The sequence below is a fragment of the Bacillus rossius genome, chromosome 13, assembly GCF_032445375.1.
Source record: "Bacillus rossius redtenbacheri isolate Brsri chromosome 13, Brsri_v3, whole genome shotgun sequence".
Taxonomy (NCBI): domain Eukaryota; kingdom Metazoa; phylum Arthropoda; class Insecta; order Phasmatodea; family Bacillidae; genus Bacillus; species Bacillus rossius.
This window is the reverse complement of record NC_086340.1, coordinates 4703088-4775176: the sequence shown is the minus strand read 5'-3', so window position 1 is coordinate 4775176 and position 72089 is coordinate 4703088. Positions and strand designations below refer to the sequence as shown.

The 72089-nt window shown below is 37.0% G+C and overlaps 1 long non-coding RNA gene across 1 annotated transcript; it reads right to left on the bottom strand.

The window, feature by feature from the left end:
* Positions 1-19183: 19183 nt before the first annotated feature.
* Positions 19184-44136, bottom strand: LOC134538633 (uncharacterized). The gene is made up of 2 exons (XR_010076180.1): positions 43557-44136; positions 19184-20126 (listed from the first exon to the last, which is right to left on the bottom strand). It is a non-coding gene; the product is annotated as an uncharacterized LOC134538633 (long non-coding RNA).
* Between the last annotated feature and the right edge of the window lie 27953 nt (positions 44137-72089).

Genomic DNA, 72089 nt, shown 5'->3' with positions numbered 1-72089 from the left:
CTCGATGGTTAGGACGTAAAACTACAAATTTTTGTAGCTTTCACAAAACTCCCAAAAGCGATGTTTTTTTTTATTTGCCGTCAGCGACTGACGGGTCCGGGCGTGTAAACACGACCCTGTCGACGCATGCAGGTCGCTCCAGAAGGACGTAACAGATGCTGTGTATTTTTTTCCCCCTGCGTCTCTTCTGTTGAGTGACGCGTGGGTCAGCGACACCATTCAGCGCGGGCCGCGCTGGGAGGGGTGGCTGTCAATCAGGACGCTGACATTCCTGTTCGTTAGGAGGGGGGGGGGGTAGCCTCAGGGGTAATCCCATGGGCTCCCCAAAAAGGGTGTGTGTGTTTGTGCGAGGAGCTGGCCCGGTTGTTGGAGGGGGGGGGGGGAGAGTTTTTGACACATTGCGTCAAAAATCGCGAATGATCCGCCCGAGTCAGCCAAGTGTTAAGTTTCTGTCGCGTTTGCTAAATCCTCCTCCCCCCTTCATCCCTTATTTTCCTTGACACCCCCCCCGCCACCACCCACCCCCCCTCAAGCCATTTTCCTGCTCCCTGTCCGACGAAGTTAACGTCCGCGAATAACTTATGTTATTTGTCTAAGTGGCTGTGTCACACAACCGGTCGACAGAAAAAAAAAACTATTTTTCTTTTTGCTGGGTGGAGGGGGGTTAAGTCGGTGTCACTGACTATGTTCCCTCTAGAGGGGTTAAAACTTTTTTTTTTTCTCACGTGCTAGTACCGTTTCTTACAAATTTTGGAAAAACTAGAATAAGTTCATATGCTTAAGGTATTTTTTTTTTGCATTAGCTCTTGATCCCATCCATATTTGACTTTTAAAACTTTGAATCCATAAAATGTTAACTACAGAAGAAAAAAAATATACATTTAAAAACTTTATAGATACGCTGTCTCATAATTTAAAATAAAATATTTTTTTTATTTTGAAACATATAAAAACAAGTACTGTTCACGAAACAGGTAAGTAGTATGACAAAATAATCGAGGTTCAGCCATCCTGATTTCTGTTGCCTGTAGTGTCCTGAAAACACTCCAGCCAAATCCTGGAATGATTCTATATAGGGCCTACAGGTTGAGTCTGCATTAGACCGAAAACATCGACTGCAGAACCGTCACGACAAAAGTGTATGACTTATGGTCTCAAAATACTTCCCTAGGCTGGTATAGGATCAATGCGGAAGAGATGCCACACACATCGAGAGAAAAATTGGGTGCATGTACTTATGTACGCGGGTTGGAAGTTACAATTACTTGGCGTAGCAAAAATTTACTTAATTTTGCATGGAAATAATTAATAGAAATAAAAAAATAAAAGGACAGGAGTGATATTATAGATACGGTTGGTAAAGTATAAATACAATCAAATTAAAAAAAAATCAAACAAATACTCAGTATTCAATATAAATATTAACAGCGTATTAAATTAATTATTTAATTTACTAAAAGAATCTCGATAAATTTCAATTAATAATGAAATTCCAAAAATATTCTAAATGTTTATTCTAATTTAATAATTTTAAATATTTATTAAATATTTTTAATTAATAACTTTTTAGTGTTTTTTTTTATTCCTCTTTGGAGTGGATTGAAATTTCCAGATGCATTTTGAACTTTTTAATGAGCTCATAAGTTTCAGGTTATTCAAAGATACATCGCAGGCGTTTCAAAGCTGCTTTACTCGCAATGTTGATCTAATTATTACTAAAACAATAAGTTGAAAAGCTATGAATAATTCATGTGATACCTTTCAGTCGCGCTTCCATCGCGCCTGTCAGAGGTTGAGAGTCGCAAGGTGGCTTCCAGCCACTCAGGCTCTCCGGGATAATTGGAGAGAAAGGGCTTGCCGGACGAAGGTCAAAATAGCCTGCGCCAGCTACGGCAGCGTCAAGTCCATTTCAACATCAGCTCGTTTAATTTAATATTTTACTCCTAACAAACATTTATCTCAAGGGCCAACGTGTTATTTTTTTTTCCATGAATTATTACTTAACAGTTATATTTAACTGATCATTAAAATATATTAAACAGGCCTACTAGTCACTATTTCTACCACTCCCGTCTCTTTTGTTTGCTATATAGAACACACTATACGCAAAACATCACGGTCCTTAATCACTCTAACTTATGACCCGGTATGTTTACACACTGGGGAAAAAAAAAAAGAAGGAACAATATAATTTTGTAATTTTCAAGCAATTTTAAATAAATATATAATTTTTTGGATATTTAATTAGGGCAACTTAACTTTCTTTGAAAGATGTTCACAAGGCTTTCACGGCCATTTGTCTGAAGTAGCTTGGCTTCTGGGCTAGGTGGGTAACTGCTCCCTGATGATGGCGACTGCAATTTCGACCGAAACGTCGGTGAATTATTGGCCAAGGACGCGGTTACAAACCAGAAGCCAAGCTACTTCGTTTCTTTGAAAGATTCTTGCGATTGGGTGAAGATGTATTGAACATAATGTGTTGGACATTACTTGTATATGCTGGTTCTCCGTAATTGACAACAAAAATAAGAACATGAAACCGGGGCAAACGTCACGAGGTCGAACCCGGGTTTAAACTTTTTCCTCGAGGTTTCACAAAACAAGAGAAGGGTAGGAGTCAGAGATAAGGGAAACACACAGATGGAGCATAAGGTCCGATTCTTGGCGAGAGGGGTGAAGCTAAAAGGGGAGGGGGATTCCAGTGTACCGCACCTACCAATATGGCGGCCATTTGTTTACAAATGTATCAGCTGTACCTGCATTGGAGGTAAAATTGGAGAAAAGTGTCAACTCATGCCATTACAGTTGTATTATGAATATTCGTTTTGGACTCTTAATATATATATAAACATGTAAACCAGTAAAACTTTGATCTAAATTTTCTTCCGAACAGTTTAACTACAGTCATTGATAAAAGAAGGATAGAACAGCTGATACAAATATAAACTAACGTCCGCGATATTGGTATGTGAAAATCAGAAAATGAAAAATAATGGGGGGGAAAACAGTTTCACAGCTGACGGCTAATGCTCCATCTGTATCATTTCCTAATATCTGGTAGGAGTCATGTATGTGACTCCAGATGTGTTCTGCTTTGCGTCTGTGAAGGTTGTTGTAAATAGTCTAAATTAAACTGTTATAACACACTACTAAAACTGGTGGGAAATTCTTTTATTGGCATTCTGTATTATGCTGCATGATTTTAGTTCGATGTCTACTGGGGTTGCCAGGTGAATGTATACTCGTTAGATACAGTACCAGGGTTAAGAAACTAGTTCTCCAATTATTAATAAAAATAATAGGTCCACACAAAAAAAAAAAGTTAGATAATTTTTTCTCCCGATGGGTATTTTGTGAGTATCCACCTAATTAGATATGTGCACTACTGGCTTCTAATTAAAAAAACCCTCACATTTGAATAAATTAAAATAATCGAGGATTGAATTCATACTATCCAGAAATTAATAAGCGACTCTATTTATTTAACAGTTTAACATACTCCGAAAAATGTTAAGTTAGCCTGCACGAACAAGTAACCATTTATAAACACAAGAAGGAAACATTTGGGGTTTGATTACTTATTAGTTACTCCTTTAATATATTTCTGATTTTTTTTGTAATTTATTATTTTACCGTGGTTCAAAAATGAGTCTACGTCATCTATATTTCAGGCGTGCAAATAGCATTTTGAGAGCGTCACAATGATCTAATTTTAGAGCTGGTCCCTTTCATTTTACACTGTGAGTCTGATTAGACCGAGAAATACTTACAGCAAAATTTTTTTCGATAGTTGTACAACTTTGTTCAATTAAATATAATCTAGTCGCTCAGTGTTCTAGCTTAAATACTTTCTATGTTATTACCAACAAAAATGTTGTTCTGCTCCGACTTCAGAGCCTAGGGAAGCACTTTTAGACTGTAAGTAGCACTTATTTAGATGTTTTCAACAAAACAAATTAAACATATTTTCTTCGTGATAATCCTGTAACCGAATTTTGCCACGCGAGTTCAGACTCACCTTGTTCAAGCAATGCTCAGAGACAGGAAAAATTCGCCGATTATTTTCGCGATAGGCCAAAATTGAAAAACTTACCACATTGTTTGCATCTGTTATTGGCTCGCCGTTGATGTCGAGGATTTTCGGCCTATGACGAAACCATCGACCGGGGAAGTGTTTAATCATAGACCACCCGGTGGAGACGCATGACAAGTCAGCAGCCAATGAACAACTGCCATTTCCCAGAGTACGTAAATGACTGTGGCGTCACGTGATGTGAAATGTGATTGAAAGCGCGAATTTTTGACGTGACAACGTCTTATAAATCGATGAACGCCGGCTGCACGCACGAAAAATTGTCACGTTCCGCCTGAGCCGAGCGTGCAATAACCGGCCAACCACCGTGCGAGAAAATCTTCTATAATATCAAACAGGTTAAGGCGGGCTTTTTAACTCTAATTGTTCATGATTATATTTAAGCAAATTATTTCGATTAAATTTGCAAAAACTGTAAATAATATTTGAAAAATAAAAAGTATGCAATTTTTCATCAATGTTTTCTTATGACGTTATCGTGTAAAATTGTCGTCCGTAAACTGACTTTAAAGACAAACCCCCTTTTTTTTTTTTTTTTTTCGGTCCCTAGCAATGCGCTTCTTTGGAAATAATTGAAGTAAAGTAGTCAGTGTTGATGTGCGGTACAAGGTTGCTTGCCTGTGGTTAACAGAAGTGCGTGGGTTATCGCTGCAATGTTAGGGAGAGGTTGGAAACGTGGTAGAATAAAAGGGGGGGGGGGGAGGGGGCAAGAACTTCCTTCGGGGCGAACTGCCCCGTCGCTTTCCTCCGAACCCGAGTACCTCGAGCGATCCGAGGGGCCCATTCCCACGGGCGAAGCACTAAGTATAAAAAGCGACTGCAGCCAAGGACATGCGGAATATTCCGATGGCGAAAGCGCTCTTTCTCTCCTCACTACACATCGCGTTTCTTTCCCGAAAAGAAATTGAGCTCATACCAGTTCACGCCCCCTTTCGAAGGGTTCCCCCCCCCCCCCCTTCCCACCCCCCACCCCACCCACACGCTATTTTTCTCTTTGCAAACCTCCTCACTCGGGGAGTTATACGAGTTCCTTTCACTTAGCACTTCTCTTCAATCCTCTGGAATTCTTTTAGCTGCATGCCCCTCCCCCCACCCCACCAGCTTTTTTTCGCTCTTCCTTCGTCGTCTTTCTTTCGGCCCCAATGGACCTCCCGGCCTCAATTTACCCGCTAAAAGGTCTAATTTCGACGGAATTTAATTAAGTTTTCGCTGGCACCTCTCCCCCTCCCTCCCCCCTCACGGCCATCAGGAGGGTCTCACACTCCCGGCCTGTGTCCTTCCGCCTGTCCGTCGCCAGCCAATAGCAGGTCGTCCTGTCCCCCCCCCCCCTCTCAAACCCTTCCGTCCTTCTGCGTCAGGCGACTCACAGTTCAACTCATCAACACTTTTATCTGATAAAATAGCCTGAAACATTTTCCTCCTCGTACCCTTCATCCGGTTACTCAATTCTTCTTTCGCAGGACAGATGAATTAGAATAAAAGCAAAATGGCTGATATCCTTCCCTCTCCCTTTTTCCCCCTCACCCTCCAACGAGACAACAATTTCTCCCGTTCCCTCTTTGAGCCTACAGATTTAGCATCGGCGGATTTAGACGTAGGAGTACAGTTCAGACGCCCATCAAATATACACTACCTAATATTATACCGTTATCTTTTTTTCTTCAATTTTTTAAAACTTTTATTTCGCGGCAACATACAGTCCGTGCCGCTGTGACATGTGCCACTTGTGTGTTCCATCAGTAGCTGCCACCAACGGTGATGAGGGAGGGAGGTCCCATATTTGAAATTGTAAAAAAATAAAAAAAAATAAAAATGTAAACTGCAAATTTCTGAGAAAAAAAATATAACAATTTGGCTGCTGGTTCTTCATTTTGTTATTGTTTAGGTATTAAAACATTCCTTAGATGTATTAGCCATGCTAAGCATTCACCGACAATGGCTTTTCCGCAAACAACGAGCAAACATATCGTTATAAATTTTGTAACTAATCATCACGAATTTGAAAAAAAAAAAACTTTTTTTAATAATGTTATTTTTTTTTGTATGGTACAAAGGGTCGTCCTCTCCACGAAAGAAATTGAATTATAACAAATGCCCCCTCCGTCACATTTTTTTTTTTTTACTTTCTGTTTTTATTAGGATACACACTTGTAAATGCTTGTATGTGCAACTTCTACTTGTAAGTGCAGATAGTTTGCTTCTCCCAGAATTCGCTGTTAACATCGCTAATGTTTGCTCTGACCAACGCGGCGAGCGCTCAGATCGCTAAACACTGGGTCCCGTGGCCGCAGAAGGTAGTCGTGGCCCGGAGACAAACCACTTTCAAAAAAAATTGGTTGTCTGTAAAGTCGGTTTACGGACGATAGTTTAACGTGACATCGTCATAACAAAACATTGATGAAATGATTGCGTACTTTTATGAATAAAATTGAATCATTTTTATTTTAATAATAAAAGAATAAATACTTGAAATTATACTAGTAATCAGATTTTTAAAATGCAAGAATAATTAACCTTTATTGCCGAAATTGTTGTTGTAATAAAAAATTAAAACAACATTAACTTTTCACTTCACTTTATGAATAGTCGACGAAACAGTTCACGTGTAGGTGACTTGTAATTAATTTTAAAAACTGGCGTTTAGCTATAAAGTTTAAATATAATTATGAACAAGTTTTCATATAAATAATGTGTAATCAAATATCTATCATCAATTAAATGAATCACCATAATTTTTTAGTCAATTGTAACATAACCTATTATTACTGCACTCGCCGACAGCATAACGGAACACAGCGTAACGGAACAATGTGCGTAACGGGACACAGCGTAATGGAACAATGAGCGTAACGGGACACAGAGTAACGGACAATGTGCGTAACGGGACACTTTTTCGCGCGTGCAGCCGGCGTTCATCGATTTAGGCCTATTAGACGTTGTCACGTCAGAAACAAAGGATGAAATCTAAACCTTGGTCGCGTGTGTTTTTGAAGTGTAATATCGTCTTAGAGGTTGGTATACGGCATTTGGTAGAAGCATGCATATTTCGTGAATGTAACGGAAGTCGCATGGAACGGAAATGTGTAACCACGGTGCTGCCATCTGTGACGGTTGGCGCGAACCAAAGTTCGTTGGAGACAAATGGAAAATTTTATAATTTTATCTGTTCAATGAAGTTCAACAATATGCCCAGTGTTTTAATAAAATTCCTTGACGAGAGTCAGGTCCACATACAGCGTTTTGGTATTTTTTTCAAGTCTATTTTCGCTTTTATCCGAGCCGTTTAATTACATAGTTTAACCTTTCGCTCTGCAAATCGAATAATTCTATGATCGACTTCGCTGCTCCAGTAGCGAATTCTAGCGACGGGTGCGGAAACTAGATGCGATTCCCGTCAAAAAACGTAGTTTAAAACTTTTTTTATGTATATTCATCACACTCGCCTTTTATTTTAAAGATTTATACGTTAAACTTGAGTTTCGTACAATCAGTTTATTTGCTACGCGAGAACACATGAATTGCTCGTTTACCGAGGTCGGATGTTACACAAAATCTGTGACGAGCACTGACAGACTCGCTCCTATTGGTTGGGTCACCGCACGGCATGCAGAGCTCCATTGCGCCATTTATTTATTTATTTATTTATTTATTTAATTGTGAGATGACTACCAACAGCTATGAGCCAGGGTGGTAGCACCATACATAAAAACAAACAAACACCAAAAAAAAATGACAATTAACAAATCCAAAACAAAATGAATTAAAACATTGACACATACAACAGACACACCGTCTGAAGTTATACCTAGTGTGAATAATTGAAACATAAAGTAAAATATAATACAAAAGGATATATAATGCATTACAACACCATGGAATATACTACATGTAACTAAGGTAAGTACAGAACATATAATATTATGTAGATAAATACAGTTAGTATCCACAGTTTGATATCAAATTTTATATTAATATATCTAGTATTAAATAATTTAGGGAAAAACATTAGATCATAAAGATGATTAATCTTTGGATGCCAAAAAAATAATTTTTTAACAAGTTTTTTCTCTCTGATAGGTTGTAAGTGATTAGCATACATATTGAAATTGTTAACAAGTCTATATATAATATTATTTGTATTTAAGAGTGTGCACAAAAAAGGTGGGTTACGGCTATTAAATTAAGGAATTTTAATGCCAGTAACATCAAATATATGAGGACAGATAAGATTACCATAATAACAATTGAAAACAAAAATGGCATCTAAGATCTTTCTTCTAGTTGATAATGAACCGAGGAGGGAATTTAAATCTATGATATTGATGGTGTTTAATTTTTTGTTAATATAATCAGATACTTTAGATTGAAACCTAGCAAGATTTTCAATGTCAGTGTTATTGATGCTATTCCATATAATAGAACCGTATTCAAGTTTCTATCTTATTAGAGCTGTATAGAGAGAGAGAATAGAGTTTATATTTGAGGTGTTGAAGGTGATAAATTTAATTAGGCCAAGTATTTTGTTATATACCGAGATAATGTTTTCAATGTGAAGATGAAAAAATAGTTTTTGATCAAGTAAAATTCCTAGGTCTTTGACATGTTGAGATTTTGTAATAGGTGAGTTATCAAGTTTGTATTCATATTGCAACGGGTAGATTTTTCTAGAGAAACCATTTAAGATTTCTTGGAGTGTTTGATCACGAACAGCATTTAAGAGCCGTTTCCACTTGCCTCAAATTTCATTTCATAGTTTCGTTTTTGAGATTTTTTTTATAGTGAAAAAAGGCTGAAACGGGTGTTTTTAGGTATGAAAAATTCTGAACACAGAATTGTAAATGGTGTGGAGAAGTGCAGGGAGACTTTATCTTTAACAGATTAATCTTATAGCTTATAGATAAATTTATTATAGGTTATATACATTGCTAAAAACTACTCTGGATATAATCCTTTTTCAATGTTTGCAAGAGTAGTATGTTTTAATTGTAGTACACAAATTATAATAGACACACAAGATTATATATATTATATTATATAATACAGTTTATATTATATAATAAATCAGTTCCTTTAATCTGACTTATTCAAGTTTCCAGGGTATAGCTTTTCCGTCATCATTTTATTCCTTTATTTAAAGAGATCTAGTTTGTATTGCTTGTTCAATATTCCTTATACATTTCCTTTCAAATACAGGAATTAAATTCAATCAATTTATCGTTAGCAGTCCGATGTTAAATTATAAGGTCATCACCGTTTACAGTCGATAAATCGACCAGCTGGCGAGCTGGAGCCTGCGAGAGCCGCCGATACGCCGATACGCCGATACGCCGATACGCGGGGGAGGAGAGAGTTTACAAGCTGTCAACGCGCGCCGCGTGACGGAGTCGACACGCATTGTCAACAGCGCCGGCTGATGAGGTGGGTGGAGGTGTCGAGGGAGTGACAGAGGGGGGGGGGGAGGGGGGTGGAAGTAATCTCGACCGCAGCTCAGTGTGCACAACCATGTCTTGGGAGGGTTCTTTTTCTCCCTAGCCGCGCCGGGAGGTGATGGATGGTTGTTGGTGGCTGGCTGCTGAGGTCTACAACGCCGCTATATCTCCGCCCTCCCACCCTCCTCGCTCCACTCCCGCACTACAACTCCTTCGTCGTCAGCCCCGAGGGTAAACAAACTACCGAGGCGCACCACACCTCGGTTGACGCGCAACTCCCGCCTCGAACAGCCAGAACTACAACAGCGGCCGTCCAACTCGTCGTCATCTCGCAAGGTGGAGGGCTGGGTGTGTGAACGGGACACGTCCCGTTAGATCATTTTGGGGACGCACCACAACGCCGAACGTACAATAACGCCGAATGCCAAATTGACCACAACGCCGACAGCTAGAAAACTGCTGTGTACCGCAACGCCGAATTACCACAACGCCGAAATACATTAACGCCGAAAAATGTCATTGCAGGACTGCCACAAACAGTTAGGTTAGGTTAGGCTAGGTTAGGCTAGGTTGTGGTATTTCGGCGTTAAGATACATGTAAGAAACACACACATTCATTTCAGTTGTTTTTCATTTTGCTCCTGTGGCACCCCCCCCCCCTCCACGCAGCAACATTTTACAGGCGTTACTGTATTTCGGCGTTGTGGTACACAGCAGTTTTCTAGCTGTCGGCGTTGCGGTCAATTTGGCATTCGGCGTTATTGTACGTTCGGTGATGTGGTAACGACCCGATCATTTTATACTGTTGGCTGCCCTCAGCACAAAAAAAATGGAAGTGAGGGAACAGGTGGGTATGTGAATTTAACAAGTCTGTACTGAAGGTTGAACACGGGTGGTTCCCGGTACTTCATTGGGTTGAAAATAAGTCTTTCGGTGGCTTCTGATGACTAAATTTAATCACCGCTGTGCCCAGCTTAGATCGCTTTCGTGGTGATTCTCGAATCACACTCATTTGTTTCCCATGCTCGTTTTTTTGGACTGGACTCGATACGGCGCGGGTCCAACTCGCCCACTCAGTTAAATTCAGCGCGGAAGTTGCGGTCGTTACTCTTGTTTATCACGCCTCCACCAAACCCTAGCACCGCACTTTCGCCACCAGGTGTCATGGGCGACAATCCGTCGCTGCTCATTCTCGTCACTCGGGCAACGAGGCCCGCGACTTCTGTTGACGACAACACAGTTTGCGGCACACCCTGCCGGCTGTGTTGTTTGTATCAAGGGGCCCTGTCTAGTCATGGGTGTGCTTGTGCTAGGCGGGGTGGTAGCTGTTGCTTCTAGCGCGGTGTCTCCTCTGGACTGGCGCGCAGTCTTCTCGTCGTGCACAGGACAACTGTGAGATCTGAGCGGCAAAAATAACATTCTAACGACGGAGAAATGAAGATGGAAGCGTAATGCCATTTCAGTTTCCTAAAAAAATACACTTAAAAAAACGAATAACGGAAACATAACTACTCATCCGTCCTCGGCGTATTATTAAATGTTTCTAGTAAACTGACAGCACTGATATCATGAGCGGTTTTTTCATATTTCATTCAAAGGTTCTTAAAAACCTCTGAATATCACTTATTGAATTTATAAAACTGTTTTTAACACTAAAATATTTTTTTAAGTTCAAAACAAATGAACGGCAAAAACACGAAATCGTAGAAGCCAAATATTTTGAGACACTGCCCTGTTGACAAGTTTGGGCCGCTGTCAGTGAGATGACGGCCGCCTGTTCGCTGTGTGACGTCACCACGCGGATGAACAAAGGTCGTGTGAGAGAGGGGGTAGCTGTCGGCGGCGAAAAACACGCCAGTCAGAAAGTCAGGACGCGCGCGGGGGATGTGTGAGTGAGGGTTGTTGAGGGTTGGTGAGGGTTGTTGAGGAGGCGGTGGTCGGCAGCTGTTTCGTGGAGACGTCCTGCCCCCAATCACCCCCCCCCCCCTTTCCCACAAACAGAAAACTTAGCTGCAGCCGACGCGGGGTCGACACGGCTCTTAATAACGCCGCCTGACATAGAGTTGCGCGCAGGGAAGACATTCCTCCTGCTCTGATCCGAGAAGAAAACTAAAAAAAAAAATAATTCAAATTTGCACTCGTGCGATCCTCCACATAGTCACATGACATAAATAACTTAGCATATGTTTAATGAAGCAAAAACCTTGATCACAAAATCACTGGCTGGCTCCGTGAGACGATTCCAAAAAAATATCTCTTAAATTTCTGCTTTCAAAAATTGATAGCCACATTTTTGTTTTAAATTAAGATGCTATAAATATGTAAATTACTAATGAAGAGGTGTCAGTAATTTTTTAAGTAGCAATTTTTCCGGTAACAAATTTTATTGACGTGACAACGTCTAATAAATCGATGAACGCCGGCTGCACGCACGAAAAATTGTCCCACTACGGATGTCCCACTACGGATGTGTCCTGTTTGCTCATTGTACGCATGCGTGGCATCACTCTTCATGCTCATTGTACGCATGCGTGGCATCTCTTCCACTCGATTGGAACAACCATCGATTTGACTTTTCAATCATATTTTCGTCGTTTGAATTATTAATATTATGTAATTTAACGATCGTCCACCGATTTTCAGCACAACCGGTACGGTTATTTAAAAGTAATGTTGAATATTCAAATACGTTTTGAACTAACAATGGTGTTTTAGAGTTACACATAATAATTCAAATTACACCCGGGATATTTTGCACAAAGTTTTAACAAATATATTGTAACACATTATAAATAAGTTTGGTGTATTGGGGATGCGTATCTACCTATTTGTTATAAAATCGTGTTATAAAAACGAAATTATATTATTCCCCTACCGTGAACAAAATTTATATATATATATATACATATATATATATAACATTTGAAAACTGTAAGTTCGCAAGTATGGCCTCGTGGCTGTGCGATTAGCATTGCTAACTTCCAATCCAAAGCTGGCTGGTTTGAATCCCGGCAACTGCGAAAATTTTTTTTGTACTTGTAAAAATAAATACGGCGCACGCAACATTTCAAAAGTAATAAATATGTTTGAATTAACGAATGTAAATAATAGTAAATTTTTTAGTAATTAAATTGTACGTTTCATTTCACTCCTTTGTATCCATACAAAATAGTGATAATTCAATAAAAATGATTCAATTTTATTCATAAAAGTATGCAGAGGTAGATTTTATCATACAAAAGATAAAAATAGTTTAAAAAAATTTCTTCCTCAAAGAATATAATATTTTTAATGCCTAAGTGGTTTGGATGCAAAAACCTTTTACGGCTCAGTCTCAGGCCGAATATTCATTTTCTTCTGGATCAATCATTTCATCAATGTTTTGTTATGACGTTGTCACGTTAAACTATCGTCCGTAAACCGACTCTACAGACAACCAATTTTTTTTAAAATAAGATCTAATGTACCTACTTTGTTTTATATAAATTCGGTCACAGCTGAATACAGGACCACAAAAAAAGTACTATATATATTTTTTAGTTTCGCCTAAAAACAAAAATAAAAACACATATGAGAAATAACATGCATGATGACCCTTACAGAAATGATAATTATATCCCGATGTTTTTAACCTAGATAGTCTTTAAGTTGTTATAATTGACACCTAAAAAGTATAAATTTGCAACGATTATTTCTTAAATATTACTAAATAATGTTTTTTTTAATGAGTACAAACAAAACAAAATTTTCCACCAAAATTAAATAATGGACTGAAGGATATCAAACACTCTTAATTTGCATTTTTTATTCTCGAATTTATCAATAATTCCAATTAAGGCCTACTGTAATAATAATTTTTCTAGTAGTACCTACTGAGTTCAAGTTATCAACATCCATGACCTCATAACGTAAGCTCGTTTTTTCGTCCCCATCGTGACTACATATGTTATATTATTATTTCGTCTTCACTAGCATTTGTAGTTTCCTGTGGTGTTCATCCTTATCACATCCCTGTATTGAAAAGGTGAGATAACCTGAATATATAGTATAACTATATATGTTTGCTTAAACGACTGAAATCAGTCTGTAAATAATTCATACAAACAAATCTTAACCTTATAGAGCTGATTAAACATTATTATAATATTATAATGTTATTATAAAAGTAAAAAAAAAATCAAATTGAAGATATTTTAACAAGGCCCCTTAAGATAAACAAGCGCTCTCTATCGCTGTTACTTAGTCCATTAGGAATTTAGATTGAGAGAATGTATTTTAATCAGTGTAATGTCAATTTTCTTAAGTACTTCAAAACATTTTTTTTTTACTTTTTACTATGGCTATTTAATTTACTCAATATATTCCAGTGTAGTTTCACTAAGTTTAATGTGGCACACCAATACGTTTGTTATGTCCCCTAATGTTTACGAAAGTTACGGGTTTATGTTTGTACACTATGTTGGTCCGCTATCTTGGTTACGTAGGCCCTATTTCTGTCCATCACCAAAAGCCGTCTACCAAGAGCTAAAATGTTTATACATCAAAAACTTGTTCAAATATTGACGGCTTTCGTAAGATGTGTGTGTGCGTATTTTCCGGAAATGTGTTACGTATAATGGGTTGTGATTTTTTTTTGTACATATCTCGGGTGAAATTCCATGTGTTGGCAGTAACGAGATATTGAGCTGTCGCGTCGCGTGCGTGGCGGGTTATTTCCCAGCAAGACGCGTGTTAGTCTAACTACCACGAATTCGTCACTGTCTTTCCGATGCGTGAGCCCTGAAGTTTAAACACGATTTGTTCCCAGTACTTCATCGGGTTGAAAATAGTCTTTCAGTGGCTTCTGATGACTAAATATAAGAAACCACCCCCTCCCTCTTTTACTACTTGGACACATAAGGTATGCAGATCTTAAAAAAAAAATGCTTTTTTTAAACAATTGAAGGCATGTTTAAGAAAGGCATTTAAGATTGCACTGAAGGAGGATGAGTGGTTTCGTTTCCTTATTTCGTTTTTAAACATTATTTCTAGACGAGTGAAAATGGCTAAAACGCGTGTTTTCAGAATAATAGGTATGTGTAGGAAAGATACACCCGGCACTCTAATTACAACTTTATGTTCATTTTCCCGCCATATAATATTATGGTCACCGCTCAAATATTGTAGTTGTCCTGTGCACGACGAGAAGACTGCGCGCCAGTCCAGAGGAGACACCGCGCTAGAAGCACAAGCGAGCGTCGCGCTTATCATCCCGCCTCGCCGACACAGATACGCCCCTGAATTAAGCTACGGCCTCACAGGGCGCTATGCTCGCTATGTTCGCTGTTATGTTCGCTACGCGAGTAAAATATACAGCCAGCTGCATCTCCGGTTGTCACTGGACATACAAAGCTGTATTCCCTATGGTGGCGACGTCACCAGGTGTTTGGTTCTCGGCTATATTTTATAAAACGTAGCTGACTTTGCGCATGCGCAGAATAAACAAAAAAAAAATCTGATTTCTCGCGGAATTGTGCTGTACCTACTCCTGCGTTTTATTTTCATGACGTTAAATTTCTCTCAGTACTGTGCTTCAAATACCTACTTCTGCGTTTTATTTTCATGACGTTAAATTTCTCTCAGTACTGTGCTTCAAATCGTCAAGTTGGTGTTAAAGTTAATTGAACAATTACGAAAATATCCATGTTTATGGAATAAATCAATGGAAGGACGATGATAGGATAAGTAGGAAACGAATGGGAGTGTTTCAAGTTTAATGTGCCTCGAAAAAGTCAAATGGATGGTCGTTCCAATCGAGTGGAAGAGAGATAGATGCGGCGCAATCGTACAATGAGCGTAACGGGACAAAGCGTAACGGGACAACGAGTCATCCCCTTTTCGCATGTGCAGCTGGCGTTCTTCGATTTATTAGACGTTGTCACGTCGAAAGGGACCAGCAGGAGAGACGCTAGGTTGAACGCCGCCCGACGCAGTAGTCGCGTGGGGCGAAGAGAGCCGTGTGCTGGTCGCAGTTGCGCGCTCGCCCGCCAGGCGGCAGCAGCTGCCAGGCGCGCCGCGACGCCTGCGGTGCTTCGTGAGGGGAAGCAGCTCCAAGGGAGGGGGTAACCCTCGCCCCCGCGCATGTGGAGGGGGAAGAGCATGTCCGGATGACGTCACCGCGAGGGCGGGCTGGAAAACAATGGGCGTGGCCTCATGCCGGCGCGGCGGCGCGCGGCGGGTGGGTTCCTTTTTCGAGGTTATGTCGGCGGACAGGTGGCACGGCGCTTGTGGAACATTGCGGAACAACTTGCTGACGGAATGACAGAATTTTACCTCTTTAATTTAAACGTTCGTACAACACAGGGCTTGCTTCATGAACTGTCGTGTTGTCGCGCAGAACGTGTCAAACTTCATACGACGACCAGTTGACTGCCACACATGGGCCCCCACATTCGATTACGGGCCCTGAACCCAGGATCAGAGACAGGCCTCCCCCCCCCCCCCCCTTTTCCCAATTTTACTGTCACGTGCTAAAGTATATTTTAATGGTTATTTTTCTTAACTAAACTCTTTTCAGAGTGTTATTTAACCTGAAAATGCAGGGTATAATTATGGGTACAATTTTTTTTAAAGTCCAAACTAAGCTTTTTTTATAAAATAAGTATTCAGTATGTTTTTTCTAGTTTGTAAAAAAATTATAATTGTCAAACATTTGAAAATAGGCCCAGGGGTCCACCCAGCCCCACCCTTGTAGGGGCCATGACGTCACACTATCGTGACCCACAACTGACATCTAAGTGTACCGTAAAGCCCCGTCTGTCCGTAGTCAGTGCTCTAAATTATTGTGTCAGACAGACACTTTGATAGCGTAGAAGAAGTAGAATACTGGTGATATTTGCGGTTTTATGTTTCCGTTTTTTTAAAAAATGGGAAACCAAGAATACCACAAACAAACAAAAAAAAAACATCGAAAAACACTATTTGTCGCTCTGCGCTCTGGAGACTGCAGATTCAGAACATCGCAATTGTAGACAGGGCAGTTTCCCGTGAAAAAACGTGACGTCATTCACGAAAGGACAGGGCACGGACCGCTCCCAGGGTCGGACTGTTGTAGACGGGCCTTAACAATCAGCTCGGTCAGCTCATGTTGACTTGTGAAGCAGTATTTATTCTTCAGCTAATTATTGCGCCACGTTGGTTTGACTCCCAAAGCATTGTGGAACAGTTTTGAATTAATATTATTATGAAAGTGACTTTTTTTGAAGTGAAACTTCTAATGCGACTTCCAACAAGGTTGCGTTAAACGTTTAACGCTACCATGGAGAAAGCACTGTTGCGTTAAACGTTTAACGCTACCATGGAGAAAGCACTGTTGTGTTAAACGTTCAACGCTCCTGGGGAGGGGGAATAGAAAGAGACAGAGCGAGAGTGAATGCGCGGCACTCAAACGCATGCGCGTAGTATACCTGTTACATGCCAGCGCGAGCGTTAGCAACGAGTAGCGTCCAATATTCCAACGCAAGAGAGAGAGAGAGAGAGAGAGAGAGAGAGAAAGAAAGATACACAAAGGTAGAAAGTAGGAGAGAGAAAGAGAGTGAGTCGGTAGATCCCAAGCACATGCGTGTGGTATTCTTGCTATGCAGCGAAGTAAACAGTGAAGTTTCACTTCTTCCGCGCGGAGGGACTCCACGCACATTTTTTTTTAATGACAGAGATTCTAATTCATACTTTCTTACAATCATCCGACATTATCTAAAAACATTTCCGCAGTGTTTTGGGCCCCCAACAATATGGCAATAGCGAGGTTAAAAAGTGACTTCAACCACGTCACATCATGCCGTCTCCTGGCAGTTCCTAACTCCGTGGTCTCCAGTGTGTTCGTCCGCAATACGAGCCATCCGAAGACCAGCAACACCCGTGCCTGGCGCGTGTGCTCAGAGCACGAAACTTCACAGAGAACACCAAGGGAGGTATTCACAGAAGTTCGGTAGCGAATAAGCTCTGCCTTTTTTTGGGATACAATTGTTACGGGGGGGGGGGGGGGGGGGGGAAACTAGAAATAGCAGCACCACCGCACAAAAATAGAACGGCCTTTCTAAATTTCTCAAGTACTTTCAAAGTTGCTATTATTTATTTGTTTTCGTCCGCGCAAGTGTACTACATGTATTACAGTTTCATCTGGAACACGAACACGTTTGGTATTACCCCTTATGATCACAAGAATGACTATGTACGAGTTAATGGCGCCAGACGCGGACCCGCCGTCTGGACGAAATAAATTAAAAAGTGAGCTCTGCGCATGCGCGGAATTTGGGCAACAGAACGGCAACAGATAGGACACCAGATTCCGTTCCCTAAATGTAAAGGACTGTGTACAGGGTGCAAGGTACAGGTGCAGCATATTCAATACCTAATCTCTCTTTTTTACTTTTTCTTGGGATACTGGTCTAAGAATCTCAATTACATTTGGTAGCGGTAGTGTGTGCTGGACTTTATTAGCACGGTGAGTGCAACGCGACAAAAAGTGTTATTTTGAACATGCGATCCTGCACGACAAACATAACTAACCGATTACATAGGTGCATATAAAATATTTTTTTAGTCATTACACACACTCCGGACATATGACAGCCATCAATGTTTGCAGGTTTTTTTTTTTTTAATCGAAATGTCTCAAGGGAAAATGAATTCAAATGTAAAATGTGTAGTTCCCAGCTTCGCCAGGGATGATCACAGGGTGATACATTGTCCGCGAGTTAAAGCAAAATGGATAGCGCTATATGGCAGTGTCGTAGACACAGAGGAATGACACACAATTGCTGTTTGTATGTCTATGATCTATGATTTTCTGTTTACCCGTGGCGATCGGTTGAACGGTTTAGAAGTTGATGCGCTGCAGCACCATCTAGAAGCGAGTTATAGCAAAATGGATAGCATAAAAACTTTCTCCGTGAAAAAAGACTTCGATGTGCCAACTTTCATGGCGATCGGTCAAACGGTGTCGGAGTTTATCGACGCCATACATACCAACATCCTATTTTATACATATAGATTCAGTATGAAAAATCACTTTGCTTGAAAACACACTTCAAAGCTTTCACAAATAAATTTAGTGAACGAATCCTTTAAAAAAACATGAATAATACTATTAGAATAACCGATGGACCAGTCCAACCATCCTTCGAAATAAAAACTTACGCTTATTTCAGTAATTTTGAGCCCCTGACGCGATGGAATTAGAATTTTTTTTGATCGGAAAGTTTGTTGTGCCCGAGAATTTCGTGGCAGTGGCGTCAGAGGTGTGTCGACGATGATTGGTTATCTAATTTGAGGGGCTGGAGGAGGCATGTTTAGGACTATTGGAACTCGTGCATAGGGACGCCAACAGTTCGCTCTGGCGGACAGTTTTTGCATCAAGTCCCGAGCAGTCTGAAGTTACCGGCGAAGTCAAAAAAACACCCTTCGTTTGATCATTTTACGTCACAATGGGGCTCGAAGAAGAGATGTGGAGATCATATAAGACGTGTTGACTTTTATTTAAGTCATAAACATCGTTATATAAGGCTTGCTATCAAACATGTCATCTCTGAAAGCATGAAATCAAGCGTGATTTGATTTCTTTTTAATTAGTTTTCTCTGTCGATATGATCGAGGTTAAATGATGATTCTAACAATAACATAATTACATCAATGACAATCTTTATAACAATATAGTTACATCAGTCATACAATCAGTCTATTAACAGCCTCAGATAATGTTCCATATGCCCTACTGTGATTGGCAGCAGAGTTATCGTTCCGCGGTGACGTGTTCAGCAGCAGTTATCAGTGCTTCATACCTGACACCTGATTGGGCGGATACCCCAAGTGTACCAATCACTACTCGCCTTACATTTCACTGGCTATATATGAACACAAACGCCAAAATTCAAGGCTCTTAGTCTTCCACTTGAAGATGACTAAAACAAAACATGCTGAAAATTCAGTATATAAATAGCACACGTAATTAAGAATGTTTGTGACGTTTATTAATAATTCTTTGCAAAATATTTAGTTGCCAATTTTTTTTCTATAACACTTCAAATACATTTTTGTAATTTTTTGCAATTATGTTACTATTAAACTAACCAAATTAACGCTATTTCTCCACATTTAACATAAACAATGAAACTATACGTAGTAACTGAATTGCGTTAATTTTAAGTTTTCATTTATTCTGTCTTTGGTTGTGCAGAATGCAATTCACCAGTCTTTTCTCACACTTAACCACGTGAACAACCATTCACATAATGAAAATGGTTAAATTATCATTAAATTTATTAAAAATTCTAGGAGGAATTTTATGAGATAGTCTTAAGATATTTCACAGTAAAGTGACATGTTCATTTGCAGTGTTATGAGAGATCCAGCAACCATAGTTTCCATGAAGCTGTAATGCAAATGTAACATTTGCGTCTGGTCTGCCTCTCGGGGGATGTGCTTGCTCCAGAAGCCGGCGGGGGTTCCACAGTCGCGCGGCGGCGACTGTACGGGCGCCGGTCCGTGGCGCGCGGGCAGTGGCTGTACCGCCTGCCCGGACGAAGAGAGCCGATGATGGCCGACGCGAGCCGAGCCGGATCGAGGCCCTGCAACACATCGGGGCCGATGTTTTTAACTCCCTTTAACGGGAAGCCTAAGATGCACATAAAGTTCTGCCATTCCCGATTACACCCGAACAATTAATTCACGTTCGGCCAACCTCGGGTTCATTTATATATATTTATATTTCTCTGTTTATTTTAATGTAGCTATACTAACCTAAATAACTGCCATAGTGTTTTAAAGTGTTTTGATGTAGCTAACCTAACCGACCACTTTTAATATTTGAATTCGTTTTTCCTGCGCAAAAAATAAAACAAATCCCGAAGTTGGCCGAAGGTGAATTGTTCGGGTGTAGTCGGGAATGGCAGAACTTGGTGTGCATCTTAGGTCTCCCGATGTTCAACACACGGCATGAGTCGCACATGCCAGGCAGAGAGAACCAGAGCCAGCCCGGCATCACCCTGCAGTGATCTCGGGAAAAATTAACCGAAATTGGGATTCTGGAGTGAGATATAAACCCACGGCCTCTGGAATGAGATTCCAGTGTCTTAAGAAACCTCCGTCGCCCCACGTCGGGTAGGGGGTGGTATGATTAGGTATTAAAAGCGTGCGACCCGTTCCAGGACATTATTTTATGTTTACGTTCCAAACCGTTAAACTTGAAAAGAAAAAAATATATCGCATACTTTCTGCATAACTAGCTGGAAAAGTTTTATTTTTTAAATTTTTTGTGTAGTATGAAAAAAGAGAATGAAGTGGAATATAAAACTGGAACATTTTAGGTTCGAAGTCAATTTGACTAGCTTCTATGTGATATGGTTTAATTTCTTTCAAAAAAAAATATTTAATTTTACCTGGCCTTTAAAAATCATCAGATATTTTTTTTATTTTAAAGGGAACATAATTAAAATATTCTGTAATTATGTTAAACCATACCACGCAGTAGCCACCAGCATTGCCTTTAAACGCAAAATTTTTCAGATGTTTTTTAGTTCTTCTTACTCATACTGCACAAAAATGTGAAATTATTCTACTTTGCCAGCTAATCATGCAAAAAGGTATGCCCTATAAATTTTAATTTTCATCTTGTTAAAATTCGACCACACAAAAAGTTTACAATTTAAACCGTGTTAAACGTAAAAATAAAATAATGACATGTAACAGGACATAAAACCTTAAATAAAAGAGAGTTGCATTTTAAAGATTATTTTCGTTAATCGCCTACAATCCAAACATATTTTTGATAATGTCCCTAAACATGTAAGGCAATATAATGAGAAATTCACTGTACCTACATTTATACAGATATATAACTTCCATTGCATAGTACCTATGAATGTTGTATAACATGTTTGGGAGAATATGTTACATAATAATTTATTTTACGTGAAGAAATTAGGACACAAACCTTATATACCATATAATAATTAACATTCTTGTACCTTTGTACCTGAACGCCTTACAGTAACAACTAAAATTAAAAACAGTATTCCTATCACAAAATAATATAGCTTGGAAAACTACAGCATCTGCAATACACACATGTAAACAAATTTCAGCTTAACGTTTTGTCTAAACCAAAGTTTCATTTTATAAGGGAAACAGAAGCATTACGAGTTAACTGCAACTTCAGCTAGGTTTCCCGAATAGCGACAAGAATCGAACCCGGCACAATAGTGCTGTGAGATTGCATTATTATAGCTGGAGAACTTCAGTCCAACGTGCGTAATACACATAACTGTAAAATAACTAATTAAAACTAATTGAAAAATGAATGGGTTCAAAGGCGTAATCTTTTTAGTATTGAACATTTTATAGCTTCATGGAATATATGTATTTTTAAATGGTTATGTAACAGTTTCTCTGAAAACGAGGCTAAATAATACCAGGCATTTTAAATTTTGTTATAATATTTAAATTTAGTGGATTATTCACCAGGCCTGTTTTAAATAATGCATTGACAACCAGTTAACATATTTTCTCTTTTTTATGTATTATATATAAATACTTTAAAAAGAATATAAATTGTGGTTAGATTTAAACTATTTCCCAGTGTAATGATCATCTTGAAATAGAATTTGGCTTCGTTGAATATTTTATGAAATACGCTTCCAAATTATTTTAAGTTTAGCATAAACTGGTTACATAAATACGCGAAAAGTTTTTTCTTAAAATAATAACTAAACATAGAATTGATAACTGCAATAAGTATTTTATTAAATATGAAAATTAATGTTGGATAAATTTTAGCGATTCCTTCCAACGCCACGAATTCATTTGATGTATAAAAAAGCAAATTGCACACTCCAAGACATTATATTTGTATAAAATATATTTAAGATAACATTTGTTGCTTTGTTTATGTTGTTAAATTTTAAGAGTTGTAAAAATTAAGAGCTCATATCAAATAAAAATGATTTTTGTATTGGAAAAACGATAATGGCAGATTATGAACCGCAAACGTGTAAGGAAGAAAACATTTAATGTAAGGTGTTTTTTTCCAGTATAACAATTTTCCAGTAAAACATTTTTCCTTGGGAATGATTTTTCTTGCGATGAGAAAGGGTTTTTAGAGTCTGTTGCTTTGAGCGAAATGATAATGTTAGTCAAATTTCGTAATAAAATTTACTTGAATGTTTTTCATTAATTGAGAAAAGACATTGTCAGAAAGCTTTTATTCTGCGAACACCCGGTGTAGCCTATGTCTGAAATATTCGTTCCTTTTGATGTAAAAAAAATGTGCAAATATGTCCATGCTATTTTAGGGAAAATAAAAAATACTTATTTTATAAACCTTGGAGATGTTGAATCAGACAGAACTCGTAACGTGATGAAATGTTCCATCGGCCGTTGGGTCAGCTTTATTTACGAAATATGAACATAGGACACTTCTTGGCTTCTGGATTTAGAGCGTGTCCACGGAAATGATGGTGCACATAAAAACTTTTTTTTTTGTACTATTGCAAAAGATTCCTTTTAAAACCAGTTGCCAAGAAATAGTTTGTAATATTACAAGCAAAATATTAGAACTTTGTGCAACAGATGGTTAGGGTTACTTTTGCCCATATGTAGTTCTTACAAAAATTGCCGCATGATTTTATATTTTAATTGATGTAATATTCAGCATAATTTCTAAACCATGGTAACAATTATCGAATTTTTAACAGTTTTGCTTTATTTCGTTTTATCATGCTTATTATTAATGTGCGCAGTTAACACTGTACAGATAGTCAAGGAACGGTTTACAAATAACTTCAACTATTGGAGATCCTGGGACATCACAAATCACAAATTCCCGGGTAAGAATCCAAACCCAGTGTTGCGAACACTATTTTGTAGAGATTCAGTTGTTCTGATATAAACGTACGAATTTACGAATATATGTAATGTTACGTGAATATTTCTGTTCCATTTACAAAAAAAAGAAGTTTACAGTGTGTGAGCCCGTCCGTTTCGGCACGCCTGTCGCAGCCATCGACAAGCCACTGCAGCCATTCCCACGGTTGCGGCCTGGACCCAGAATCCGAAGCTTGGTTCACGGAAGCCTAAGGAGAGTGTAATTTTTCTTTAACGAATCTCCTTCGCGAACAAGCGAACCGGGGCGATATTGTGTGAAGGCACTCCTTGTTTTAAGAGCCACTTCGTTTCTCCTTCACGAGCAAGCGAGCAAACGAGGAGCAGCAACTTTTCTTTTCGTCCCCCCACCCTTCTCAAGCTGCACGGGGAAGTCTTATTTTCGCGACAGCAGCAGTAATCCCCACACTTACCCCCGTCCAACAGCTACCCCCTGCACCGCATTGTTTAATCTGCTTTGCTGGAACCCCTTCAAGACTAAAGCTCACAGCATTATCCAATTATGATTAAAAGGTTACTAAAAGTGTATTAATTAGAGGGGTGGGGTAGGAGATGCCCCCCCCCCCTACCCTGGCCCCCCTCCAATCCCTTAATGTGTGAGGGACGTGATTTTCACCATTAAAAGCACCCCCCTGCTTTTGTCTTTTTTCAACCCTCTTTATTTCTCTTCTCTGCTGCCTCGTGTCTCTTATGCAGCCACTTTTATTCACCCACCCCCTTGGCATGGGCTCAATATCTCGCTCCCAATAAATCACGCCCCGGGATGTGGGAGGGGTGGGGGCATCAGAAGAATGAGGGTGTGTTCGTCCTTTGAGAGAAGGGGGGAGGAAGGGGGGAAGAGGGATAAGAGGGGCATCTCAGGGAAAGAATGACGAACGTCGAAACGACATTCGCCGCGTGTTAAGATTTGCTCTCGGCTCGCATGGACTGGAAAAAAAAAAGGGGGGGGGGGGGGAATATAAACCTCGCGATGAAAATACGTTCTCGCTGCAATAGAATCTGGCTCTCAGTACATTTTTTTTCCCTCGTCGCTATTTTTAACTGTAAAAATATCTCAAATTCTTCACAACGTAATTTCACCGTTTTTGACGTGTGAACATCTTAGCTCTGAGTATACTTCGGTGGGAGTGAGTTATTTCGTGAATGGAATGGAAGTCGCATGGAACGGAAATGTGTGACCACGGCGCTGCCATCTGTGACGGATGGCGTAAACGTTATAGTATTAACTGTTTGATGGATTTTAACAAGATGGGCAGTATTTAAATAAAATTCCTTGTAGAAAATCAGGTAGTTTTTTTTTTTCATGTATTTTTTTAGCTTTTATCGGAGCCGGTTCATTATATAGTTCAACCTTTCGCTCTGCAAATCGAATGTTTCAATAGTCGGCGTGGCTGCTCCGGCAGCGAATTCAAACGGCGGGTGCGGAAACTGCGTGTGATTCGTACCAATGATATGTGGTTTAAAACAAAATTTTCGTATACTTATCACGCTCGGCATTATTTTAAAGAATTCTACGTTAAATTTAGTGTCTGACATTTATATTGTAATTTAATTTGCAGTATGAGAACACATCAATTTGTTCGTTACCGAGGTTAGTTGTTTACTGGAGAGCACTGAAGGACTCGCTCACATATTTTTTTTTTAAACAATAAAGTTTACGTCTTAATTTTAGGAAGCAGGATCACTTAATTAATGCCCTACAAACAAAAATTATAACTTAAGCATCAACAGACAAGAGTATTCGAACGATGGGTTTGTTATGTCAACGCCTTCCTGTAGCAAGAATTCAAAAATCTCTTTCATCAGCTGAAATGCGCTTTCAGTTTCATTCTTCCCATGCGTGACTATACCTTACACGTTGGTGAAGTACACTCATGAAGTTAAAATATTACTTACTGCAGTCTACTAATATATTTGTAACCAATCTCATAGGAAATGTGAAATTATTTAATTAATTCAAAAAAATTATTTTGGCTAGGGTAGCATTAAAAATAATCATCTTCGAATGAAATTTTACAAAGTTGATTAATCGTTTCTTGAGATTTAGTTTCTCTGTACAGATCTCTAAAAATGGTATGAACTTAAAGCTTCGCTATAATTTTCAGATGTTATCCCTTATAACGAGCGGGAAAAAAAAAAAATGAGGTATGAAGAAAATTTTGCTGACGTGAGTTGCGTCGTTCTTCCCCCGAGCCCAGCTTGTCTCCTATACAGCAGAATCCATTTGCCAATATGGCAGCGCGGACGAAAACATTAAGTGCCTGTATGAATTTCAATCCTCGGGCATTGTGTCGACTTTTCACACTGCAGCCCCGAGGGGGCTTCCCCCAGACAAAGCTGGACATTGATTTTCTGCCTTTTTTTTCTTCCCCTCTCGTGCCCTGTGTGCGTGCCGGGGCGTTTCTTTTCATCCTCTTCATCCTCTTCATCCTTCTTCCTTCTTCATCCCGAACCTCCCACCACCCTCCCGACTCCAGAACACCATGAAACACCTCTCCTACAACTTGTATCACGAGGGAAGATTCAAGACGAGTAGTTGACGAGTTTCGCCTCTTACAGCGCCCAGGCTGGGTTCAGGAACTTCGCCGGAAACACAACAGCGCAACTAACGCAGGAAAATCACCAACCCTACAACTTCAAGCTGTACAACTGTAGAAATAATCTTCGTCGTCGGACTTCGTTTCATAAAATATGTCGTTTTTTTTTTCAACGAAAACGAGTGAAATTCGTAGTAAATGGATGTAAATGCATAATTTGTATTTACTGCAAGATAATTTAATAAGTGAAAACGTGATGGACGTGAGAAAAAAAATGATAGTGTGTACTTATGTACGCGCGTTAGAAGTTATAATTACTTAGCGTAATAAAAAAACTAACTTTACTTTTGCATGCAAATAATAAATAGAAATAGAATCATATAAGGACTGGAGTGATATTACAAATACAGTTGGTAAAGTATAAATTTAATCAAATTAAAAAAATTAAATAAATACTTTATAGTCAATATTAATATAAGCGTGTGTATAAAATTAATTATTTTATTTAGTACAATAATCGAGGTCCATTTTAATTAATAACGAAATTTCAATAAATATGCTGAATACTTATTCTTATTTATTAATTTTAGTAATAATTAAATAACAATGTAATAATTTATCATGCAAACAAATTATACCAACGGGATCATAACTTCACTTATATAAATACACTTGAAAAAGTTTTTGAAAAACAATTTATATCAATAATATTCACAATAAATAATGTTTTTATTTACATGGACCAGTATTCAATATCAATCACTAAAGCGTAAGATTTAAAAGCACATATATAATTTTTATTTGTATATAGCTTTTCCTCATCCGGTCAATTTTCGATGCCTAGTGAGCGCGCATCGTAAAAATTAACTCTAATCATTTTGTCACAACGCTGCTAAAGAAGTGAAACTTCAGAAATATTCAGTCTTCTAAATACGTCTGCACCTTTAATAGTTTTCGGATCACTTCACTCAAATACACAGATGGCGGAGACGCAAGCCGAAATGCAAGGAACTGGAAGTTGGCCGACGCTCCTTTTGCGTTTGTTGTGTTTTGCGTGGTTTACGAGCTGGTTATTCAAAACTTTGTTTTTAACTTTTTGTCTTCTGTTTCTTGCGTCCTTGTGTTTCTTGAATAGTTTAGAAACCCGGCCTAAAGGCACTGTCACGCTATCAAACTTTTACTTCCATCTTCCAATAAAGTTGGACAAGTAATGTTGGATGTGATGTTATGGTGACACCGCAAATGTCACTAGCATAGCCATGTTTGTTTGACAAGTTGGATGACTTGAGTTGACAGAAAATCTTTCTTATACCTATAGGACTTATTCTGAAATATGTTGGATGTTTGACGGTAACAGATAATCGGCATTATGCCCAACGAAGACAGAAATGGCTGCATTTCCGTCTCAACAAAATTTTTAAATTAATCAGACCAAAAAAAAAGTCTTTGATAGTGTGACAGAATTCAAAACATGTTTGAAGTTATCTGTCCAACTTTACGTTATTGAGTAACTAACCCTCAAACTTTCTACAGTTGAGAGAAAATTTGGCAGTTTTGACAGTGGCTTAAGGTGTCTTTTTGACTGAAGGTGGCTGAATACGACACATCCTGAAGAAAACTGAACTTTCACATGCATTGTGCGATCCCATGTGTGAAACTGTAAAACCATTTTCTTTATGGAAAAGAAAAAAAACAGAAAATATTATTATTAATATGAAATTAATCTTACACCAAACCAAAGATAAAATTATTATTGTTGGTAAATTTTTCTTTGGTATGTTTGGCTTATTTAGACTTAAATACTTTGAGGTTACAATATTTGGGATCGCAACACAAAATTATCCTTTACCTTTAGCAATACCAGCTAACTTAGGCTTGGTTTCTATGGCAATTCAATCTTACTTTTACTGCAAATATGTATAGGCCTACATGCTAGACGAAAAAGTTCATTTTCGATAACATAAATTAGAAGTAGCTCATATTATCAAGCCTTATATACCCTTAAATGGCCTCCGTTCACTGTGATTTTAAATTTTCTTTAAGGCCTTAAGCATGGCAGATTACAGCATTTCAAAACTTTTATCATTTTTAAGTATGCAGTCAACTATAGGTTTCAAAAGATACAGTGAAATGATTACTTATGAACTGCGTCAGCTTATACTAAACCAATTGGTTAAAATAAAAGTTAACTTTATATGGCAATAAATTTATTTATGGCAGAAAAAAAAAATATACAACTGCCAGGACTTTCTTTATGGAATTATTGTTCAGCGTCTATAGTATTTGATGTTACTTTTGACGTGGTGCCTATCTGTAGCTCTTTTAGGAGTAATGTCACACCTAGACGTTGCGGTTGATGAATTACTGATAAGGTTTATAAAAGCTATGATAGCAACTGTGCCTTTTCAGGAACAATAATAATGGTTGCCCACGAGCTGAACGTCATATAAATACGAGTCCGGTTGGACAGAGAGATAAGTCATCTTTATTTGGTGCACCTGAGTTTTGTTCCCGTGAGCACTCGAAACGCGCATGGCATGAGTTGTGTTGATACTGTTTCGGTCACGCGACTTTCTTGAACCCTCTCCGCTGTGTGTAGAAGCTTTTATCACGGCGCGAGACATAAAACAAATAATTTTTTTTTGTCCGTCACAAAACGACACGCTGCTTTAGTACGTATTGCGCTAACGCAGGGTCACGCACGCAGTGTTAGGTCTTGCCCTGTGCGTTCGCCGCATAGCTGAGCTGTGCTGTCCAGCCGGGGAGACTTGATCACGTACCTCGGAATATGTTTCACTCAGCAGTTGGAGGGAGATACAGAAGTGCAACTCTTCAGAGGAAACATGTGACGCTATCTGTCGGTTGGGCCCATAACTACTTGTGGTAGGTTCGAATCCAAAGTGTTTGCTTTTTTTTAATTTAACTACGCGACAACTAATTGTGCAAAGAAAAACACTTATTACTGGTTTGTAATAAAAAAAGAACAATCTATATAAATGAGTAGGAGATGATGTATTTCTGCTGTGCCATGACACAAAATATGTGGCCACCAAAATAAAGTGAACTAATTTTTCACTGGTTTGATAGCCTGACAATAGCCAATGCATTACAGATCGCTATCTATGTAGCTATGTTAGTAATATATTATAACAGCTACTATTAAGCGTGTGGGCCCTGAAAATATTTCAAAAACTAGGTCTCAGTCTCGGCAATTAGAGTTTCTCCTCCGGGGGTTACATGTAGTTGGAACATTATCCGAACAGGATTATTTCTCATTCAGACGAAACAGGTTTTGCAAGTACTTCAGAATGACATTTCTTCTATGGTTGCTTATGATTGGTTGGTTTAAGGTCAACAGTTTTACCCCCTGTGGGTAGTATTTTAAATGGTGAATGATAACAAACATGTGTCTTTTTAAATTCTTTTGAGTGTATCTTGTGTTCCTGACATACAATTAAAAAAAGAACAATCATAATTTATATATATTTTTTCTTCCAATAATTGTTCGATAATTCATAATAGAGTATTACAGTTAGCCTTCTAATATTCTGAGTTAACAAATAAAATATGAACACAGGATTTTTCTGTATCCAAGCACAGCTTCAATGAGCTAAATAAAATGAAGGAAAAAGTTAAACCTTTAACCCTTTTGTATTTTCGTCCACTGAAGGGGACAATTTATTTCTTAATGATACATGGATTTAATGAAACCTCGAACGTGTGGGTTGAGGTGTACCTTCATTATAGTGGATATCACACTCTATGACTGGGAGATAAAAAAAAATGGAATTTTACTTTTATTAATTATTATAGAATAATTAAGGATTAATAGTATAGTTAAAGCGTAAGTTTACTACCACATAAAAAAATATATAAAAAATGTTTTATATCTTAAAACTTGACAAAGTACGACTGAAAAGGTTAACACACCGAGGCTTCCTGTCGCAACTGAACGAAGGTCCGAAAACAAACATGTCCGGGCTGGGCGAAGGGGACCATCCGGCAGTACGAGATAATCACCGGAGCACACACACACGTCGGACGGAGAAAAAAAAAAAATTTAACAACTAATTTCCAAGAGAAACAGCCAATTAGCGTCGTGCTTTCGAGCGGGGCGAGGATGTCTTAGCAAGCTGACAGGGTGTGCCCCTCCTCCATACCACCCCCTTCCCCCCTCCAACCACCGGGGGTTCCAGAGTCGCTCCGAGGCGGACCTCAGCTGGTGAACCGAGCGATAAGCGACCCTCTTCGCGCTGCCGAGTTGTACAACTAAACATTTAATTGTTAATACCTATCCGCTTTTAATATTATATGATAACCGTACATTAGATTGTATTAATTGAATTATAAAGAGTAATTACTTTTCAACACCTCAATTTATAATACGATTTTAATGAACTATAGATACTAACTAATAGAATTCTTTAATATAAAAAACATATAATTAATACTTAATAATAGAAAGGAGATAGACCATTTTTATGTAATTATTATCTTTTTTTTAATAAGAACTTAATACCACGTAAATAATATTTATTTTTTACTTAATATATTGTTATTATTAATTAAATAGTAACTAAAATAAAGGTTTTAATAATTTATAACCATGCGAATGTGTGTTGTATTTTTTTATCCTTTCACGCAGCACCGGAGCAACGGATTGACATGATTTTTTTTTTTTTTTGCATATTGATAGTTTATCGGCCGGAGAGTAACATATAGGTACTACATTTATAATCATGGAATTTCATTCCTAAGGGAGTAAAAAAAAGGGTAAATTCAGTTATATAATATAAAATCATAGGAGGTGAGTTTGTGTCATTTCTGTATGTCCGCCACACGGTCATCTAGTAATTTCTAGCAACTATCTATCCTTCTCCTTGGCGAAACCCATCTGCTTAGTGAAGCTCGCGGCTGCTAGCGAACTAAAGACGCTAATAAAAGTTTAGTTTAGAAACTTCGTCAATAGATGGCGTTTCCTTGAATTCATAACGCGCTATCGTTTGGTGCGTCCGTCACGTCTTGCCTAGAAGTTACCTGTATGTCCTAAAGACTTTGAACTCATTAGTTATGTTCCTTATATTTATATATTATGTTTAGCCCGGGCAACGACGGGTACTTCGATTAGTAGCAAATATACGTATATATTTTGTTTGTATTGAAAAAAAAATACTTTTTCTCGTGAATACCTGGAACGCTAACAAAAATGCTTAGCACCGAAAACAATTAATTAAAATCGTAATTCAAGTGCGTAATAAATATGATTCCCTTATTATTATTATTATTATTATTATTATTATTATTAGAGTTTCTGATGACGTATATACTTAAAATTAAAAAGCTGAAACTGTGGACTTCAAACATGTATGGCTGTCAATATAGCAAAGTTCAGAATTTCGGTTCACAGCATTCTACCGGTGATTGGTTGAGGACGCAAACCAATGCGCATATGAGGAGTGAAAATATACGTTGCTTGATAATATAGATAAATAGTGGTAGGTTTAAATTAAAACGTTTTTATTACATATGTACGCCACTGCTGATTTATACACTGTTTATCACAGAGAAAACCCCCCCAAAAAAAAACGGTTTAAGAAATGAACGCACAAACACGCAGAAAAAAAAGCCAAAATCAGCCATGCCAAAAGTTAAACGCATAGAGAGCACAGAAAATATCGTGGGAAAAAATTATCACAGCATAGACTAATACAGAGGCCTCACAATGACGAGACAGTTGCAACTAAAACCTCAAAAACAGACCAAAAAAAAGTTTTTACAACACAGCGACAAACAGACGAACCCAACGGACAATCTGGACAACACAACGAAAACACAACGACAATACAACAACACAACAACACTACGACAACACAACGACGCACAGGTGAACACAGCGATTATACTAAACACATATTTTGAACAAACAACGACGAGAACACAGACTAACACAGCAGGCTTGCTGCGACACAACAGTTCCGTGAGAATAAACAGATATTCTGGACAACACAACTGAAGAAAAATTATCCTCTTAGTGGGTTTACTGTTTTGATTTCCGTCGGCTATATGCCAATGAGATTGCCAGAGACTCTTTTTGTTTGCACGGCTAATTAAGAAGAGATTCGTGCTTGTGTTTATAAAAGATTACAACTTTAACTAGGCCTATGTCGTCATCAGTTCATGCATATCAACGAATATCAACTTATTATTAGTCGAAAACATTATTTAGGTATGTGAGAATATTATTCGCCTAGAAATGTTTTGCTTGGCAAAAACTTTGGACAGTTTCTGAATATCTCTGCTAATCTACCATGTAGTATAGGCCCCTACATAAGTTAAAAACCCTTTCTGAAATAGTTGTTGTACAAATTTTATATTTAAAAAAAAAATGTTCATCCGACGATCTAATTTTCAAATCGATGATGTTAATTTTTCTATAACATTTTCATAAAAATTTAATAGGAAAATCAGGGTTATGTTAGCTAGGGCGTGTCGGCATTAAATTTTGCATCCCGCATGTAAGTGCCCAGGGTTTTCCCTGTGTCTATGCAGGTTTTACCTGGGCCTAACTTATCTAGTTTTTTAGTCTAGTATAGTCAGTGAGGGGGAGTTAGTCATGGCTAAAACGTTGCCATGGCTGGCCAATCCCCCTCCTAGCACATGATGCATGCTCCCTCTCCCGCATGGCTTAAACCCTGCATGATTAGGGCGTATGGGCTTCGGCCTGAGACGCACTTAGAGTCTTTCCCTACCCAGACCCCTCCCAAATACACTTAGTTATTAGTTAGCTTAGGAAAAAAAATTGGTTGTCTGTAAAGTCGGTTTACGGACGATAGTTTAACGTGACAACGTCATAACAAAACATTAATGAAATGATTGCATATTTTTATGAATAAAAATGAATAATTTTTATTGAATTATCACTATTTTGTATGGATACAAAGGAGTGAAATGAAATCTACAATTTAATTGATAAATTTACTTTTATTTGCACTCATTAATTCAAATATGTTTATTAATTTAACGAAAAGATTATTTTATTTATAACTTTTATACAAAGAAGGAGTGAAATGAAATCTACAATTTAAATGATAATTTTACTTTTATTTGCACTCATTAATACAAATATGTTTATTACTTTAACGAAGATATTATTTTAACTATATAACGTTTACACATGTTTGTTATTTGTAACTTCTTCCAATCTGTGTTATTCTGTTAAGGATAGGAAGATGATAGGAAAAGTAGGAAACGAACGGGAGTGTTTCAAGTTTAATGTGCCTCGAAAAAGTCAAATCGATGGTTGCTCCAATCGAGTGGAAGAGAGATAGATGCGGCGCAAGCGTACAATGAGCGTAACGGGACAATGTGCGTAACGGGACACTTTTTCGCGCGTGCAGCCGGCGTTCATCGATTTATTAGACGTTGCCACGTCAAAAAAAAAAAAAAGCGGCGGTGATGACGGTGTCCGAGGCGAGCAAGCCGCGGGGTAGTGGACGTGTGTAGGCCGGCAGGTGATCTACCTGAGTAGCGGGCAGGTGTCCTCTCCGACGGTAGGCCTATACTACTCGGTCCCGGCGTGGCTTCCCGGCTCGCCCCTGAGGCCTGCCCCCCCCCCCCCCCCCCCCCAGCGTCACTTAGAACGTCACAACTTACATCAGTCGTAACATAGAATTTTTGTGTTTATTTATTTATCTGTGTGTATTTATTTATTTCAGAGGACGTGTTAAGGTTTCACTTTATTTTTTTGTCATAACACTATATTTTCTTGATAAATGTTACTTGTTCAATTTTTTTTACGGTTAACTTTTTTTTCTTCTCAGAAATCATGATATTTTTTTTCAGTTTTTGTACAAGGATAAACCTATACTTACTAAAATCTAAATTTAATCTTAAATTTTTCAAGAATTTTTAGGTTGCGTGTTTTTCTAAGTTATGATTGTCCTAACCTATGTTTCGGTCACGTCTCACTTTCTGGTTGGTGGGGGGGGTGTATTTCTATTCTTAATTGTGTAGCTCAGATAAATAAAAAAAATTTAACTAGCCATAGAGCTTATTGGCACTAGAAAAATGATTCTATTGCCGATAAGCTCTATGGCTAGTTAAAAAAAAATTATTTATCTGAGCTACACAAGTAAGAAGAGAAAACTCCCCCCCCCCCCCCCCCAAAAGTGAGACTAGCAGAAACATAGTTTATAACAATCATAACTTATAAACACGCGACTTAAAATTCTTGAAAAATGTAGATTAAAGTAACTAGATGCACTTATACACAAGTTTGCTTTTGTCAGTGCTACATTTTTCCGTTTAATTAAGTTCATTGTAGTCAAAGTGTAAAAAAAGAGTAAATAAGATTTATTATTATTATTATTCTACTTCCATTGAATGATGATGTGCCCGATGTTAAAGCATGTTTTGTTGCAGTCATGGACGTAGCCCTAACCCAAAAAGCCAGAAGTAGTTCACGCTTTGCCCTCGAAAGACCATACAATCTCCAATCTCTATATGGGAAGAAGATAGATGCTGATACAAGACAACTGGATAAACTGAGCAGTTCATCCTGATTGGCCAAACCTTCCAGCAATCATGACCCGCCCACAGAGACCAATTACCTCTCGACTGTGAACACTCTGGCAGAACACCAGGCCTTCAGTTGTTGAAGATGGTAGCCACAAGGCATGCCGAAACGTCTGGCCCTCCAACCTAAAAGCCAAGAAGACGATGATATTTTGGGCCACAAAAGCTTACGATCAAGATGCGTAATGTTTGTTGCTGTTTGTTCCGGGTGTTTTGAGTTGTTTTTTGCTAACTTGACTTTTGACAGGATACAGATATTCATTTTTAAAATTAATTTGGAATGTAATTAGAGAATAAAGCTAAAGCTTGGGGTTTGTATTTTAAGGCTCCGATTTCACAAACAATGTTTTAATTATCATTATTTGCCAGTTATAGATTTTTATGAAGAAATATTTCGAAAAACTGTACAATAGAAGTAAAACTGCATTTATTACCGAGTCATGGAAACACATAAAATTAACATATAGTGAGTTGAAGTGTGTCAATGTGAAAGGCAACAATCTTAATTTTTTAAAATGGCCCATCAAATAACGTCGAGAATATTAGTTAAGCAAAAAAAAAAAAACATTTTTCAACTCTTAGATAGTGAAACATCTAAGTATATGCATTTCGATTAAGGGGATAGAAAAAAAATAACGTCAAACGCAAGGTCCCAAAACGGAGAGTATAGACAGGCCAAGTTTCCATTTACGTTTCGGTCGGACGACGTAATTGCTACGAGACATACGAGGAGAAAGTTCTCCGTCGCCTTAACTGGACGAAATGCCTTTTTTTTTTTCTTCTTCTTTCTGACTCCAAGTCGCAGCGCCCACGTATATTAGTATTCAAGGGAGGTTCGACGGAGGGGGAAATAACAACCTCCTCGTGGATGTCATCGGACGAACAGCTGGTTCGCTGCCATCGAGGTTAATGGCAGTCCGTGACTGGGGGGTGGGTTGAGACCCGCCACTCGTTTATTCGATCGGCTCCGGAATAAAACACACACCCACCTGCCGCAATTTGGTCCAGAACCTTCCCTCCCCTCCACTCACCTTTCCCAAAACCTCCTTGGGCTAACGAGCACGTAGATAAAGGGGGTGGGGGGAAAGTGGTTTTTCCGCCCGGACGTATTTCACCGCCGCCTCGCGCTCTCTGCTACTAGGCGCCCGGACGGGCGTCTTAAACAAAATAATAATAATAAATAGAGCATCCCGGGACGTTCAACACTTGCTTGGAATAGAGTTTTCCTCGCCAGCATAAAGCACTAATTAGAGTCTGTTCCCTGGGTCTCCGAGGCATATGCCATTCCGAGCTCAGTCTTGCGACGTGTCTCAGATGCTGGCCGTGAATACGGATCCTTTATGCCAATTTGTTGTGGATGCATGCATAGCCAGGTGTCGTGGAAGAGGGGTGGGGGCCAAAGGAGCTATAAGATATGCCTGTTTCTGGTGGGTCAGTGTTGTGGATGGGGTGGATCACTCCCCCCTCCCCCAGTAGAGTCCTCTTCAGGAATTTTTTTTTAAAATACATGGTGCTTTAAAACGCATTTTTAGGCTATCTGTGGAACCTTTGGATATTTTTCAAAGCATTAAATTTTTAGGTAAAAATTGCCACTTACAATGCAGTACTAACTGCGCATATTAATAAGCTTGATAAAACGAATTAAAGTCCAGTTATTATATATTCGATTATATTTTCCATGGTTCCAAACATATTTTTGAATGAAACATCAATTAAAATATAAATTTATACGCCAAAGAAATACTTAGTATTATCTAAAAGAAAAACATATTTCATTTATGCAAAAATAACCATAACCGAGTTGTACCAAGTTAACATATCTTTCTTGTAGTACTATAAACTATTTTTCTTAAGATAAGACTTCTCTCTAATTTTGCTTATTCGGTGGCAATGAATTGAGCTGCAGTATTACAAAAGATTCCTTTGGAAACCGGTTGCTGAAAAATAGTTTGTAGTACCTACTACAAGAAAGATATTTTAACTTGGCACAACTTCGTTCGCCTTGGAAATAATAATTCACGCAGGGTATTCAGATACAAAAGTGGGTCGATTATTGTTTATTAAAATGTACACTAAAGTTATTAATTGAAGTTTCCATTTAATTTACAGTTTTGATTAACGATCAGAATCAAGAACAAACATTTTGTAGAACCACAAACTCGATAAATACTATGTATAGTTCAATGACATGCACAATTTTGAAAATATATATCCATCCCCCAAATTGCAAAACGATTTTTTTTCTAAAAACATTTAAGAAATTTAGATTTTTTGCTGTCCACGGCTGAAAAAAGTATGAGGCTACTTAAGAAAACGCCTGCCGTTGTGTTTTATCATCTGTCACTGGAAAACATAAATTAACGGAAAATGTTAATATTTTTTATTTAAGTGGGAAGTTTGTGAGTACGAATTTTTTTTTTATTCTCTCATCTAGTAAAATTAGAACATTCTATTTATTTTTGTACTCCATTGTCCTTCAAGTGAGATTCTTTACAGTTTTAGTGGATTAAGTTTCTAAGTAATATGCTGGGTACTCCAGTTGTCAAGTACAATCTGTGAAGAGGTAGTCCTGAGGCACTGAGAACACATATTCTTAAGTAATTGGTTTGCAAGCATACGCACAGTATATGTTTAAAATTAAGGTGCAGGTGTGGTTATAACTGCATGTTTTAATGCTTCTTGAAAAAACAAAAGGTATTGGTATATAATTATCATGATACTTGAGGAACAGTTTGAGGTATCAATAAAATAAATACTCCATTTATCCCGTGTTTATTACTATGTATAAAACTGTTTTAAATTTCAAGCGAACAACATCTGCAGTTTAGAGTTTAATAATTTCATAAGGACATGAAAAAATAACGAACCATCTTTACGGCCGTTTAAGGTAGTTTGAGCTATAATGTCATTACACGGTAGCGGAAGTGAATATCGGTAACGGAGGTAACGAATATTGTTCAATGGGGCAGGTGTTTTAAAATTAAGGCTTACGAATCAGGGATGGATAAAGAAGAGGGGGGGGGGGGTTTGAAGAGAGAAAAAGAATAAATTATAGAGCAAGGCAAATGTAAACCCCTAAAAGTTTCTCGACGCTTTTTTTAATTTTATTTTTTTACAGTTGTGAACATTCTATGTGTATTTTATTAATTCCAACATCCAAGCAACTTACTAAATATTTTCAAATGAAACTTCTTCAAAACTAGCTACACATAAGTTTTTCGAATGAAGTATAGCTGTGTGAATGTTTCAGACATGGTGAATACTTATTTTACAATTACTTTCCCACGCCCAGGAAATTTCATCAGGTTAAGGGCGCAGTTAAATCGTGTGGACGGATTAGTAAGCTGGCTTCAATAATAATTTTGTGCCCTTTCTTATGCATTCTAAGACCTTTGTCTTGTGAAGTTTCTCTTCTTTCTCGAGTGTTTTTGCTTATAATATATTTGTTTCAGGTATCTAATTTGCTAACAGGAGAAATACTTAATATGGTATTAGGCCTACTCATAAATCACAAAACGACACTTGTACAATTAATTATTTGTCTCGATTGGTATCATTATTATCGAGTAAAGCATACAATTACTCTTTCACCAGCAGAATAGTCGAAAAATAAATTTCTCAAATTTTAATTTTTCAAAAGTAAAAATTGGTTGATTGGAACCTAAACATCAGAATTACTCACACCTGTATGTACATATATATATATATATATATATATATATATATATATATATATATTAAACATTCGAGCTGTGGTAACTGTTTGGCACGGAAGGATAAACAGTTTTAAAAAAGCACGCTTTCTTTTAAGAATCAATTTAAAACACATGTGTATAAACAATTCTATGTTCCAAAAATTTATTTGCGTATCTGGCCTTTTAATTTAAATTTATTTAGTCAATATTATTTAGATCTGATGACAAAGATAACATCAGAATGAATGAATTAAGTTTATGTTCTCTTGCCATATATATATATATATATATATATATATATATATATATAAATATATATAATATTTCGAAAGATCATGTCTACCACTGCACCACTTGCCTTGCGGCATAGTTATTTCGTCTTATCTGTAACTGTTTGATCACCGTTAGCCCAAATAGCAGTAGATTTGGCCTTTTTCTGTGGGTTTAGTTACATATATGGTTTTATAATAAGGAAACACATATTTATTATATAATGTATATTTATAATAGTAAAATTAATTTTTTTAACTGTCAAGTATTTTTTCGAGTTTACTTCTTAGAAAAAACTTTAGACCCGGTAATAATATTACTTTAAATATGTTTGCATACTAACATTCTGAACATTTTGCCTTACATTTTCTTTGTTACAATAGAGTCTTGAAATTTAAATAAACGCCGCTCACATTTCACATTTTTTTTTCTTTCGCTGCTATTCTCGCAAGCAAGATAACTTATAGGCCTAATCCCGAGAAAAAATAATATTAGTGTTGGCAAACTTTATCTTCGTTAATTCTTTCTTACATGTATTTCCCGCCGAATACTTAGATTTAAAAAAAAAAAAAACTGTGTTCCCTGTAACTACTAAAGGAAAGAGCCATTTTCCCATGGAAATGTTAGTTTGCCAATGGAGTAAGAGATACGCAAAAAAACCTAAAAAATAAAACCAAGCAGAACATTTCAAAAATTTTCGTTTAGCCAATGACGTGGCATCTACCACACCTACCACACCTGAAGAAATAAAAATAACACTTGTAATGTGTCCTTAGCTTTTGTTATGCACACTGAGAATAAAAAACAAATGTGTGACATTAAATATAATTTGATAACTAAATATTTTGTTAGAACTTAAAGTTTGTCTTGACGGTAATATTTAATCGTTTGGTTTGTCAAAAGAATACAACTTGCTTCGCAACTAAGTTAACATTATAACGCAAAACAAATTAAAGTATGAAACTGTAATTTTTTTGTTGTTCCGAGAAAACAACTGAAACCTTAAATAAACATGCAATGTTTTTATTTCTTCTGTTCAAACATATGTTTGATTTTAAGGTCCAGTATTTTGTGCGCTCTGTGAAAACAGCAAGCAGTAGTTCTTTAAAATATTTATTAAAACTATTTTGACGTTTAATATTAACTATTGTTATCTTCTGCGCCGTATATCGAAATGTCATAAGTTCAGACCTTTGCCAGGTTAGTTAGAATTTCAAACCATTACATACAGGTATTATACTTCAAGCACTGAGAGGAAGCCACTGATTACAAATTTCCACTAATTTATTGCCTGAAATTACAAGCGTAATTAGTTTGTGTATTTTCTTTTAGTTCGTAGTTAACTCAACTTTACATCCGCAATCGCTGATTGGTTCGTGGTCTAATGAGCGTGACTGATATTGGCAACTTTAAGAAACAAATTACCCGTAACTACATGCAATTTATCTTGTTAAGCTGGCATCCAGTTTCAAAAACGTAAATAGTGATTGCGTGAGGGTGTTTTATTTTTTTTACAGCAAGGATGTAACTTAATTGCAGTAATGCATTTATGTTCATTATAATTCGGCCATTTTCTCGACCCGACATGCTTATACGTTATTCATAATCACACCTGCACTAATTTCAATTGCAATTTTTTTTCTTAATGAGAAGAGAGAAATAGAAACAAGGATGTAAGCATTCTTTGTTTAAATATACCAAAAAATAACACACGTTATTGTTTCTACAGAATAATCTGTTTAAATTTTGTAAGTGTTTTATTCTTCTTATCTGTTGCGCGAAAATCCAACATGACTCATAATAACGGGTGCCCATAAAAGAGAGTTCCAGTTTCAATTGTATATTCTAATAGTTTAATTTAGACTATTTACAACAATTCGTACGTGAAATTGAAGGTAAACTATCCTAGTTTCTCTTATAAATGTTCAGTATAAGCATCTTTAGTTATACGGCACGCATCCAACCTAAATTCTAATGGTTCCTTTACTTTGGTTAAAATTCCGAAGTTATGGAAGCAATTCTGTGCCTGAACTCTGGTAAATCATTATGTAGAGATGGAACGTAGACACGATCTTTTATAAAGTCCTAAAGGAAAAAAATCACATTGCGTTATGTCAGGTGAACGTGGAGGCCAGCGAATAAGAGCCCTGTCGTCTGGAATTGCCTCTACCATCGGCGGATGTTTCCGCCACATAAGGGTATCACAATTAAATTTTAAACGAAACGCACATTGAACTGAAATTACAGATTCACTCTCAGCAAATTGCAGAACACAAAAATTTTTACGCTCAGGAGTCGCCAGTTTGCGGAGGTGGCGCTGCAAGCGAGAAAACAACAAAGCAGTACTCAACGCATGCACATCTAAAACGGAACGAGTTACTCTTTGATCGTGACGAACCAAAACTCTAAAATGATTACAGTTTATACTAAAAACAAATTTATAACTGGGACATTCTTTAACGGACATACTGTTAATGAGCACTGATTCTGATAGCATCTATATGAGAGCATCCGTGAGATGTTGAAACTTACTTTTGCGCTCATATTGCATTGCCAGCCATGCCTTCTGAGAAAAAGAACTTACAAATATAACTGTAAACTCAAACTGAGATTTATGTTGAGTACACAGAAAAATGATTCTGTATGTTTTACAAAAGATCCGTTTGGGAAACCAGTTGCCAAGAATTAGTTTGTAGGTAACACTTCAATAAATATATTGTAACTTTGTACAGCTCATTGCTATGGTTATTTTTGCATATATGAAATACGTTTTTCTAGATAACAGTGAGTATTTTTTACGAAAATTGGCTTATAATAATTGTATATTTTAAACCATGATAGAGATAATCGAATGTTCAACAATTTGTATTTTATTTCGTTGTATAGTGCTTATTAATGCGCACAGGTAATACCAGAAAGCTATTCAGGTAACGGTTTGCAAATAACTTTAAATATTGGAGGTACTGAGACAACACAAAGTCTTAACACTCGGGTAACAATCCGAACCCAGTATTACAGCGAACTATATTTTGTAGTGATACAGCTGTTTTCATGCAAATGTAAAAATTTACAAATATCTGTAATCTTACACGAATGCTTCTGTTCCATTTACAAAAAAAAATTACAGTTTAAGTGCATGAATATAAAAAAGTTTTTTTAAAAGTGAAACGTTTTTATAGCCAGTTATGTAAGTCGAGGCGATGACTCATCAGGCGTAACGAAAAGTGCAACGCTCAGGATTGGGACGCTAAATGGTTTATACGGCGAGGAGGAGAAGGAATAACTATTAAAGAAGAGTGTCGGATAACAGATTTCTCATCGCTAGAGACCTGCAAAAGTAGCGGTTTCGATGGCCTTCATGATAGACTGCACATACCCCTGTACACTCGGGCAAATAACGCAAGTTTCATTGGCTGCCGACTTGTAAGTCGTCTCAGCTGGTTTGTCTTTGATTCGATCCTTCTTTGGTTGAGGGTTATAACTGGTTGAGATTCGTCCAGATGAACAGTAAGCCAATAACAAAATTATCTAAGAGGTATATGTGTTTGAATTCTAGCCTATCACAGAGTAAATCCGCGAATTTTGCAGGTCTCTTCTCATCGCCATGTTTGTTACAGTTGTGGAGCTCCAACGCTAAACTCCAATGTGTAGCATACTTCATTGTGTGATTTATTCGTTTAAGAGATTTATTTAATATTTCGTTTTTAACTTTGTATTGGATTATTGAAGTGTGAAGTTTCAATTCTGGAAGGCAACACATCCATTTTGAATATATATTTTGATAAGCTGAATATTAGTCTTACGTAACTTGACAAGCCATTAATTTTCTTTGCAGCGGTAAATTTTTACATTCTGCGACTATTTCCACAAAATACAAGAAGACGAAATACGAGGGAAAAGAAAATATATATTTCGTTTGGATTCAAATTAATTTGTAGTGAAATTTATTTCCATTGGTTGAGGTGCGAATAAATTTTTTTTTAAAAAAATATCACGAATAATACAAAATAAAAGAGGTGTAATAGTTTGGGTTTTGTTCGCATTTCGAGCGTACACATTTGGCTTCTGCTAAATATGTTTTTTTATTTTGGACAGTTTATACACGGAATTTAATAGAACATATAATTTTAAGCAGAAAGAATTTTGCGGAACCAACATAATGATTACATTAATTCAACTTTACATATATTTTGTTAGGTTCAGTAACTCAAACTTGCTACATGTGAAATTTGGTTTGGCCAAAAAAATTGTGTGGGTCAATAAAATATTTGTTCCACCACATAAAAAAAAAACTTTGTCTCGTGGATACCTAGAACACTAGTAAAAATACTCAGTGTGGAAAATAATTCAGTAAACTCGTAAGTCATGTGCGTAATAAATAATCTTCCCTTAGTATAATTTTTTTAGGGTATTTGTAATGTCGTCACTTAAAATTAAAAAAAAAAAAAACAACTGCAGGTTTAAAACATAAATGGCTGTAAATATATCAAACTTCAGAATTTTGGTTCAAAGCACTTCAAAAATAAAAATAAAACGAAAATTTTGTTTGGAAAATTTCTAAACGAGTGTTGACGTACAAAATATACAAAAAAAAGAAAGAACTCTTTAATACTAACGGACAGAACAAATCGAACCCAAGATCCATTACTGAACTGTCTTGAGCGAGGTTTTAAATTTATTACCTTTATTTACCGATGGTAGGAATTTATATTTGCAGATACCCTCAACAGTTTTGTGCCATTGGGTTGAAAGGAAAAAAAATAACAATTCTAAAGTTGGCGATTGACTAAAGGTTCAACAACAAACCACTCAAAATAGATCACCCTTCCCCTTTTAAATTCTTTTGACTCAGTGGTATTTAAAAAAATGTTTTGTTTCATTTCTTAAAACTAACATTTTTTTTTATAATTGATTAGATACAACTTAAAGATAAAAATTATTTAACTTCCAAGATGAGCACAGCCACGTGTCTACAGAATAAAAAAACAAAAGTGTATATTTAGGTCGTTAATACTAAATAGTATTTTATATTTCGGTTACTTACCCAGCGATGTCTTGTAGAGGCGCGAAGAGGTGTCTTCTCTATTTTTTCCGTTCCCAGTCACTCGATGTCTCACGTTTGCCTGGAATCAAAACTGTTGTGAGAATAAAGTCGTAATTAAAACTTCATCTTCGACCTCTTGCCCGGCCGAATGTTTCGTCCTGTCGGTAGACCTGTCAGGGGGTGATTATCTCATCTCCCCCCCCCCTCCAGGCTTCCTCCTCCTCCGGCAGCTGCAGTCGTCCACATCTCACGCGCCGACGACTCGGAAGGCCGCACGACTTCGGCCACAAAAGCCCGCGTTACACGAACAGCGAGCATGACGAACTCCTCTCTGCTCGCAACAGAGGCCCGACACGATGTGTTCCAAAAGGCGCTTACACCGGCCCGAACTCGCTCCTTTGTTGTCAATCAAAACTTTGCTTTTCCCTCCTCCTCCTCCCCACCCCTCCACTTCACTACTTCACCCTTATTTTTCCCCGCGAGTGTTGGAGCGAGGAGGAAGAAAATCCCGCCCGGCAAAAACCGAGTGCGTAGCGTAAGAGGGCGTTGCGACCAAAGTTGTGCTCTCTCGAACAGATGTGGGGCAAGTCGCGTGGAAAAGTGTCAAGGTTTTCTCCCAAGCGAACAAAAAAAAAAAGGGAAAAAAAAAGGGGGTTAAAGGGGGGAAGGCGATCGCGTCTCGCCTTCTACGGGTATCCGCTCTCTCTCTCTCTCTCTCTCTCTCTCTCTCTCTCTCTCGTTGCCTTCTCCGTCCCGCCGGGTTCCATCCATCCATCTCTCTCTCTCTCTCTCACCTGATCGGGATCGAGACGAACAAGAACCAGTCTGGCCCGCGGGACACGCGACGAACAAGCTATGCATCCCAAGTCGCTCTGATCCAAGGAGGTAGGAAGTCACGGAGTGGGTGCTCGCAGCCTTCGCCGCGTTAGTGATTGAAGTCAGACCGGGAGCGACTCCCAAACACACCTTTCTCATATGGACAGAAAAACTGCACAAACATGTTTACTTCATGATTTAAAAAAATTGGTTGTCTGTAAAGTCGGTTTACGGACGATAGTTTAACGTGACAACGTCATAACAAAACATTGATGAAATTATTGCATACTTTTATGAATAAAATTGAATCATTTTTATTGAATTATCACTATTTTGTATGGATACAAAGAAGGAGTGGAATTAAATGTACAATTTAATTGATAAATTTACTTTTATTTGCACTCATTAATTCAAGTATGTTTATTACTTTAACGAAGAGATTATTTTAACTATAACTTATATACATGTTTGCTATTTAACTTCTTCCAATCTGTCTTATTCTGTTAAGGATAGGACGATGATAGGAAAAGTAGGAAACGAATGGGAGTGTTTCAAGTTTAATGTGCCTCGAAAAAGTCAAATCGATGGTTGTTCCAATCGAGTGGAAGAGAGATAGATGCGGCGCAAGCGTGCAATGAGCGTAACAGGACACAGCGTAACGGGACAATGTGCGTAATGGGACACTTTTTCGTGCGTGCAGCCGGCGTTCGTCGATTTATTAGACGTTGTCACGTCAAAAAAATTATTTTACGATTCTTCCTAGCTAGTTTCTTTGAAGCTATTAAACGAACGTCAATCATTAGCCTTTATATAGTTACGGGTTGTTTTGCTAGTCAAATGCTAATCAGAGTACTTCAACATTTAGAAGACGCCCACTCCAGAGAATTATACCTCCAAGGTCAGATCAAGAGTATGTTTTTTTTTTTTTTTTTTTTAAGAAACTACCGTCTAATTTTCATTCCTACAAACAACATAGATTTTTTATACCTTACGATGTCTGGCTGGCATGTATTACACTCTTTTTTACTAGTATTCTCACGTATTAGTACTATTAATAGTTGGTAGAGGGTAACATGTATCTCATTAAGTTATCAACTGTAAATATTTATCTCTGTACCAAAATTGTTATATTTGGACCAATTTAGTATTATTACATTATTAAAAAATATTTAATATGATTTCGAATATAATAACAAGTTATAGAACTATAGTATTCCCGTTCGTATAACTAGGTAAACAATAAACTGTTTACAAGAATGGTAAGCCAATATCTGGTAATGAATGGGAAAAATTATGTTTTGTTTCTGCACCAAACTAATTGATCAAACTAATTTGCCCCTTTCTGTAAAAAAGAAAATGTTTGCGTGTAATTTGTACGCGTATTAGTAAGTATACTTACTTGACGTAATAAAAAACTAACTTTGATTTAACATGCAATTAATTAATAGAACAAAATATTAAAATGACAGGAATTATATAAATATGGTTATAAAATATAAATTCAATCAAATTATAAAAAATAGTAAAACAATCGATATTAAACTAAATTTATAAAAAAATTTAAAAAATTCTGAACGTTTATTCTAATTTAATATTTTGATTACTTATTAATTAATAATGTTATAATTTATTATGAAGATAAAAATACATACGGGAACATAATCTCACTTGTATAAATAAACTAGAAAAAGTTTATGAACACAATTTCTATTACCAATATCCATAATAAAATTTTTTTTTCTATTATATAGACCAGTATTCAATATCAATCGCTAAAGTATAAGATTTATAAGCACATATATAATTTTTAATTGTATGCAGCCATTTTTTTCAACCTGTGAAAAATTTCGTTGTGTGGTGCGTGCTCATCGTAATATTCACTCGCATCATTTCTTTCGTAAAGCGCCTAAAGAAATATAACTTCAGCAGCACTACAAAAAAAAAGTGTTCGTAGTAATACTTGGTTCGGATTCTTACCTGGACATTTATGCTTCGTGTTGTTCCAGAACCTCCAATAGTTTAAAGTTATGTGCGAACCGTTTCCTGAATAGCTTTCCAGTAATAAGCATGATACAACAAAATAAAGTCAAATTGTTTTCCATGATTTCAAAACAAATTTATGCTTGAATGAAACATCAATTAAAATATATTATGCACCTGTTTTCATAATAAATACTCAATATTATCTCGAAAAGCGTATTTAATATTTACAAAAATAACCTTAGCCATGCCTTGTACGAAATTACAATATCTTCCTTCAAGTGTTACAAACTATTTCTCAACAACTGGTTTCTAATTGATTCTTTTATATAAGTACAGAATTGTTTTATGTTTTTGTTTTGTACGTTGTTACCCCATTCCTTCCACCTGTATTGCTGCTAATGTTCAAGACTGCAGTCTTTCTAATGAAGCAATGAACTTTTATTTGACAAATATATGTGAGACTTTAAGCTATCATTCTACACAAATTATTTAATTAGATCAAATAAATTTACTTCATTTTCCAAAGGAACGGGCTGGACAAACATTTGACCGTATTATTTTTTTCTCTCTGAGATATTTTGCAAATATATTCAGTTTTAAAACTAAATTAACTCTGATTCAAGTTGTTATTTTGGACATACGCCATTGATGGTTACACTGTACACTGTATGTCATAAAAAAACTAAATAACGGACAAAAAATATGGAAATATAAAAACAAATTGAAAATGCCAACAAAAAGAAAAAAAATACAACTTTCCGTGGCGTTAGTGAGGTTTCTTATGACATACGGTGTGACCAACAATGCCATTTGTCTAAAATACTATCATGAATCAATACTCCCCATCCCAAGAACATTCAAAGAAGCAAATACACTCTGTCACAGGCGAACATTCTGAATTTACAGCTGAATATTTCTAACGCAATAAACAAAACCAGCACACATTCATGAAGCAGAAGACTAGCTAGTTGTGTATAAATAATAATTTTATTATTTTTATTCTAGAATAATCAGCTGCCAAATTCTGGATATTCGTTGTGGAACCCGTCAAAAAAAAGGCACACCTTATCTGTAACATAGTGGTATGGCGATATAGTTATTTGTCAGGACAAAATTTAGTATTCTGTGGGGTGTACCAAGTGTTTTGCTAGAGCGCGACAGTCATATTGTACTTATGAAAACACTGGTCTGACTACAGGCTGCTATTCGCATATATTTCACGTGAAAGTTCACTTGATGGATAATTTCCCCTCTTTTTCGGAGCTTCCGTTTTATACATTTCCCAAGGTTTTTTTCGTACAAACTCTCAATTCTCGTATTTCTTTGTATAAAAAAAAATTTTTTTTTTGGCTGTTTGGTCCAATCTGTATGGCTCCCGCGCTTCTTGCGTATTTGCAATTTCAGTCGCACACGCAAACCCTTGAGTGACGCTAGCTAGGGACTACACTACGCCACCACGTTCCGTCTTCAATCACTTGTCAGGGTTTTTTTAATGTGTAACATCTTAGCTCCCGGTATACGACATTTGTTAGGATAAATACCGTGAATGGGACGGGAGTCGATTGGAACGAAAATGTGTTACCACAGTGCTGCCATCTGTGGCGGATGATGCTAATAAAAGTTCACAAAGCCAAAGGGTAACTTTTAGTATGAACTAATTTTTTTTTTCAAGATGGACAGTCTTTTAATAAATAGTCCTTGTCGAAAAACAGGCCCATTTTTAACAGACTTTTTCGCTTTTATCGGAGCAGATTCATTATATAGATTAAAATTTCAGTAGTAAATTGGAATGATTCGATAGCTGACGTAGCTGCTCCGGCAACGAATTCTAACGGCGGGTGCGGAAACTACGTGTGATTCGCGTCAAGAAATGTATGGCTGAAAACTCAATTTGCGTATATGTTTATCACGCTCTACATTATTTTAAAGAATTCTACGTTAAATTCCGTGTCAGAGATTCGTATTATAAGTGTATTTGCAACATGAAAACATATAATTTGCTCGTTACCGAGGTTAGATGTTTACTTATAGCTGGCGAGTAAGACTGAAAGACTACCTTTTTTTTCGTGCTAAGAACGGATCTGCATGAACACTAATTATCACTGTCACCTTAAATTTACGAAGAAAAAAACAAAATTGTAAAAAATTAAGCTATATTCAAAAACTTTATTAGAACTTTAGTAAATTTGCAGTTGTTGAATTTACTTACTTCCCGAAATTAAAATTCAAGTCTAGAAGGTTTTCTACGGAGATCAAGTTAATAAGGGCCATCCTTCACTAAATCGTCCTTAAATTTACAGTGATTTCTAAAAGTGAAGGAATATTAAAAGGAATATCAATAAAATAAATATATTGACTTAAATATTGAATAATAAGAGTTGAAGTGTAAAGCTGGAATGGCTAATAAATATTTTGAAAATGAGAATATTTCTGAACGCCTATTGGTTTCAGAGAAAACTGCGTGCACTGCCATCGTCATGTTGCCATCGCAGTATAAGAACAAATAAGATATTACATAGAATTAATTTTATTGAGCACATGATAGGAGGAAGATATTGTTTGTTGTAGACTTAAATAAGTTTTTGAAGTAGAAACTTGTCAGGCCATGTTCAAAGCAAGTACATGCACAAAGATTTCTGACAAATTTTCCTGCCGGTACATTTCGTGAACTTACGGTAAAAATGTATAACACTGTAGCGGTAATCATTGGCGTGGGTTTTAGGAGATATCAGTTCGATACAATAATTTTTTAAAATCATATTTCCTTGTATTTTGAGGCATTCTTCAAAATGTTCATACCACTAACAGTATGACATGCTTCATATTTAATTATTTATCTTCGTTCTGGGACATGCTTTAAGGACCTCGCCCACCTGGGCAAAAAAAACTGAGCTTAGATCTTCAGAATAAAATACGCGATTTGAAAACTGCTTAAGAATTCCGAGCTACGGCATGTTTTCAGAATAATTTTTAACCATTAAACTCGGGTTTGATATTATTGAAAGCACTCAAGCAACGTGAATTACACCTTCATCTTCATTTCTCTGCCATTACATGTTACGGTAACCACACAAATCTCATGGTTGACCTACTATGCCAACCCACAGTCCTTCACTTAGAGGCGACGCCACGCTAGAAGCACCAGCGAGCGTCGTACTTATCAACCCGCCTCACCGACACAGATAAACCCCCGACTAGGCGGGCCCCTTAAGGTCATCCTACGAGCTTACCAACATTACGTTTCCTCTGATACCTCCCGTCGATTCGACGGTAAAGCATGGTGCTCAAAAGTCCCCGCAGTAATTTTTTTTTTTTCGTCCCGCATCCACAACTCGGCTAGGACAAGTTTCCAAAATTTATTTTTCAGTGTAGAACCGGTCGTGTTGACGCCTAGACCACTAGCATTCCTGAGTAAAAACTGGTCCCAGATTTGTCCTCCCGTGTCCGCTGTACGGAGAAACCGGAAGCTTACACAACCATTTTCAATCCGATCACCACCGTCACGAGTTGGACAACTCATTCCCCTTAAAACACAAACTTGGGTTGAAAAATGTTTTTTTTAACAAGTACTCAAAGACCATATTTTATTGTTAGTTTTTATTTTTTTCATGGAACATTATAGGAATTACTGGATTGTCTAGAAACATATCAGGTCCGTGTAAACAGGAGGTTAGAGATTCTGAGTGCTAGGCCGGGTTTATAAACCACGCAAGAAACGTAAGGACGCAACAAACACAATACACAAAAAGGTTTTAACTTTTCTTTTTTGGTTCTGAATTAGGTTATTTCGATGTTACTTTTATTATTTCTCATTGAAATAAGCCCAACAATGATAATATTAGGACTCTGAAATATTTCTGGTTCCTGTGACTACTATGAGGTAGTAAGTAATTAAATTTGATGGAAGAAAAAGTTATTAAGTATTATTACTATAACCATCGCATCCTCAAAGCTGAGACTTTGTTGTATAGTTTCCATTTTTTGTTTTATAGTTTCCATTTTTGTTGACATATATCTTGTTATATAAAAGTTTAAGGAAATGGTTGTGGACTTTGTGGATTTTTGTCTATAAGGTTCATAACAACACTGGCAGGGAATTGAAACTCGACCTTACATACAATAAGGTACTTTAGAATGATGATGGCGACATCGGATGAAATCAAGAGGGGGGTCTCCTGCAGACTCAAATATGCGCAAACATGAACTTGTTTAGGAATGTAATTCTACGCAGACATTAAAAATATATGCTTCCATGCAGCTTTAAAACACGAGTACGCAAACATGAGAAGAGAATATTACTTGTGAGTTAGGACTCTGTAAAATTTCTGGTCCGCTAAGATGGAGTAATAAATGTTTTTTTAAATTATCATTACTTTAACTATCGCATCCACAACGATAGTATTGATAACATATATTTTAGTTAAAACTTATAAGAAAACATGGTGGTTAAAACAGCAAAATGACTGTGGATTTTGTGGATTTTTGTCTATAAGGGTCATAATAATGCTGGTACGGGATAGGAACTCGACCTTACATACACTAGCGTACTTTAAAAACCTACACTTGATGATACCATCAGATGAAATCAAGATGGTGTTCTCCACTAAATAAGATGGCTGCCTCTGGCAGACGATGATATATACATATATATATATTTTTTTTATAATAAATTATTTTAAAAAATGCGGCGTAACGAAAAATTGTAACAGGGATGAGTGGGGTGTTCGATGACGATGTCATTGTAACAGAGGAGCGGGATGCTAGATGGTTTATTCGTAATGTAGAGGAGTGGGGTGTTCGATGCGTAGGTTTTTTTCTAGAAAACCAAATTGCGGATGTATTAGCATAGATTGGCATACGGATTATCATAGATTGTTATATGGATTAGCATAGATTAGCATACGGATTAGCATGGATTAGATGACGTCATCCAAGTTGACAGTTTGACGGCTAATGAAACGATGGTATAATTTTGTAGAGGTTACCAATGAATTATTTACAAAAAAATATATATAATTATTATGTTTGCACGTCACGTTTCTTACATCGCCCTGTTAAGAACACGTTTGTAACATATTTTAGTGATGGCCAGTCTCGTAGTTTTATCTTGCGTGTAAAAGCTGTATGTAATTTAATCCGTCCACAATGACATCGTAGCGTGAATTAATTTTTTTTTTTTTTAATTGCATAACGTTTTGAGTACGAACGCTACAGAATCATGGTATAAAATTATAGTTTAACTGGTATGATTTCTCTAGATAAAATATCAGCTTTATATATAATACATAAGTGTGTATGTGTGAAAATATGTTTTGTACATATATTTGTATTTTACTTAAGAAACAGATTTAATTTTCTGACGTAATGTCACTGCTTTTCAAACATATATATATAATCCTCGTAATTATTTTTAATTTTTTCAACCTTTAACATGGAAGTAAACACAGGGGGGAAATACTGATTCTTTCATTAGTGCAATCCTGCTTTTTTTAATTAGTTAACTAACCCTAATTTTGTATTACTTATTTTTGATTTAAAAATATAAGTACCTACAAGTTCTTATCGTGTTATTGCAAGTAATTAAAGAAAATAAGTACTTATCAAAAACATATTGATAAATTACAGGTTTATATACGAGGTCTTCTGAGAGTATAGTTTTCTGTCACACAGTGTTCCCTGATAGTTATGAACACACGTGGCAAGGAAAATTTCACTAGCAGGTAGAAAAAAGGAGGTATTTCTTATCATTGGCCTTGGAAATTACATTCTTTTATTCACTTTTCGATAAGCGTTTTGTTTGCTAAAAAAAAAAACCTGACTTACGTATAATGTTAACAAGTAAGAAGTGTTGTTTCCTTGTTCCGTACTTATAAAGAGATGTTAAATTTATAATAAGTATAATATGTTATTTAATGCTAATGACAAAAGTGTTTTGGATACACTTGAAATTAAACAAACCCTTTTTTGAACAGAAAATCATCACGTGAAGCACAGAAATTTCTAGCAAAATTAATGGAATTTGTGTGTTAAAGTATCAAGTCACCATAATCTGCCATAAAGAGCCCCAACCTTATTTTTCAAAAGTCCCAATCAAAAGTTGTGTTCAGATCTGCAAGTTTCGTTAACAATTGTAGTTTTTATAAATTTTATTCTATGGTAAGTGTTTTAAAGCTTCCTAGATGATTAAAGGTCTAAAGATTTTTTCTAACAATAGGTCTAATAAGAAAAGCTACTGAAAAAAAATTATGTAAGAAAATAGTAAATTTTCTTTTATATTGTTACGAGGACTCCAACGACGATGTAGGTAAGCTAGCCCGCGTGCCTTCCTGAAGGTTGGGGCGCGATCCTTTGCATGATGAAAATGTAACGAACCACTGTACAGTTGTACGACACGAAAATCTGTGCATTTCGTTTTGGGGATTTACCTTCTCACCCAGCGGTTAACTAAACAAATCTTTTTTCCCTCGGTGTGCGAGCTGTTACTTTTCCACCCCCTCCCCCCCCCCCCCCCCCCCGGGGAACACTGTTCTGGGATAGATGTGTTCAAACTACGGGTTCGCCTCTTTACAGACGTTTCGAAAGAGAGAGAGAGAGAGAGAGACCGATGCTTCGATCTGATACGAGATAAATCCCGATCGAAACGGGAGTCTTTTCGGGAGAAAGGAAAAGGGGTTTGTAAAAAAGACTCCTTCGATGGAGAGAAGGCGTTAGGCGAAAGGAGAGTCCATGAACTCGGGGAAAAAAAAATGAAAGTAAGTAAGTCTTGAGGGACCGCGGAAGGAAGTTTCCAAAGAATCGACTCTCTTTCAAGTAGTTTGATTAAGTTCACCCTAACCACCCCCCCCCCCTCCTTCTAGGTCTCCCCCCCCCCCCTTTTACCAGCCCGCCGACGTTTTCCTCGGCGCACGCGCTCATTTGTTCGACAACGACGCCAACAAATCCAATCCACAAGGGCCGCAGCAGCCGAGGCCATTACGTGTGCAACAACTCCCGCGCCTTTGTGCGCGCCCCGTTGTAAACGTGTTGTACTTCTCTTTGGAGCCGGGGGGGGGGGGGGGGGGGGTGGGAGGATCGAGAGAACCCGATCGACTTGAACACATCTCGATAGCGCTCTCTCTCTCTCTCTCTCTTTCTCTCTCTCTCTCTTTCTCTCTCTCTCTCTTCGGCGCAGAGGCGACCCGCACGAGCCGGTCTCGCACAAAAGAGAGAGAAAAGGAGAAGAAGTCTGGAGTGGCGCGTTCTCCCGCCTTCGATCAACACCCGTTCCCCAACAGCGGCTTCCACTTCCACCCGGCTTTCAGCTACGAATTACCCTTTTTTTTTCGCGAAGAGAGAGGGGCGGGAGAACGTGTGCGGTTATCCTAAAAACCGGGTTTGGGTGTTTGAATCATGTCCGTGTGCTCTCTGATATGAAAGTTTCTTTAAAAAAAAAAAAAGGGGGGGGTTTGTCTGTAAAGTCGGTTTACGGACGATAATTTCACGTGATGACGTCATGAGAAAACGCTGATGAAAAATTTTCATACAACTTAACCTGTTTGATATTATGGAAGATTTTAATCGCAACGGTGGTTGGCAGGTTCTTGCACGCTCGGCTCAGGCGGGAACGTGACAATGAGTCATGCTTTTTTTCTTTTTTTGAAGCCGGCGTTCGTCGATTTATAAGACGTTTGTAACGTCAAAAAAAAAAAACGTGAGCGAGTATTTCAGTAGTCGCCAGTGATGTGTGTGAACATCTAACCTCGGTAACTAGCGAGCTCACGTGTTCTCGTGTTGCAAATACACTCTTATAATACAAAACTTGGGCACCAAATTAAACGTAGAATTCTTTAAAAAGAATGCCGAGCGTGATAAATGTACGCCAATTGTGTTTTCAACTACATTTTATGAACGCGAATCGCACCTGATTTCCGCACGCTAGGATTCGCTTGCCAGAGCAGCTACGTCGACTATAGAAGATTTTGATTAGCAGTCAGAAATTCTGAACTCGCAAATAATGAAAAGGCTTCGATAGAAGCGAAAAAAGACTTGAAAAATTTCTAACTCCCGGCTTTGGACTTGATTTCCGACAAGGAAATTGATTGAAATACTTCCCAGATTGTTAAAACACATTGAAGAGTTAATACTATAGAGTTTCCCTTTCGATTTTGTGAGCTTTGGTTCACGCCACCCGTCACAGATGGCAGCACCGTAGTTACACATTTCCGTTCCATGCGACCTCCCCTCCATTCACGAGAGCTAAGATGTTATAAATCAATAAAAGACTAAATTCAGGCAACCATCGCAATCTTGCTGATTTAACTTTTTTTTTCACCCCATCTATAGGTTAAGTAAGTTTTTAAGTAAGCCTGACTTGTAACAGGTTAATAATACAGAGGTTTTTTTTTAAGTTTGTTACGTTTCTGTCGCCACTAAAACTATTTTTACGACCAGTGTGACTGTTTTTATTTCCTTTAAATAATTATAAACTCCACAATAATTGAAATCAAAGCGTAGAACAAAAGAAAAGTTTGTCAATAAAGCATCAAGACTTATCTATTGTAAATGTATTATCTGGAACGAAAGCTATGGCGGAATATGAATGTTTACGAAATGCGTAATAATATTTGCTATGTTAAGTGATTTTATGTGTAAAAACCTACTAGAATAATTTTTTCAGCACTGAGTAGTAAAAAAATATAATTTTCCATTATTACAAACTTTTGGTAAAATAGAAATGTGAATACACGTCATTCGAATGATGCCATTTCAACAAAATATTTGTGTCATTCATTGGTGATCGAATTTAAGCCATTTTATAAATAGTAAATCGGTGATTGAAACATCTCGTTGAATTTAATTGTGGTTTTAGATAACTGCGGGGATAGGATCATCTCTGGCCGCCTTACTCCTGAACCAGCTCAACTGACGAGTTCTGAAGCGCCTCAGTGGAATCATCGCTGGCCGAAGAGCAAGAGTATGTACTTGAATTAGGAAACACAAGGTTCTTCGCGACCGCGTTCATGTAAATACATACGTCGACCCAAGTACGCATATTTGTGTGGTTCTTAAGGGGGCGATGTAATCTGCGACCCACACAGAAAAATATTTTTTTTCCTGTACTTTACAAAATATTCCTTTTGAAACCTGTTGCCAATAAATAGTTTGCAATACTTCAAAAAAGATAGTGTAGCTTTGTACAACACGTGGGTATGATCTTTTTTTTTTAAATATATTTTAAATACGTTTTTTACGAGACTGGCTATTTCCTACGAAAATTGGCGCATAAATTTATATTTTGATTTGTGTTTCATTTCAGGCATGATTTTTTAAAGCATGGAAAATATATTATTGACTTTATTTAGTTTTATTATGCTTATTGTGTTTACAGTTAATTTGGAAAGCTATTCAGGGAACTATTTACAAATAACTTCAACTATCTGATTTACTGGGACAAGCATAAAACCCGGGTAAGAATCCAAACACATTATTATTGGGAGCAGCACTATTTTGTAGTGATTCAGTTTTATCTCACGTAAATGTACAAATTTACAAATATCTTTAATTTTATATGGATATTTCTGTTCCATTTACAAATTTAGAAAAGAAAATATTCAGTGCACGGGTTTTGCACGTGAGTTAACCGACACACGTCATCTAACCAGAAATTCAATAAGCACGAAACTTTAAAATATTCAAAAATATTCCCTTAAAACATAGTTGTGGTGTTATTATTAAGTTTACCTAAGACAATTCATAAAATGAGGTACATATAATGTTTTAAATAAATAAACTCTTAAGTTAGTTTTCTCAACTAATGTAAACTTATTTATTTTATTTATGGAAGGGCTAGCATTACTTTTTTATTATGTTAGTTATTAAGTTTCTTTAATAGTATTCTATAGCGTGGTTTGATATTTAGTGTTAACCTGATATTTTACCTTTTGTACAATGTAAATACACGAAAAAAATCGTAAAACGGCCTAGTGTTTAATTTTGCTCGTGTATAAATAAATTTTAATAAATAAATAAAATTGTCGTCGATTCACAGCTACCATTGCCTCCAACAATTCATGTCCATGCCTCATTCAGACTTTGGAGACACCTAATATATTATATATAGACAGTATATACGTTTCCTAGAAAAGAGAATTTGTAGTAACACAAAAATTTCACAGATATGTACTTCAAACAAACAAAATACTTCGCGGGTTTGTTAAAAATAATAATAATAATAAGTTTTGTTTGCATCACCCATAAAATTGCAGCTATCCTAAATAGATAATGTTTAGATTTACACATGGTAGCTTAGATTAAATAAGACAAAGTATTGTAAAATAAAAATAATCATTATGTGTTAAATAATTTAACATTCAAAATTTAAACACCAAAACATTTATAAAAATATTTTATAAAAAAAAATTAATTATATATATTTAAGATAAAAGGTTTGTTGCGTGACTTAATTTTTTATAAAAAAGAAACTGAACCAAATATATATATATATATATAAACTTGGCACAGCGCGGCATATTTCGTCGCATGTCGTACGGGTGTACAAAGCAAATCATTTCGCTAGATGGTATCTGCAGGCAAATAAGCGTTGGTCAACAATTACCCAGGTAATTTGGGAGCTGTACAAAGCAAGGGCGCTTTCGCCTGAGCGTCACTAATGTACCCTGGGTGCGTATTAGCCGAATGTAAATGACCCAGCACACAGCATGGCCGACACTTTAGGCTTCTGGCAGTGGAGAGATCTCCGCTTGATGTCCACGAGAACCGTGTGAGATACCATCTGGCTTTGGCGGCGTGAAAGGGAAAAAAAAAAAAACTTTTACCAGTGTACTAGGTACATTAAATAACCATCAAGGTTAATGAGCTGAAGTTTAGCATTTTACACTCTACACTGCAAACATCGTTCGTTTAAGCGCCCACATTTTAACTTGATTTTTCCTTCTACACGCGGTAGTAGGCTACACACGGCGATGAATAGTAACAAACACCAAGCTGACCTTGATCATGTTTACTCATAAGTTTACATGTAGTGTAAACTCAAGTCACACAAACAATCCTATTTTATTTATTTTGGTTTACCGCATAACCATGCGGAGGCTTAGGCATTTAATGAAATGTTATGGAAATATATAAAATAAACATTTTATGAGCAAAAGCAAAGAAATTTAGGATTTGAGGAAACATTCAACCCACACAGAAAAAAACAAACAATTCTGTGCTTTTACAAAAGATTAATTAGAACATAAGTTGCCAACAAATAGTTTATAATACTACAAGAAAGATATTGTAACTTGGTACAATACAAAGCTGTAGTTATTTTCGCATATATGAAATACGTTTTTCGAGATAATACTGAGTATTTTTTACGAAAATTGTCACATAATTTTATATTTTAATTGATGTTTCATTCAAGCATTTTTTTTAAACCATGGAAATGATGATCGAATATTCAATCTTTTGACTTTATTTGGTTTTATTATGCATATTAATGTGCAAAGTTAATACCAGAAAGCTATTCAGGGAACGGTTTGCAAATAACTTTAACTATTAGAGGTACTGGGGCAACACAAAGCATAAATTTTCGGGTAAGAATTCAAACCCAGTATCACTGCGAAAACTAATTTGTAGTGACACAGTTGTTTTCTTTAAAATGTACAAATTCACAAATATGTGTAATTTTACATGATCATTTCTGTTCCATTTCCAAAAAAAAATTACGGTGCATTTGTAATTTTAATTTTATTAATACGAAATATTTACATGTTTAAAAAGTAACAAATTCTGTTTGTATCAAAATTGTTATTTGGAGGTCCAAACAAACATTCCCAGAGCTTTGTATCAGACGGCTGATATAAAATTTTCTTATATAGCTTCTGTAAGAATAAATAATGTATTTGTAAAGCACACAGAGTTGCTAGTGTTTGAATTTCTAAATTTCCCTTAATCAAATATTTTTCCTCGAACATTAACTCTTAAAAATATTAAAGATAGTTTCTGTAGTTTTAAGGATTTCACTGGCCCATCCATAATTGTTATTATTTTCCTTAAAAAAACGGAAACAGCACGTCTCTGTATACTTTTAGTTGCCAAGATTATAAACGTCTACGATGAGTTAGTTTGTGAACTCCCACTAGCTCTTAAATATTTCATATTATTGACAGAAGAAGCAAAGGGCGTGTTATGAAAAGAAGTGAAATTTCAACGAAATAAAATAAGGATTTTTTTTTTCGTGTTGTATGTAATAAATGAAGCTCAAGCTTGAGCTCCATAAATATTTACTATTTTACAGTGGGAAGTGTGTGTTATAAAATACCTCAATCTTTGGCTAGCGGTTTTCTTAATACAAATTAATAGTCAGCTACATGTGTAGTAGTAAACCCCTTACAAAAACAGGTTTCTGCGTTACGCGTGGAAAGCTATGTTGCACAAAAAAAACTGGTTGAATGATCCGATGATCAGGTGGATGGTAAATACAGCTGATCTACATTACAAATACACGAATTTTCGAACGAAAAAAAAAATTAAAAAATTGGATTTTATGCCCAAAGCAAATACTACGAAGTAGTACATATGCATGAAACAAATACAAAACCATCTGTTGTAGAAGAGGAATCATTATGAAAGATTTCACCTGCTACCGATGTTCGAATGGCCTTAAACAGCTTTCCACACTTCCGCAGCCTCAGGACATCAGCAATCATGTATCGTGTATAACAGCTACGCACGACGTAAGAATAAGGAATCATCGTTGGAAAAGACATGTTAACACCACTAACACCATTAACATTATATATGTGTGTGTATGTGTGTGTGTGTTTTGTGAAATACTATGACTTATTTTAACTCAACTAAAAAATATTTATATTTTACTTATCTCACTAGTTTATCTTTTAAAATTACTAGGTAATTATTTGACTGCATACAACGATATAATATTAGAAGCTAAGATCATTCTTCGATATCCGTCATAGCTGAGGTTATCTCAATGGCTCAGTTTATTCGCGCCTGCCTATCGCTGGTTATATTTCACTTAAGTAATTTAGTTGAAAATTTAGAATATTTCACATGTGTATAAGTGGAAGTTGTGAAAGTAAATTAATTATATTTTATTACTTTATGACATTGAACCTCCGTGTTAGTGGTCTGTAAAGTTGTTGATCTTGTTACATGGGAATGCACTGTTAGAAATTAAAGTAAATTTACGGAACATTCAACAAAGAATTCACCTCAAATAAACGAAATGATTCTTCGCTGTTCGAAATAACGTAATATTCTTAGAAACTAAGATGGATACAGACTTCCGAGTCATGTGTCCCGTAACACACACACCTATACACCTACATACACACATACACACACACGTGGAAGGCAGGAATATGTGAATACTATGGATGATTCTTGTAAGTTCGAGTTCGAAGTAAGCCAACTATTCGTAAATTTAGTGAGATCTCCGGACGATATTTTTGTTTAACCACTAGTAATATTCATAAATTTACTGGTAAAATATTTTAAAGCATCGTTTTTTCATGATTGGAATTATTTTCTACGAACGGGCCGTTTTCTGGGGGGCTTCTCTGTTATCGTTCCTCGTCACCCGCTGTTCGTTGGGGAGAGATAAAATGTAAAAAAGGGGAGGGGGTGGAAATAGGAAGATATGCAAAAAAAGTCGTTATCGTTTTCACTTAGTTCGTACGGAAATAGTCTAGCACCGCCGAGCTGCCCGATTAACGAACGCCTTCGTCTACAAAGTTTACAAGTGCTTCTTTATCACTTGGGAGTGTTTGGTGTCTTAACAACCATCCCATTGTCTTCGTTAGGTAACAATTCTAGGCATCGTAAACCCGGTTTACTGTCATAAGCATAAGTTTATAGAAGAATATTGTTCCATGCTTAGGAACAAACAGAATTTTTTGACGTGACAACTTCTAATAAATCGATGAACGCCTGATGCACGCACGAAAAAGTGTCCCGTTACGCACATTGTCCCGTTACGCGGTGTCCCGTTACGCTCATTGTACGCTTGCACCGCATCTATCTCTCTTCCACTCGATTGGAACAACCATCGATTTGACTTGAAACACTCCCATTCGTTTCCTTCTTTTCCTATCATCGTCCTATCCTTAACAGAATAACACAGATTGGAAGAAGTTAAATAGCAAACATGTATAAAAGTTATAGTAAAAATAATCTCTTCGTTAAAGTAATAAACATATTTGAATTAATGAGTGCAAATAAAAATAAATTTATCAATTAAATTGTAGATTTCATTTCACTCCTTCTTTGTATCCATACAAAATAGTGATAATCCAATAAAAATGATTCAATTTTATTCATAAAAGTATGCAATCATTTCATCAATGTTTTGTTATGACGTTTTCACGTTAAACTATTGTCCGTAAACCGACTTTACAGACAACCAATTTTTTTTTAAATTATTTTTGCCATTACTTTGTTTAAATGATTCATGCAATGGGGGATTATGATTTAATACAATTTCTTGGACATACGACATTGCAGTTTTGCACTGTTTGTCATCAGTCTGATTGAGCCTGATGATGGGAACACATGCCAGTTCCCGAAACGTCGCAACTGTTTTGTCATATGAAACCTACTGTGTTAGTAGGTGTTGCCGTCGTTGTGTCGCCCATAAATATCCGCTTATCTTCATAGTTGTGTTCGTTAGGTAATTATATTCGCTGCGGTGTCCAGGTTTTGTTGTCTGGCTGCACTTACTGTTATTATTGAAACTGTGTTGTCGTTGTTAGCCCATCGGTGCTGTCTGATATTTAAGTTGTTATTTAAGATGTTGTGTGGGAGTTTTTAATTGTTTTTACCTCTTTTCCAGCTGTCCTGTTACTGTAATATCATTGCTGTATTTTGTTTTGAATTTATAGAAGTATACATCGAGGTTATAGAATATTTTTCTGCTTATGCTGATCTGTGGTCTCTTGTTTGTTGTCCCTGATGTACTGATTCAGGAGTGTACCCTATTTCCTGCCTATGCTGTCGTCATTGTGTTGTTCATAATACCTGTTTATATTATTCGTTGAGTTTATCTGTTCAATATTAGATTATTTATGCTTGTTCTCTGTGTGGTTTATGTTTTCAATTTTTAGTTCTTATTTTGCATTCATGAATTTGTTTTTCCTATGACATACAGTGCAAAATTGCATTGGCGTATGTCCAACAAATCGTATTTAATCATATCTTCTACATTGTAAGATTTAATGCTGACTGCCTCTGAGGTTGCAGGAGTGCGACAGGTATTGCGTAAGCTAAAGTGAAGTATAGAAACGAGGCAAAGCAGACTTTCGCGCGAACACCACACAGTTTGTGGCATTAAACATCGACGAAACCGCTGAGAATGCATGACCACGCGTACAGCGACCGAACTATCCCTTACAGTTACGCCTTGCGTGTTCACTGTGATAAAAAAAAAATCAATGCATGAATAGTTCACCCAAGTCACTAAAAATTGTAATGCGCTGCAAATGATATGAACTGTTTTGTGAGTTTTCTCAACGACAGCTACTCCCCACATGCCTTACTATTATCTCTTGCATGCGCCCCGAATTTTAGTTTTAAATCTTACAAATATTTCATAGGTACTAAAAATTCATTCACATATTTTCAGGTCAATCTGTACGGGGTTATAAAACTGTATGGGGGCTAGTATAAATATTTTATACTTATAAGTCCCTTTTAAAATAGTGGTATATTAAAAACTATTTTATTTAAATATTTATTCTCTGCTTTTTAAGCTACGGCCTGACATATCTCTATGCTCGCTATGTTCGCGAAGTTCGCTACGCCGAGTAAAATACAGCCAGCTGCATCTCAGGTGTCACCGGCCACACAGAGCTGTGTTCGCTGTGTTGGCGACGTGGCCAGGTGTTTGGTCCTCGGCTATTTTTTATAAAACGTCGCTGACTTCGCGCATGCGCAGAATTGTGCTGTACTTCTGCGTTTGCTTTTTATGAAGTTTAATTTTTTTTTCCGTATTTGTGCTTTAAATAGTCAAGTCGACGGAAAAGTTAATTGAAAGATTACGAAAATATCAATGTTTATGGAATAAATCGATGTAAGAATACAGAAGGCAGAATATTTGCAGGAAAATGCCTGGGATTTGATTTCAAGGGAATGCTATCAAAACTAAGTTGAATTTAAGCTGAAATAATCCATGGGTTTGGTTTCGTCTTCACAAACAACAGCTTTACATGAAATGATAAAATTCACCAAATTCTTCTGTTTTTTATATTAAATCCATGAACCCATTTCTTGTTACGTTTAATACTGTGACAGCCAGCAGAATATCATCATCGTCGGAATCATCGCTGGAATGCCACGGCATGCGTCTCTCCGACATCGCGAACCAGACTATCCTGTCTGGCCACCTGGCGCAGCGAACATAGCGAACATAGCGAACATAGCGAACATAGCGTAGCTGTCTGTGTGGCCTCGGCTTTAGTCATGTGTGTGCATTGTAATCCAGTTAAGTTTCAAGTCTCTAGCTCATCGGGAAGTTAGCTTAAAAACTATTGCCCAATTTGTATCGAACAGACAAAAAAAAACAGACAGACAATAAAGCGAGTTAGTAAAAATGTGATAAAAAGAAAAGCTCTCGCGTGAATATAGTTTGCAAAAAGTCCAAATAAATAAATTAAGGACAGTTTTTTACAAACGACGCAAACCACTGTTGATTTAGACACTTACTGATCACAAGACGAATCAAGCTGTGAATCATTCGAAATAAGCGTTAAACCCGAATTTTACTCTTTTTTTGCTACTTTTTAGTAAGCCCGTGTTGAGTAACAGGAAAGGCAGAACATATAAATGAATATAATACCATATTTATGAAATGGTACGTCAACTATTGGTCCCTCCCAAAAAATATGTTCGATGTATGTAGATCACGAGAACATATAGCTAGTGAAGAAAATAAAACCTGTTTTTCTCGCTTGACCTGGGCTGGCAGCGGACTACTTTTGGCCGACTTGAAGAAGAAGACAGCCGATGAAAATCGTGTGAGAAAGGGAGACGGAAAATACCTGATAATGCAGCAGCTTGATGAAAGCGAGGACGTTAATGCCAGATCGGTTCTTAACGATTTCCGGGATGGTCGCCACATTCGGTTACCACATTTTTTTTTGTTACCACATACACACACGCTTCACAGCAGTGGGCGCAGTGAGATGAGAGGCCGAAAGGAGTCTATTCACATCCCAAAGATTAAAAAAAAAATTGGTTGTCTGTAAAGTCGGTTTACGGACGATAGTTTAACGTGACAAAGTCATAACAAAACATTGATGAAATGATTGCATACTTTCATGAATAAAATTTAATCTTTTTATTTAATTATCACTATTTCGTATGGATACAAAGAAGGACTGAAATGAAATCTACAATTCAATTGATAAATTTACTTTTATTTGCACTCATTAATTCAAATATGTTTATTACTTTAACGAACAGATTATTTTAACTATAACTTTTATACATGTTTGCTATTTAACTTCTTCCAATCTGTGTTACTATTATGTTAAGGATAGGACGATGACAGGAAAAGTAGGAAACGAATGGGAGTGTTTCAAGTTTAATGTGCCTCGAAAAAGTCAAATCGATGGTTGTTCCAATCGAGTGTAAGAGAGATAGATGCGGCGCAAGCGTACAATGAGCGTAACGGGACACAGCGTAACGGGACAATGTGCGTAACAGGACACTTTTTCGTGCGTGCAGCCGGCTTTCATCGATTTATTAGACGTTGTCACGTCAAAAAGTAATAAAGCAATCGTATTCGTTACACGTTACTATCTTAAAGGATGCGTCCTACATATTTATTCTGTCTAGGCCCACGTATTTGTATTTTTATAATTAAAGTGTTTACAGTTCTGTAGGAATCACGCAAAACATCACAAATATTTATTTCTTACACAAATGTCTCGTTTCCCCTCTCCCCTCAAAAAAAACTCATTAGAGTATGCCCTGCCACCAGTTACAGACTACTTCATTGTGATTGGCGGCCGTCCGCAAGAGAAGTCATTGCCATGTTTGGACGGCCATTCAGGACGAGTATGCTTCCGCACTGGATGGCTGTGATTGGCGTTGCTGACAGTAGACATGTTTTTTTTCCGAGAGAAACTCAACCAATCACGAAACACAGGCAAGGCAACAATGTTGTACCACACAACTACTGGTCTTAAAATCTTATCGCGACAAATGCTTGGCCCTACCCATTGGTATACAAATTAATGTAGGCCTACTTATTTTGACCGGTTGTTATAGGCAATGTTATATGGTGTATAACGATAAAACCGAAATAACCAAGAAATAAAAGTCAATACACTGCTCAAATTCACCTTAATGACCTCAGTTTTTTGCAAAAACAAAAAAATTTTTTTTTGGTTATCATCTCACTATGTTCAATCAAACGAAAGAGAAATAAAATACTTTAAAAAAAATTTTGCCTGAGGCAGGGTCTGCATGGATGGAATGGGGCTGAACTCAAGGGTGGCCGGCTGCGTGATGGGAGATGAGGTGGGGGTAGGAATCGGTGGAGGAAACGGAACTACCCCGAGAAAACCCACAGACAAGGGCATCGTCCGCCACATTTCCCGCTTGCGAAAATCCGGGTTCGACTGCGCCGGGAATCGAAACCTGGCCTTTGGGAGGGGGGGGGGGATGAATGTTTTAACCACTCGACCACCCCGCCTCTTAAAGGTGTTAACATGCCACTCGCGAGTACTGAAGAACACCACTCACATATAGGCTATTTGTTTATTTAATTACCTTACAACATTAGCCATTATCTAATTGAAGCAGTAAATTCAATTAAAGAAGCCAATGGTCGACATTCAACAAATCTCATAGTAATCATTTTGCAAAGTTTTTACTGTTTTTTTTTTTTTTCAGTTCTAGGTGATGTGTGCCATAAAAACACTGCTACAATATAACTTTGCGAAAAACTAAACAACTATATATTGAAGTGCAATTTTTATTTGAAAAATAGAGAAAAACTATTTTTAAAAAAACACGCTTTCATTGTTGTATGAACTAAAAAGTAAAAAAAAAAAAAACTTAAATTTTAGTAATTTGTCCAAAAGTGACTCCGTATAACTTAATGTTTTTAATAATATCAAAATAAGAAACAAAACAAGCCCCATGCGTTTATTTCATTAAATTTTGTTAAACACGCGCGTATTTAACTTTAATTTATATTTTGTCATCTTTGACAATATTATCATGTTAGCAGTTTCAAATCAAAGAAATTATTTTCTATCAATTATATTACATCACGTTCAATAAGTTATTATTATCAAGGTGTAGTCAATATCAGAAATACTTTTATTTTTAAGTCGTACTTACGATTGCCGTTATTTATCACAACATTTTTAATGTTACAAAAAATATTTCTGTTATAAGTATAAGTTGTAAAATAGTCCTTGTCTTCTGTTTAATTACAAGAAAATTAACAGTGGTACTACAATAATATATTTTTTGAATTAATATAGACCTTCTGTAAGCGATCATAGCACGGTAGTTGCGACCACTGCGGATAGATGGCACTTAATGTTAAAAACGATCCAGACGATTGCATTGTAATTTGTCGTGCTGGTCGCCATTCAAAAACCAGGCGTGCAGCAAAATGTTAGCTCCGGGGACTTAGTAGACGTGATACAATATTCCTCGGTTCATGTAATAATGACAATATTTGTGATGTGAGAAGTACATTATGTATTGGTTCCTCCGATGATAGGGTTTAAAGTGGGGAGCCTGAGGAGCCGACCTCCATCTTGGATTTTCATGTAACGGCGGCCATCTTGAATTATCTTGACTTTCAAAATTTAAAAAAAATAACTCAAAAAAGGCCAAATTTGTTTAAAATTCAACAAAATCTCCAGTTTTTAGGAAAAAAAACATTCCACTAAAAAATAGCAAAAAAATCAGAAAAACTAAAATTTCCCTTTTTGGATGAAAAAAATCACGTTTTGAGGGAAAATTTTACGTTTTAATCCACAAAAATTCCAGTGGCTTGAAAAGTGCGCGAAGCGGCTTAATGTCCGCGATCTAAAAGCCACCCCAAGCCACCGAGGTCTTGACCTCAACCATCAGGATGTCATGGCCGCCTTTTTAAATCATGACACAAGATTTACAATAAATTTTCATAACGGCCGCCATCATGAAAAAAAAAATCCGTGTTTATATATAAAGCAAAATTCCAATTACTGACTGATCATGGAATCTCGAGATCCAAAAAGCCTTATAGAGATCTGAAATTTTATGTTTACCTTAGTTTCTAGTGGAATAAGTATATATATATTTTTCAAATTCAGCTCTTGAGTTTTTAAATAAAGTTAAGGCAAAAAAACACAGTAATATCTGATTTCAACGTTTTGTAAAAAGGTATAAAAAAGGCGGTGGGGGGTAAACTGATGAACTAAATTTGGCATATAAGTACGGTTCAAGGAAATGTCGGCAATAAGGGCGCCTCAGGCCTTGTCAATCAGGCCACAGATCACTGGATCTCCGAGGACCAGAGGACGACGCGACAGTGTCCCGTAGGGGCAGGCATTTTTCGCGAAAAAGATCTGAACGCCTATTAGATTGCAACAAGGTGTATATCTGCACCAGCGGTTTCTTCCTTGTGGTTGGCGGCCGGTATGCGAGAGAAGTCGTTGCCTTATTCGACGGATACACCCAGGACGCGTTTGCTTCCAGTATTGAATTACTGTGATTGGTTTTACTGACATTAGACATGTACCTGAAAGAAACTCTCCCAATCACGACACACAGACGATGCTACAGTGTTTTTAACTTTCAGCTATAGTCACGGAATCTTTTCGCGAGAAGTGCATGCCCCTAGTGCCCCGCGCCGGCTCGCTGTAGTCCCTGCGGCAGAGCGAGGGACGACTTGGGCCCAGCAGATCGGGAAGCCTTCACTTCACAGACGAGAGAGCCACACCCGAAAGTTCCCCGAAGTTCTCGCTCGCTTTTTTTCCCCCCCGTTCTATCATTGTATAAACCGGCGTGGGATTAAATGTTGCGGTCGATTAGGATATGTTAGCTGCATTATAAATACTTTAAAACATCGTGGATGGTTGGTTACATTCGGTAAGTATAGCTACGTTAAAAAATACTGTAAAATCATTTTATGGTTGCTTAGCAAATAACCTTTTTTAATATGTAGCTATCCAGGGCTAGGAAACCGTTTACATGATTTCACAGTATCTTTAATGTAGCTATCCTAACCAAATCAACCGTCCACAATGTTTTAAGGTATTTATAATGTAGCTAACCTAACCTAATTTACCATTAGTTATCATGAGTTACAATGAACAAAAAAAGCCCCGAAGATCCACGATCGGGAGTTTGGCTCTCTCGTCTGTGAAAAGAAGGCTTCCCCAGCTGATCGGCCACGGGGCAATTATCGACCCCGGTAGAAGTGGGGGAGGTGGGGGAAGAGACGTGGAAGAGGGGAGGCCTAAAATCCAGTCACCGTCCCCCTTAGGGTGGGATGGGGGTGGTGAAGACTTCGGTGAAGACCTGGGTCGCTTTTAGGGGCGTGCCGAGACAACACCGACTGCACAGTATACATCTAGCAAACAAAGTAATTTAAGCCTAACAGATCTTGCTAACTAGTTTCGTAGAATTAAACAAGTACCTAAGATAATGGCAAGGGTCATATACACTCTATAACTTGGTGTCGAACCCATGAGCCTGGTTTTATCAGTAACAGGAAACGGAAAGCTACCCCCCAGTCCTTTTTTTCCACCTAGGATGATTAGTGTTTTAGGGGTGTGATTGTTAAATGAGAGTTGTATTATCTGTGAAGCTTTTTTTTTAATTAATTGATTTTTCAATGTGGTCCGTCATGTGTTATCACGACGACAGTGTGATTTCAAGAATTTGGGAAGAAATAACGTAACGAAAGAAACAGTGTTAAGGCATCGTGTGAACGGAAGAAGAGGAATAAATCTGGTCGTAGACAGCATGGTCGTGGATTCGGTGAGGAGGGGGGGGGGGGGGGGGGGGCAAGGAGGCGCCACCCATGGAACTAAGAAGTCCGTCACTGAAGGGAGCTCGCATCGTGACTGTGAATCAGGGTTGAAAAACGTAATCGTCAAAACTATGTTTTATGGAAAAAAAAACTTTATTAATTTTTCTTTTTAAGTTTTCATGCGTGTTGGCCAGCATATGGGCGGTGTACAAAAAACGCAAGCGCACACTAATCCTGAGAGGACTTGCGTCGGTTAAAACCCATGTGTAGAGACCGGAAAAATTCGCGAATTCATTTCCCGATAGGCTAAAATTCAAATCGTTGTACCTCAGCGCTGCCTCTGCTATTGGTTCACAACTCACCTGGACGACTCCGGGCCAATGAGAAACACCCGACCAAAGCTTTTATCGAATCACAGGGCTGCTACGTTGGGACACCTCCGCAAGACAGCAGCCAATGAGTGGGTGGCATTTGACCGAGTGTACGTAGAACTATGGGAGTTCATCCTGCAAGTCATTGAACCCGAGAATTTTTACGGTCCCTACCCATGTGAAATTCTAGCCACCCCCCCCCCCCCCCCCAATTCTCGACTTCCTGCAGCAAATTTCCGCGGGCCACCTCTGGGAATCCTACAGATTTGCGCCCCTGCATGAGAGAGAGAGTAATTAATAGAGACCTGCAAAATTCGCGGATTCAATTACCTCCAGGATAGACTCTACTACACACTCTACACACTCGGGCAAACGCCACCTGTTCATTGGCTGCTGACTTGTGAGTCGTCTCGACCGAGTGTCTGTGATTCGACACTTCTTTGAGCGAGGGGTCTCTAATTGGCCCTCATTACTCCAGATTAACAGTGAACCAATTGCAGAAGCAGCGCTAAGGTATAATTATTTGAATTGTAGCATATCACGAAATGAATCCGCGAATTTTGCAGGTCTCCAGTAATTAATATTTCAAATTTAAAAGTTGACATGACTTGGAAGCTGCAGAACAAAAGGCGGTGTTGTTCAGGATGGAGGCGACGTGTCGGCCTATCGGGCGTCGCCACGGGCGGTGGTCGCCAAGATGGCGCGCGCGGGTCGCGAGGGCGTGGCCAGGTGACCCTGCCGGGGGGGGGGGAGGTCAGCGGGGTGGAACACTCGTCGGTAGGTGCTTCCTGCTTCGAGAGTCGTCGTGGCAACTGTCAAGTATGGGGTGGGGGTCGTCGCGCCGACAGCTGTGAACACTCCCGTGCGCTCGGGCTGGTGTCGTCCGTCTCGCAGCACGCGGCAAAATGGCGCCCACCGCTGGCGCAGTCCTACTACCCGGCTTGCTAACATCACAAGACCACAATACAGATTCTGTTGAACAGTATTATTGCCTACAGTTGTATACATTCTGAAAGAAAAAAAAAATCACAAACTAAATTCAATATAAGGTATACTGAATATTTATTATTAATATAAACACGAGTATAAAATAATTTAATTTAGTAAAATATTCCAGATAAATATTAATTAATAATATAAAATAAATATGCAAAATTTTTATTCCAATTTATTATTTTTAAATATTTATTAAATATTCTAATTTATTCTAATTTATTTTTAATTATTTATTAAAAAACAATTTAATAATTTATAATGCAAATAAATTATATAACCGGGACCATAACCTTAATTATATAAATACGCTTTTAAAAGTTTATAAACACAATTAATATGACTAGTATTTACAAATTTTTAAAATTAAGTGGACCAATATTCAATATCAACCAACAAATATCTGAATGCAACTTACACCGCTGCTAGAAGTCGCTACCTGAGCAGATACGTGACTATCGAATCATTCCATTTGCAAAGCAAAAATTTTAACTCTAGGTATAATGAAACATCTCCAATTAAAACGAAAAAATCTTTTTAAAAAATGTAATAAACCCCGGCTTTGACATTAATTTAAACAATGAATTTCATTAAAATACTGCCAAACTTGTTAAAATTCATTAAAATGTTTATATTATATAGTTTCCGCTTACGTTATATGACTAAAATTTATTAATTATTAAAGGACTAGCTGCCCGACCCGGCTTCGCACGGTTGTATTAATGGGGGGGAAAAATGAGACCAAATCTCTTATTTACAGTTACAATATTTGAAATAAAATTAAAATTAATTAATTTTGACAAAAACTTAATACAACAATACACGCAACGTTGTCATGGAGACGAAGTACCCACTGTTTCCCGGGCTTAAACACCAATCAACATTGATAATCAGTTTATTATTAATTATAAATTATTAAGACCATTAATCTAAATAAAAACCATCCTATCTCTCAAGTTGGAAAAAATTACACATAAATGCCAATTTTCATCGAAATCGGTTGACTTGGTGAAGAGTTCACTGGAAACAAACATCAGGACACTGGATTTATATATATTAAAGATAGTTGTACTATTAATTATAAAGTTTTATTTTTTATTACTTATGCGAATACATGGATATTCATTCCGAAACAAACTTAATTATTTTAATATTACTTTAGGTAAAAATAGAGGATAAATGCCTACCTAGTATATATAATCATTCCAATAATATTATAGCAATATGATTAAAAAAATAACATATTCGTATATAACTGCTTAAATCACAATTACTATCAAATAATCTGTCATTTAAGTAAAAAAAAAAATAAAGGTTCCACTGCCGAGTTTTGAATCACGTGTCTTTAGCTTATTAACCGCGCACTATATTCACTGAGTTACGGAAACTGACAGAAGATTGCAAAGAAAGTATGTATTATATATAATAGTAGTAATACCAATATACTTAGGTTTCTTAAAACTTGAAATTACTCTTTACTATGACTATTTTAGTTCATCAAATATATTGCAGGGTAGTTTAACTTACATAAAGTTTCATTTGGCACGCCAATACGTTTGGTATGTAGCCTACACTATTTTTAATGAAAGGGACATAATATAAATTTAGTTTCACACGTGGGTCCACCATCTTCCTGTGAAAATTTCGTTCCATGGTGCACGCGCATCGCAAAAATTCACTCCCATCAATTTTCCATAACGCGCCTAAAGAAGTATAAATTCAAATATTATCAATTTCACATGAGAAACCATTTGTAGCAGTTGGTCGCAATAAATGACAAGGAATTCCCTTATTTAAGTGCTGTTATCAAACAAGTCAGAAATTGTTTACATTACATTACATAAAAAAATTTTTGTTGAAAATATTTGAAACTAAAACCATTTAGCTACGCATATTTAAAAATAAAAAAAATTGAATATAATTAGATCATGCTCTAGGTGAAATACAATATGAATTTTAATTTAAAATCTTCCTTTAAAAAAATACAATTTTTCAGGTTTCTTTGAAAAAAAATTAATTTCAATATAAAGTTATGTCTAAAACATGAGCACTCTATGGCGTCTATAGGGCAACAGGGCAAACCGAAACAAGGACAGCGCTTGTGGTAGAAATAGTGCGTTGGAGAGAGAAAGCGACTGACCATTGAAGAAGATCCTAGGGAGGTTGGCAGGGGAGAATGGGCCCCCCTGCATCTAAGAACCCCCTCACTGGGGTGAGGGGGGGGGGGCCGCATCGTGACTGTGAAATGGGGTTGAAAAACGTAAACGTCAAAACTATGTTTTATGGGGAAACTTTCTGTGTATTTTGAAGTTTACTGTTCATTGCGTGTATAAAGGCCAACGTGTGGGCAGTATACAAAATGCAAGCAGCCTTCCCAGGGATGAC